The sequence below is a fragment of the Oncorhynchus mykiss genome, chromosome 2 (assembly GCF_013265735.2).
Source record: "Oncorhynchus mykiss isolate Arlee chromosome 2, USDA_OmykA_1.1, whole genome shotgun sequence".
NCBI classification, from domain to species: Eukaryota; Metazoa; Chordata; class Actinopteri; order Salmoniformes; family Salmonidae; genus Oncorhynchus; species Oncorhynchus mykiss.
This window is the reverse complement of record NC_048566.1, coordinates 88,619,936-88,690,636: the sequence shown is the minus strand read 5'-3', so window position 1 is coordinate 88,690,636 and position 70,701 is coordinate 88,619,936. Positions and strand designations below refer to the sequence as shown.

The following is a 70,701-nucleotide window of genomic DNA, read 5'->3' as shown; positions in this document are numbered from 1 at the left end:
TTAAAAAAGGTTCTCAAATAATAGCTCCCTCTTCTGTAATTAGCTGCATCACTGCTGATATTTCCTCTCATCTTCAATGCAGTGGATCAGTGGCAACCTGCAATTAGGTAGAGACATTAGTGGTCTGTGAATTCCTCACGTCTAAAAACATGACCAGGGGGCAGGGAGGGAATGCAGACCCCAGTCTAAGACACATTCTCAGGGGTGAGTGGGCTAACTCTCCCCTGGGGGGTATGAGATGGAACTCACCCCCAAGAGTCACTATAGGATTAGAGCAAACAATAGACCTGGCAATTGTTCAATCTACATGTATATCCATATATTTAGAACATACACTACCATTCCAAAGTTTGGGCTCACTTAGAAATGTCCTTGTTTTTGAAAGAAAAGCACATTTCATGTCCATTAAAATGACATAAAATTGATCAGAACACATACAGTGTAGACCTTGTTAATGTTGTAAATGACTATTGTAGCTGGAAATGGCTGCTATTTAATGGAATATCTACATAGGCGTACAGAGGCCCATTATCAGCAACCATCACTCCTGTGTTCCAATGGCACGTTGTGTTAGCTAATCCAAGTTTATCATTTTAAAAGGCTAATTGATCATTAGAAAACACTTTTGCAATTATATTAGCACAGCTGAAAACTGCTGGGTGAATTAAAGAAGCAATAAAACTGGCCTTCTTAAAACTAGTTGAGTATCTGGAGCATCAGCATTTGTGAGTTCAAAATTGCCAAGAAACTGAAGATCTCGTACAACGCCGTGCACTTCTCCCTTCACAGAACAGCACAAACTGTCTCTAACCAGAATAAAAAGAGCAGAGTTTGAGAAACAGACACCTCACAAGTCCTCAACTAGCAGCTACATTAAATGGTACCCGCAAAACACCAGCCTTAAAGTCAACAGTGAAGAGGTGACTCCTGGATATCTCAGACTGGCCAATAAAAATAAAATATTAAGATGGCCAAAAGAACACAGACACTGGACAGAGGAACTCTGCCTAGAAGGCCAGCATCTCGGAGTAGCCTCTTCACGGTTGATGTTAAGACTGGTGTTTTGCGGGTACTATTTAATGAAGCTGTCAGTTGAGGACTTGTGAGGCATCTGTTTCTCAAACTAGACACTCTAATGTACATGGTCCTCTTGCTCAGTTGTGCACCGGGGCCTCCCACTCCTCTTTCTATTCTGGTTAGAGCCAGTTTGCGCTGTTCTGTGAAGGGGAAGTAGTACACAGCGTTGTACGAGATCTTCAGTTTTTGGCAAATTCATGCATGGAGTAGCCTTCATTTCTCAGAACAAGAATAGACTGATGAGTTTCAGAAGAAAGTTCCTTGTTTCTAGCCATTTTGAGCCTGTAATTGAATTCACAAATACTGATGTTCCAGATACTCAACGAGTCTAAAGAAGGCCAATTTTATTGCTTTTTTAATCAGAACAACAGTTTTCATCTGTGCTAATATAATTGCAAAAGGGTTTTCTAATGAGCCTTTTAAATTATACATTTGGATTAGCTAACACAACATGTCATTGGAACACATGGTTGCTGATAATGGGCCTCTGTACACCTATGTAGATATTCCATAAAAATCTGCCATTTCCAGCTACAATAGACATTTACAACATTAACAATGTCTACACTGTATTTCTGATCAATTTGATGTTGTTTAATGGACAACATTTTTGATTTTCTTTAATAAACAAGGACATTTCTAAGTGACCTCTAACTTTTGGGATGGAATGTTAACATTAACGGCTGGATGGAACGGTTGGATGGAATGTTAACATTAACGGTTGGATGGAACGTTAACATTAACGGTTGGATGGAACGTTAACATTAACGGCTGGGTGGAACGTTAACATTAACGGTTGGATGGAACGTTAACATTAACGGTTGGATGGAACGTTAACATTAACGGCTGGGTGGAACGTTAACATTAACGGTTGGATGGAACGTTAACATTAACGGTTGGATGGAACGTTAACATTAACGGCTGGGTGGAACGTTAACATTAACGGTTGGATGGAACGTTAACATTAACGGTTGGATGGAACGTTAACATTAACGGCTGGGTGGAACGTTAACATTAACGGTTGGATGGAACGTTAACATTAACGGCTGGGTGGAACGTTAACATTAACGGTTGGATGGAACGTTAACATTAACGGCTGGGTGGAACGTTAACATTAACGGCTGGGTGGAACGTTAACATTAACGGTTGGATGGAACGTTAACATTAACGGTTGGATGGAACGTTAACATTAACGGTTGGGTGGAAAGTTAACATTAACGGTTGGATGGAACGTTAACATTAACGGTTGGGTGGAACGTTAACATTAACGGTTGGATGGAACGTTAACATTAACGGTTGGGTGGAAAGTTAACATTAACGGTTGGATGGAACGTTAACATTAACGGTTGGATGGAACGTTAACATTAACGGTTGGATGGAACGTTAACATTAACGGTTGGATGGAACGTTAACATTAACGGCTGGGTGGAACGTTAACATTAACGGCTGGGTGGAACGTTAACATTAACGGCTGGGTGGAACGTTAACATTAACGGCTGGGTGGAACGTTAACATTAACGGTTGGATGGAACGTTAACATTAACGGTTGGATGGAACGTTAACATTAACGGTTGGGTGGAAAGTTAACATTAACGGTTGGATGGAACGTTAACATTAACGGTTGGGTGGAACGTTAACATTAACGGTTGGATGGAACGTTAACATTAACGGTTGGGTGGAAAGTTAACATTAACGGTTGGATGGAACGTTAACATTAACGGTTGGATGGAACGTTAACATTAACGGTTGGATGGAACGTTAACATTAACGGTTGGGTGGAAAGTTAACATTAACGGTTGGATGGAACGTTAATGGCTGGGTGGAAAGTTAACATTAACGGTTGGATGGAACGTACATGAGAAGTAAGTGGTGCGTGTTCTCTCCACAACTAGAATGAGCAGTGACCTGGAAAGAGAGGTAGTGAGGTAGAGAGAAAGAAAGAGAGAGTGAGAGAGGTAGAAAGGTAGAGAGGAAGAAAGACAGAGAGAGAAATCAGCTCAATGTAATTGAAGAATCCATCCACTTTTGTGAAAATTGGAAAACTCTAAACAAACAACAATATGAATAGTTATCTATCCAAAACAGAGATGTATGGATAAACCACTTCTCCAATCTTGTTGTCTCTATAACAAAGAACAAACAGTGAAAACATCTACTGTACATGACCAAATACAAATCTTAGAATCAACTATTAAAGACTACCAGAACTCACTGGATTCTCTGATAACATTGAATGATCATCAAGGACATCAACCACCTGAGCCACTGCCTGTTCACACCGCTACCATCCAGAAGGCGAGGTCAGTACAGGTGCATCAAAGCTGTCAGAACTATAAGCACAAGAACTATAAGCACAAGCATTTAGCTAAACTCGCATTAACATCTGCTAACCATGTGTATGTGACAAATAAAATGCGATTTGAATTTGATTTGATGAACTACAGGACAAAATACAAACCCTCCACCCCAAAAAGGCCTGTGGGGTTGATGGTATCCTAAATTAAATGATAAAATATACAGACCATGAATTCCAATTGACTATACATAAACACTTTAACATCATCCTCAGCTCTGGCATCTTCAAAAGTGGAGAAAATTTTGACCCCAATAACTAACGTGGGATATGCTTCAACAGCAACCTTGGGAAAATCCTATGCATTATCATTAACAGCAGACTCGTACATTTCCTCAGTGTAATGAGCAAATGTCAAATTGGCTTTTTACCAAATTACAGCACGACAGACCATGTATTCAACCTACGCACCATAATTGACAAACAAACAAACCAAAACAAAGGCAAAGTCTTCTCATGCTTTGTTGATTTAAAAAAAGCTCTCGACTCAATTTGACATGAGGGTCTGCTACTCAAATTGATGGAAAGTGGTGTTGGGAGAAAAACATAGACATTATTAAATCCATGTACACAAACAACAAGTGCGCAGTTAAAATTGGCAAAAAAAAACCCCACAGATTTCATTCCACAGAGCCGGGAGGTGAGATAGGGATGCAGCTTAAGCCCCACCCCCTTCAACATACAATACCAGTCAAAAGTTTGGACACACCAACTCATTCAAGGGTTTTTCTTCTGCAGCATATTGCTGCAGAATGCTGTGGTAGCCATGCTGGTTAAGTGTGCCTTGAACTCTAAATAAATAATTGACAGTGTCACCAGCAAAGCACCCCCACACCATCACACTGTCATGTTCTGACCTTTATTCCTTTGTTTTGTCTTTATTTAGTATGGTCAGGGTGTGAGTTGGGGTGGGCAGTCTATGTTCGTTTTTCTATATTTTCTATTTCTGTGTTTGGCCTGATATGGTTCTCAATCAGAGGCAGCTGTCTATCGTTGTCCCTGATTGAGAACCATATTTAGGCAGCCTGTTTTCCTTTGTGTTTTGTGGGTGGTTATTTTCAGTCTTTGTGTGTCTTCACCAGATAGAACTGTTATCCTTTGTGTTTTGTGGGTGGTTATTTTCAGTCTTTGTGTGTCTTCACCAGATAGAACTGTTATCCTTTGTGTTTTGTGGGTGGTTATTTTCAGTCTTTGTGTGTCTGCACCAGATAGAACTGTTATCCTTTGTGTTTTGTGGGTGGTTATTTTCAGTCTTTGTGTGTCTTCACCAGATAGAACTGTTATCCTTTGTGTTTTGTGGGTGGTTATTTTCAGTCTTTGTGTGTCTGCACCAGATAGAACTGTTATCCTTTGTGTTTTGTGGGTGGTTATTTTCAGTCTTTGTGTGTCTGCACCAGATAGAACTGTTATCCTTTGTGTTTTGTGGGTGGTTATTTTCAGTCTTTGTGTGTCTGCACCAGATAGAACTGTTTCGGTTGTCACTTTGTTGTTTTGAAGTGGTCAGTGTCTTACTAAAAAGATGAACACTAGCCACCCTGCGCTTTGGTCCGATTCTCCTTCCACAGACGACAGCCATTACACACACCTCCCCCTACATGCTTCACGGTGGGAACCACACATGCGGGATCATCTCAAATTTGGACTCAGTTGGACTCATTTGGACTCATCAGACCAAAGGACAGATTTCTGCTGGTTTCATGTCCATAGCTTGTGTTTCTTGACCCAAGCAAGTGTCTTTTTGTAGTGGTTTCTTTGCAGCAATTCGACCATTGATGTTGAGATGTGTCTGTTACTTGAAGTCTGTGAAGCATTTATTTGGGCTGCAATTTCTGAGGCTGATAACTCTAATGAAGTATCCTCTGCAGCAAAGGTAACTCTGGGTCTTCCTTTCCTGTGGTGGTCCTCATGAGAGCCAGTTTCATCATAGCGCTTGATGGATTTTGCGACTGCACTTGAAGAAACTTTCAAAGTTCTTGAAATGCTCCGTATTGACTGACCTTCATGACTTAAAATAATGATGGACTGCCGTTTCCTTTTGCTTATTTGAGCTGTTCTTGCCATAACATGGATTTTGGTCTTTTACCAAATAGGGCTATCTTCTGTATACCACCCATACCTTGTCACAACACAACTGATTGGCTCAAATGCATTAATAAGAAGGATAGAATTTCGACAAATTAACTTTTAACAAGGCACACCTGTTAATTGTAATGCACTCCAGGTGACTACGTCATGAAGCTGGTTGAGTGAATGCCAAGAGTGTGCAACGCTGTCGTCAAGGCAATGGGTGGCTACTTTGAAGAATCTCAAATATAAAATCAATTTTGATTTCTTTAACACTTTTTTGGTTACCACATGGTTCCATATGTGTTATTTCATAGTTTGATGTCTTCACTATTATTCTACAATGTAGAAAATTGAAAAATAAAGAAAGATCCTGGAATGAGTAAGTGTGTACATTTTTTGGGGACTTGTACATATGCACTGTACATATCAACGACTTGGCAAGGGCACTAGAACAGTCTGCAGCACCAAGCCTCACCCTACAAAAATCTGAAGTCAAATGTCTATTGATGATCTGGTGCTTCATTCCCCAACCAAGGAGGGCCTACAGCAGCACCTAGATCTTCTTCACAGATTCTGCCAGACTTGGGGCCTGACAGTAAATCTCAGTAAGACAAAAAATAATAGTGTTCCAAAAAAGGTCCAGTTGCCAGGACCATGAATACAACTTACATCTAGACACCGTTGCCGTAGAGCACACAAAAAAACAATACATACCTTGGCCTAAACATCAGCGCCACAGGTCACTTACACAAAGCTGTGAATGATCTGAGAGACAAGGCAAGAAGGGCCTTGTATTCCATCAAAAGGAACATACAATTCATACCATTTAGGATCTGGCTAAAAATACTTGAATCAGTTTTAGAACCCAATGTATTTTATGGTTGTGAGGTCTGGGGTCTGCTTATAAACCAAGAATTCACAAAATGAGACAAACACCAAATTGAGTCTGCATGCAGAATTCTGCATTAATATCCCGTGTACAACGTAAATCACAAAATAATGCATGCAGAGCAGAATTAGGCCGATACCTGCTATTTATCCAAATCCAGAAAAGAGCTGTTAAATTCTACCTCCATCTAAAAGGAACCAATTCCCAAACCTTCCACAACAAAGCCATCAAATACGGAGAAATTAACCTGGAGAAGAGCCCCCTTAGTAAGCTGGTCCTGGGGCTCTGTTCACAAACACAAGGACAGGACAGCAACACAATTAGACCCAACCAAATCATTTGAAAATGAAAGATAATTCCTTGACACATTGGAAAGAATTTACAAAACAAAGTGAGTGAACTAGAATGCTATTTGGCCCTATATAGAGTGGCAGAATAACTGACCACTGTGACTGACCCAAACTTAAGGAAAGCTTTGACTATGTACAGACACAGTGAGAATAGCCTTGCTATTGAGAAAGGCTGCCAAAGGCAGACCTGGCTCTCAAGAGAAGACAGGCTATGTGCACACTGCCAACAAAATGGAAACTGAGCTGCTCTTCCTAACATCCTGCCAAATGTATGACCATGTTAGAGACACATTGTCATGCCCTGGCCATAGAGGCTTTTATTCTCTATTTTGGTTAGGCCAGGGTGTGACTAGGGCGGGCATTCTATGTTCATTTTCTATGTTTTGTATTTCTTTGTTGTTTGGCCGTGTGGTTCTCAATCAGAGGCAGCTGTCTATCGTTGTCTCTGATTGAGAACCATACCTAGGTAGCTTTTTCCCACATGGGTTTTGTGGGTAGTTGATTTCTGTTTAGTGTTTTTCACCTTTCAGGACTGTTTTGGTTATTCTCTCTGTTATTTTTGTATTTAGTGTTCAGTGTCAAACAAACATGAACACGTACCATGCCGCACTTTGGTCCTCACCTTCTTCCACCAACAGCTTTTACACACATATTTCCCTCAGATTACACAGACCCACAAAGAATTTGAAAACAAATCCAATTTTGATAAACGGCCATATATATTGGGTGAAATACCACATTGTGCTAACACAGCAGCAAGATTTGTGACCTGTTGCCACAAGAAAAGGGCAACCAGTGAAGAACAAACATCATTGTGAATACAAACTATATTTGTTTATTTATTTTCCATTTTGTACTTTAACTATTTGCACATCATTACAATACTGTATATAGACATATGACAATGTGTCTTTATTTTTGAACTTTTGTGCGTGTAATGTTTACTGTACATTTTTTTATTTCACTTGCTTTGGCAATGTAAACATGTTTCCCATGTCAATAAAGCCCTTGAAATTGAGAGAGTGAGCAAGAGAGAAAGTGTGTGCTGGAGCTTAAAGCAACAGAAATCTAGGATTTTACAAGTAAAAAAAATGGGCAATGTGCATTAAATGAGAGAGAGAACATTCTGTTGTGAAAAATGACTGCATTCCAAACTCAGCAGGGACCCATTCCAAACCTGATAGTGTGTTAAATATCATCACATCCCCAGCTAGGCTGGGGGGAAACATTGTTTCAGGCCAGCAACAAGCTCTGTATAGACCAGGCCAATTCAGTATGCACAGTTTCACAAAATAACAGTCAAATCTTACAAAGAGATCTACTTCCACCAGAAACCAGTGTAGAAATTGGAGAGAAAAAAAGTTAGAGGTAGAATAACTTGAAACCTGAAAACAGTAGGAATAAAAGCTTTCCCCCCTTTTTTAACATCAAAGATCATGAAAGCAGATAATTAGGTCAACTTGAAACGTAATAATACCGATCACAAGGGGGGCTTCTCTCTCAACTGTCAGTTTTATGACCACCACACGCCCCCACGTGGATGATTAGGAGAACTACACTATTAAATTCAGTTGCAAAACTCGAGAGGTGGAGAGGAAAGGGTAGGGTGCAATGAACAGTATGTGAGGAAATTCCTTTTACACAATACAACCTAGAACCTGAGAGAACCTATCTTTGACATGACATCAGAGTAGGAACAGGTTCCAGACACAGACCATTTTGAGCATGTAAATATAAACAGTAAATAAACAGAATAAACTAAATAAAAGTTTAATGTGTAAAAATAATACATATCCATGCCATTTGGCACACGCAAGATCAGAATTATTATAGCAATTACCTTATTTGACTACTACTGGTCACAGTTTAGGGTCAATTCCATTACACATATCTTTGATCTGTGCATGAATGTAATTTCAATCTCTTGAACTGACAGAGTTGATGATAATTATTACACGGGCATTATAAAATGTTGTTAGTGCTGCCTATGGCATCTGCAATGACATGCTTATGAATGTGTAAAGTCAGCATTATAACATGTGCTAGACGTCTGTGACCCTGTATACCGTCTTGAAGATAGAACCCTGAATCCTCCTCTGTTGATCCACCTAGGGTGTTAGGAGGTACTGTTAATGTACCCATCCACACGGGAGGCAATCTCCCTTCGGAGGGATTCCACCATCTCCAACAACATGGCAACCTCCATGGCTTTGTCCTCTTTGTTGTTGATGAAGTCTTGGATCTGTTTCTCCAAGTCCGAAACAACAAAGACAAAGAGAAAATGAAGACAGTGATTAGAGGATCCTTTAAAACGTTTGTTACTGCTGGGGTGGAATAAAATGCTGCACACCAAGTGGCTCTCCAGGAAAGGAGTTGGACACCTCTGTTTAAAAGGGGGAAATCTGCCGTTCAAACAACATTAAAGCAAAAGCAATCACCCCACTACTGTTTTGGTAAACAGTTGAGGGATGTGGCTGGAGAAATGTAACTACACTCAAAATTCATAGGCAGAGCAATGGATGGAATGACTGACCATCCATGTGATCAAAATGCCAGTTTTAACCATGTTTTAAGGCTAGACGTTTGTTAACATTACATTGGTTACAAACAAGCTTACCTTTTCAGATATGATGCGGTACGACAGTTGAATTAAGCTCATGAGGCATTTATATGTTATACTCTTCAAGAATTCATCAGTAATTTAAAAGTTTTAAGTATGTACCAATTGTACCAATTTTAGATTGCCCCTTCAAGGTCTTGAGACTTACCACCAAATTTGTTGAATTTTATCTTGAAGGAATTTTGTGATTTTCTCTGCCTCCATAGTAATATTCTTTAGGTGTTTGATGACCACTTAATTGCTGTCCTGGTTTGTGTTCCCCTCCTTTAGCTTATCAAACAGAGCTGTCACCTTTTCGAGCTCCTGGCAAATAACAAGTAAAAAAAACGTAGTTTTATACTCACCACTTAGTACCAAAGTCAGATTGAAAATAAGTAAGTGGGAAGAAGAGGTCAGTGGCTGGTGAGTAGTTAGTAGTGGTCAGAGGTTGGTGAGTAGTTAGTAGTGGTCAGAGGTTGGTGCGTAGTTAGTAGTGGTCAGAGGTTGGTGAGTAGTTAGTAGTGGTCAGAGGTTGGTGAGTAGTTAGTAGTGGTCAGAGGTTGGTGAGTAGTTAGTAGTGGTCAGTGGCTGGTGAGTAGTTAGTAGTGGTCAGAGGTTGGTGAGTAGTTAGTAGTGGTCAGAGGTTGGTGCGTAGTTAGTAGTGGTCAGAGGTTGGTGCGTAGTTAGTAGTGGTCAGAGGTTGGTGAGTAGTTAGTAGTTAGTAGTGGTCAGAGGTTGGTGAGTAGTTAGTAGGGGTCAGTGGTTGGTGAGTATTATTAGTTAGTAGTGGTCAGAGGTTGGTGAGTAGTTAGTAGTGGTCAGAGGTTGGTGAGTAGTTAGTAGGGGTCAGTGGTTGGTGAGTAGTTAGTAGTGGTCAGAGGTTGGTGAGTAGTTAGTAGGGGTCAGTGGTTGGTGAGTATTATTAGTTAGTAGTGGTCAGAGGTTGGTGAGTAGTTAGTAGTGGTCAGAGGTTGGTGAGTAGTTAGTAGGGGTCAGTGGTTGGTGAGTAGTTAGTAGGGGTCAGAGGTTGGTGAGTAGTTAGTAGTGGTCAGAGGTTGGTGAGTAGTTAGTAGTGGTCAGAGGTTGGTGAGTAGTTAGTAGTGGTCAGAGGTTGGTGAGTAGTTAGTAGTGGTCAGAGGTTGGTGAGTAGTTAGTAGTGGTCAGAGGTTGGTGAGTAGTTAGAAGTGGTCAGTGGTCAGTGGTTGGTGAGTAGTTAGTAGTGGTCAGTGGTTGGTGAGTAGTTAGTAGTGGTCAGTGGCTGGTGAGTAGTTAGTAGTGGTCAGAGGTTGGTGAGTAGTTAGTAGTGGTCAGAGGTTGGTGAGTAGTTAGTAGTTAGTAGTGGTCAGAGGATGGTGAGTAGTTAGTAGTGGTCAGAGGTTGGTGAGTAGTTAGTAGTGGTCAGAGGTTGGTGAGTAGTTAGTAGGGGTCAGTGGTTGGTGAGTAGTTAGTAGTGGTCAGAGGTTGGTGAGTAGTTAGTAGTGGTCAGAGGTTGGTGAGTAGTTAGTAGTGGTCAGTGAGTAGTTAGTAGTGGTCAGTGGTTGCTGGTTGGTGAGTAGTTAGTAGGGGTCAGAGGTTGGTGAGTAGTTAGTAGTGGTCAGAGGTTGGTGAGTAGTTAGTAGGGGTCAGAGGTTGGTGAGTAGTTAGTAGTGGTCAGAGGTTGGTGAGTAGTTAGTAGGGGTCAGTGGTTGGTGAGTAGTTAGTAGTGGTCAGAGGTTGGTGAGTAGTTAGTAGTGGTCAGAGGTTGGTGAGTAGTTATTTGGGGTCAGTGGTTGGTGAGTAGTTAGTAGTGGTCAGAGGTTGGTGAGTAGTTAGAAGTGGTCAGAGGTTGGTGAGTAGTTAGTAGTGGTCAGAGGTTGGTGCGTAGTTAGTAGTGGTCAGAGGTTGGTGAGTAGTTAGTAGTGGTTGTGGTTGCTAGTTGGTGAGTAGTTAGTAGAAGTCAATGATTGGTGAGTAGTTAGTAGGGGTCAGTGGTTGGTTAGTACTGGTCAGAGGTTGGTGAGTAATTAGTAGTGGTCGGTGGTTGGTGAGTAGTTAGTAGTGGTCAGAGGTTGGTGAGTAGTTAGTAGTGGTTGTGGTTGCTAGTTGGTGAGTAGTTAGTAGAAGTCAATGATTGGTGAGTAGTTAGTAGGGGTCAGTGGTTGGTTAGTACTGGTCAGAGGTTGGTGAGTAATTAGTAGTGGTCGGTGGTTGGTGAGTAGTTAGAAGTGGTCAGTGGTTGGTGAGTAGTTAGTAGGGGTCAGTGGTTGGTGAGTAGTTAGTAGTGGTCAGTGCTTGGTGAGTAGTTAGAAGTGGTCAGTGGTCAGTGGTTAGTGAGTAGTTAGTAGGGGTCAGTGGTTGGTGAGTATTTGGTAGTTAGAAGTGGTCAGAGGTTGGTGAGTAGTTAGTAGTGGTCAGTGGTTGGTGAGTAGTTAGTAGGGGTCAGTGGTTGGTGAGTATTATTAGTTAGTAGTGGTCAGAGGTTGGTGAGTAGTTAGTAGTGGTCAGAGGTTGGTGCGTAGTTAGTAGTGGTCAGTGGTTGGTGAGTAGTTAGTAGTGGTCAGAGGTTGGTGAGTAGTTAGTAGGGGTCAGAGGTTGGTGAGTAGTTAGTAGTGGTCAGTGGTTGGTGAGTAGTTAGTAGTGGTCAGAGGTTGGTGAGTAGTTAGAAGTGGTCAGTGGTTGGTGAGTAGTTAGTAGTGGTCAGAGGTTGGTGAGTAGTTAGTAGTTAGTAGTGGTCAGAGGTTGGTGAGTAGTTAGTAGTGTTCAGTGGTTGGTGAGTAGTTAGTAGTGGTCAGTGAGTAGTTAGTAGTGGTCAGTGGTTGCTGGTTGGTGAGTAGTTAGTAGGGGTCAGAGGTTGGTGAGTAGTTAGTAGTGTTCAGAGGTTGGTGAGTAGTTAGTAGGGGTCAGAGGTTGGTGAGTAGTTAGTAGTGGTCAGAGGTTGGTGAGTAGTTAGTAGGGGTCAGTGGTTGGTGAGTAGTTAGTAGTGGTCAGAGGTTGGTGAGTAGTTAGTAGTGGTCAGAGGTTGGTGAGTAGTTATTTGGGGTCAGTGGTTGGTGAGTAGTTAGTAGTGGTCAGAGGTTGGTGAGTAGTTAGTAGTGGTCAGAGGTTGGTGAGTAGTTAGTAGTGGGCAGAGGTTGGTGCGTAGTTAGTAGTGGTCAGAGGTTGGTGAGTAGTTAGTAGTGGTTGTGGTTGCTAGTTGGTGAGTAGTTAGTAGAAGTCAATGATTGGTGAGTAGTTAGTAGGGGTCAGTGGTTGGTTAGTACTGGTCAGAGGTTGGTGAGTAATTAGTAGTGGTCGGTGGTTGGTGAGTAGTTAGTAGTGGTCAGAGGTTGGTGAGTAGTTAGTAGTGGTTGTGGTTGCTAGTTGGTGAGTAGTTAGTAGAAGTCAATGATTGGTGAGTAGTTAGTGGGGGTCAGTGGTTGGTTAGTACTGGTCAGAGGTTGGTGAGTAATTAGTAGTGGTCGGTGGTTGGTGAGTAGTTAGAAGTGGTCAGTGGTTGGTGAGTAGTTAGTAGGGGTCAGTGGTTGGTGAGTAGTTAGTAGTGGTCAGTGGTTGGTGAGTAGTTAGAAGTGGTCAGTGGTCAGTGGTTGGTGAGTAGTTAGTAGGGGTCAGTGGTTGGTGAGTACTTGGTAGTTAGAAGTGGTCAGAGGTTGGTGAGTAGTTAGTAGTGGTCAGTGGTTGGTGAGTAGTTAGTAGGGGTCAGTGGTTGGTGAGTATTATTAGTTAGTAGTGGTCAGAGGTTGGTGAGTAGTTAGTAGTGGTCAGAGGTTGGTGCGTAGTTAGTAGTGGTCAGTGGTTGGTGAGTAGTTAGTAGTTGTCAGAGGTTGGTGAGTAGTTAGTAGTGGTCAGAGGTTGGTGAGTAGTTAGTAGGGGTCAGTGGTTGGTGAGTAGTTAGTAGTGGTCAGAGGTTGGTGAGTAGTTAGAAGTGGTCAGTGGTCAGTGGTTGGTGAGTAGTTAGTAGTTAGTAGTGGTCAGAGGTTGGTGAGTAGTTAGTAGTGTTCAGTGGTTGGTGAGTAGTTAGTAGTGGTCAGTGAGTAGTTAGTAGTGGTCAGTGGTCGTGGTTGGTGAGTAGTTAGTAGTGGTCAGAGGTTGGTGAGTAGTTAGTAGTGGTCAGTGGTTGGTGAGTAGTTAGTAGTGGTCAGTGGTTGGTGAGTAGTTAGTAGTGGTCAGTGGTTGGTGAGTAGTTAGTAGTGGTCAGAGGTTGGTGAGTAGTTAGTAGTGGTCAGAGGTTGGTGAGTAGTTAGTAGGGGTCAGTGGTTGGTGAGTAGTTAGTAGTGGTCAGTGGTCAGTGGTTGGTGAGTAGTTAGTAGTGGTCAGTGGTTGGTGAGTAGTTAGTAGGGGTCAGTGGTTGGTGAGTAGTTAGTAGTGGTCAGTGGTTGGTGAGTAGTTAGTAGTTAGTAGTGGTCAGAGGATGGTGAGTAGTTAGTAGTGGTCAGTGGTTGGTGAGTAGTTAGTAGTGGTCAGTGGTTGGTGAGTAGTTAGTAGTGGTCAGTGGTTGGTGAGTAGTTAGTAGTGGTCAGTGGTTGGTGAGTAGTTAGTAGTGGTCAGTGGTCAGTGGTTGGTGAGTAGTTAGTAGTTAGTAGGGGTCAGTGGTTGGTGAGTAGTTAGTAGTTAGTAGTGGTCAGTGGTCAGTGGTTGGTGAGTAGTTAGTAGTTAGTAGGGGTCAGTGGTTGGTGAGTAGTTAGTAGTTAGTAGTGGTCAGTGGTCAGTGGTTGGTGAGTAGTTAGTAGTTAGTAGGGGTCAGTGGTTGGTGAGTAGTTAGTAGGGGTCAGTGGTTGGTGAGTAGTTAGTAGTGGTCAGTGGTCAGTGGTTGGTGAGTAGTTAGTAGTGGTCAGTGGTTGGTGAGTAGTTAGTAGTGGTCAGTGGTTGGTGAGTAGTTAGTAGTGGTCAGTGGTTGGTGAGTAGTTAGTAGTTAGTAGTGGTCAGAGGATGGTGAGTAGTTAGTAGTGGTCAGTGGTTGCTGGTTGGTGAGTAGTTAGTAGTTAGTAGGGGTCAGTGGTTGGTGAGTAGTTAGTAGTGGTCAGTGGTTGGTGAGTAGTTAGTAGTGGTCAGTGGTTGCTGGTTGGTGAGTAGTTAGTAGGTGTCAGTGGTTGCTGGTTGGTGAGTAGTTAGTAGGGGTCAGTGGTTGGTGAGTAGTTAGTAGTGGTCAGAGGTTGGTGAGTAGTTAGTAGTGGTCAGTGGTTGGTGAGTAGTTAGTAGTTAGTAGGGGTCAGTGGTTGCTGGTTGGTGAGTAGTTAGTAGTGGTCAGAGGTTGGTGAGTAGTTAGTAGTGGTCAGTGGTTGGTGAGTAGTTAGTAGTTAGTAGTGGTCAGAGGTTGGTGCGTAGTTAGTAGTGGTCAGAGGTTGGTGAGTAGTTAGTAGTGGTCAGTGGTTGGTGAGTAGTTAGTAGTTAGTAGTGGTCAGAGGTTGGTGAGTAGTTATTTGGGGTCAGTGGTTGGTGAGTAGTTAGTAGTGGTCAGTGGTTGGTGAGTAGTTAGTAGTGGTCAGTGGTTGGTGAGTAGTTAGTAGTGGTCAGAGGTTGGTGAGTAGTTAGTAGTGGTCAGAGGTTGGTGAGTAGTTAGTAGTGGTCAGTGGTTGCTGGTTGGTGAGTAGTTAGTAGTGGTCAGTGGTTGCTGGTTGGTGAGTAGTGGTTAGTAAGTGGACACACACAACGTACCTCCTTTGTGATAGTAGAGCTACCCAGGGATGTGATAACATCCGCTTTGGCCTGCTCCGCCTGCTCTCTGTTCATCTCTGTCTTCTTCTTCAGAGCCTCAATCTCCTCCAGCATCTCTGGAGGTCTGGTGGAGTTAAAGTTAGTCTATGTGTTATTCAGTTTATTCTCAATCTGTGGTCATGACAGATATATACAGTTATGAGAAAGAACCGACTTTCTTCTGAGAGCTGAAGTGTCTGAATATCTGAGGTTGGTGAGTAGTTAGTAGTTAGTAGTGGTCAGAGGTTGGTGAGTAGTTAGTAGTGTTCAGTGGTTGGTGAGTAGTTAGTAGTGGTCAGTGAGTAGTTAGTAGTGGTCAGTGGTTGCTGGTTGGTGAGTAGTTAGTAGGGGTCAGAGGTTGGTGAGTAGTTAGTAGTGTTCAGAGGTTGGTGAGTAGTTAGTAGGGGTCAGAGGTTGGTGAGTAGTTAGTAGTGGTCAGAGGTTGGTGAGTAGTTAGTAGGGGTCAGTGGTTGGTGAGTAGTTAGTAGTGGTCAGAGGTTGGTGAGTAGTTAGTAGTGGTCAGAGGTTGGTGAGTAGTTATTTGGGGTCAGTGGTTGGTGAGTAGTTAGTAGTGGTCAGAGGTTGGTGAGTAGTTAGTAGTGGTCAGAGGTTGGTGAGTAGTTAGTAGTGGTCAGAGGTTGGTGCGTAGTTAGTAGTGGTCAGAGGTTGGTGAGTAGTTAGTAGTGGTTGTGGTTGCTAGTTGGTGAGTAGTTAGTAGAAGTCAATGATTGGTGAGTAGTTAGTAGGGGTCAGTGGTTGGTTAGTACTGGTCAGAGGTTGGTGAGTAATTAGTAGTGGTCGGTGGTTGGTGAGTAGTTAGTAGTGGTCAGAGGTTGGTGAGTAGTTAGTAGTGGTTGTGGTTGCTAGTTGGTGAGTAGTTAGTAGAAGTCAATGATTGGTGAGTAGTTAGTGGGGGTCAGTGGTTGGTTAGTACTGGTCAGAGGTTGGTGAGTAATTAGTAGTGGTCGGTGGTTGGTGAGTAGTTAGAAGTGGTCAGTGGTTGGTGAGTAGTTAGTAGGGGTCAGTGGTTGGTGAGTAGTTAGTAGTGGTCAGTGGTTGGTGAGTAGTTAGAAGTGGTCAGTGGTCAGTGGTTGGTGAGTAGTTAGTAGGGGTCAGTGGTTGGTGGTTTGGAACTCTTACTGTTTCTTATTGGTCTATTAACTAGTTTTCACTCAGTCATTCACACACAGATTCACACATCACTGCACTTTATATACAGCTTACATTATGATACTTTCACACCTCATTCCTTTTTCTTTGTTTAAAGTTAATAGTTTTGGGTTTATAATAAAGAACCTTTTTGATTGGCCTATACCTGTTCGCGTCCCCTCATTTTTGCCACAGGCTATGAGCCGGCCTGTGACAGTAGAGAGAGAGGGAAAGTTGGAGAAAGAGTGTGACAGTGAGAGAATGACCTCTTTAATCATCTCGTACGCCATGTCATTGCTTTTGCCTTCTCCAGGTCTTGCTCAACCTCGTCCTGTGATTTCTGTGGCCACTGGCTTTCTTGATATCCGTAACATCAATACCCCTGGTTCTGTCCCTAATACATTGACAACCATGGTACAAATATGGTAATTTAGCAGAAAGGTTTATAGAAAGTGACAGTCACTCATATTCAGTATTTGTGGTACTGGCTAACCTGATATCCAGAGCATTCTCCAGTAGGTCCTGGGCTGTCTTGGCTTAGTCCTCCAGTTTTTTCAGATCCTCCTTGAACTCAGTGAAGTTGGCCAGCATGCCCCACATGTTCTGGATCATGGAGCAGGTGTCGTCTAGAGAGCCCAGCAGCTGGATAGCCAGAACACCCTTGGCCAACCTTTCTATGACCTCTGGTGCCACCATCTCATCTCTAAGCAGATACGTTGGACCAACAAGTACATTCAACAAATCAAGTTTTTAAGGGATCATTGCATGGAAATGTCAAGCTTATTTCCAGCTAGCCTCCACACTGACCTGTGAGAAGGTCTTATTTCCAGCTAGCCTCCATACTGACCTGTGAGAAGGTCTTATTTCCAGCTAGCCTCCATACTGACCTGTGAGGTAGTGTTATTTCCAGTTAGCCTCCATACTGACCTGTGAGGTAGTGTTATTTCCAGCTAGCCTCCACACTGACCTGTGAGGTAGTGTTATTTCCAGCTAGCCTCCACACTGACCTGTGAGGTAGTGTTATTTCCAGCTAGTCTCCACACTGACCTGTGAGGTAGTGTTATTTACAGCTAGCCTCCACACTGACCTGTGAGGTAGTCTTTGACCCTCTTAATGAGGTCCTTGGTGTCTTTCTTCTCCCTGTCAAACTTGTCCTTGCTGTCAGTGATCTTCTTTTGTATCTCCTTCAATTGGTGATGGGTGTCCTTGGTCTTCTGTTTGACCTCATTGATCTGAACAGGATAGATTGAGACTTGTGTCATACACTATTGTGTATTAAACAGATATTTTCATTTTAAATCAAAAGGAAAAAAAAAATACATCTGTAGAGTTTTTTGGGGGAATATGCCTTGATCTTGGAGTCCTGTAGTTTGTGGAGCAAGTCTACAATGCAATTGTCTAGTTGATCTGCTGTTTTTGTGTGGTGTTGTGGCTCACAGGGACACTGCCCTTGCATGTAGGACCCCCACATTCTCTCTGTACCAGGATGTCACGACATAGCGCACCCCCACACTCCGACTTGGAGCATTCCTCATCGCCTGGCGCTCCAGATCTAAGAGCCTCACAGTGTAAGATGATTTAAAGGTCCAATATAGACATGTTTAATTATTATCTCAAAATCAAATCATTTCTGGGTAACATTTAAGTAGATTTCTGTGATTGTTTTCAATTAAAATTGTCAAAAATAAACAAATAGCTTAGCAAAGAGCAATTTATCAAGCAAGAATTTGACCAGGACTGTCTGGGAGTGGTCTGAGTGGGGAGGGGAAAACTGAAAATGATGTTATTGGCAGAGAGGTTTGGAACTCTTACTGTTTCTTATTGGTCTATTAACTAATTTAACACCTGGTGATGTCACCAGGCAGGCCAAAACTCTACCCCACCAAAACAGGCAGAAATTTCAGGCGGTCTTTCAAACAGTTCTTAAACTAAAAGGGAATGATCATCATTGTCACAGTATTATTCTAATCTCATAGTGTGGAAATATATATGTAAATCACATTTTTGACTGCACTGGGCCTTTAAATCTGAACATTTCCATGGCTGACTATAAACATAGGGTTGCCGACAATTGAAACAGACTGACATTCACGCTAACACATCACTATTTTGATGCATGCAGTGCAAGCACTACTATAAGGGACACTCGCATTTTTATTGAGTTTGGCCACACTCAGAGCCTTGACATTCTTCTCCAGCGCCTCCATGTCTCCCAAGCGGCTATAGCTGGAAAGATGGTCTTTGACCTCCTGCCGTGTGTCCATGGAGTTCTCCAGGGCCCTATTGGCCTCCTTTACATCAGCCATGAAGTCCGCATGCTGCTCCCTGATTTCCTCCAGGGCCTCTGGATCAGAATTCAAATTAAAGTCCCCACTTTTGGGTTCTGATTTCTTGACTTATGAAATATACAGTGGGGCAAAAAAGTATTTAGTCAGCCACCAATTGTGCAAGTTCTCCCACTTAAAAAGATGAGAGAGGCCTGTAATTTTCATCATAGGTACACTTCAACTATGACAGACAAAATGAGGGGAAAAAATCCAGAAAATCACATTGTAGGATTTTGAATTAATTTATTTGCAAATTATGGTGGAAAATAAGTATTTGGTCAATAACAAAAGTTTATCTCAATACTTTGTTATATACCCTTTGTTAGCAATGACAGAGGTCAAACGTTTTCTGTAAGTCTTCACAAGGTTTTCACACACTGTTGCTGGTATTTTGGCCCATTCCTCCATGCAGATCTCCTCTAGAGCAGTGATGTTTTGGGGCTGTTGCTGGGCAACACGGACTTTCAACTCCCTCCAAAGATTTTCTATGGGGTTGAGATCTGGAGACTGGCTTGGCCACTCCAGGACCTTGAAATGCTTCTTACGAAGCCACTCCTTCGTTGCCCGGGCGGTGTGTTTGGGATCATTGTCATGCTGAAAGACCCAGCCACGTTTCATCTTCAATGCCCTTGCTGATGGAAGGAGGTTTTCACTCAAAATCTCACGATACATGGCCCCATTCATTCTTTCCTTGACACGGATCAGTCGTCCTGGTCCCTTTGCAGAAAAACAGCCCCAAAGCATGATGTTTCCACCCCCATGCTTCACAGTAGCTATGGTGTTCTTCGGATGCAACTCAGCATTCTTTGTCCTCCAAACACGACGAGTTTTTACCAAAAAGTTATATTTTGGTTTCATCTGACCATATGACGTTCTCCCAATCTTCTTCTGGATCTTCCAAATGCTCTCTAGCAAACTTCAGACGGGCCTGGACATGTACTGGCTTAAGCAGGGGGACACGTCTGGCACTGCAGGATTTGAGTCCCTGGCGGCGTAGTGTGTTACTGATGGTAGGCTTTGTTACTTTGGTCCCAGCTTTCTGCAGGTCATTCACTAGGTCCCCCCGTGTGGTTCTGGGATTTTTGCTCACCGTTCTTCTGATCATTTTGACCCCATGGGGTGAGATCTTGCGTGGAGCCACAGATCGAGGGAGATTATCAGTGGTCTTGTATGTCTTCCATTTCCTAATAATTGCTCCCACAGTTGATTTCTTCAAACCAAGCTGCTTACCTATTGCAGATTCAGTCTTTCCAGCCTGGTGCAGGTCTACAATTTTGTTTCTGGTGTCCTTTGACAGCTCTTTGGTCTTGGCCATAGTGGAGTTTGGAGTGTGACTGTTTGAGGTTGTGGACAGGTGTCTTTTATACTGATAACAAGTTCAAACAGGCGCCATTAATACAGGTAATGAGTGGAGGACAGAGGAGCCTCTTAAAGAAGAAGTTACAGGTCTGTGAGAGCCAGAAATCTTGCTTGTTTGTAGGTGACCAAATACTTATTTTCCACCATAATTTGCAAATAAATTCATTAAAAATCCTACAATATGATTTTCGGGATTTTTTTTCTTCTCATTTTGTCTGTCATAGTTGAAGTGTACCTATGATGAAAATTACAGGCCTCTCTCATCTTTTTAAGTGGGAGAACTTGCACAATTGGTGGCTGACTAAATACTTTTTTGCCCCACTGTATTTATTCCTTTCACTGAGGGAGAGAAGGTAATTTATAACGTTTACATTGTGTCAAGATATGTTATTGTTAGCCGTCAGGGATTGATTAGGGGGTCACCTTGGGGTCATGATAGGGGCTGCACCAAATTATTGATGTATTGTAATAATTTATTATGCTTATTATGCCCCCCCACTACATTTACAGGATCCTGGACTACAGATTAACAACATTATAAGGTTGAATATTGTTCCATAGTTATTCTCTAGTCTCTGCTTCTTATAAGAAACGGTCTGAGAGATATGTGAGTAATTGCAGTCAAAACAGGGTGTCTGTGAGAAAGCGCCTCAAGGCTAAAAGAGATTCATAGACACAGAACCCTGCAGGGGAGTGAAAGAGATAAGAGACTAGTCAGACATACCACTATAAAGCAACTTGGGGAGTGAAAAATTACTGCTGAGCCCTTAGAAAACACGGGAACTATTGTCTCTCTTGTAGGTTTGTATAACTGTATATGCATGGGCTTGGTCTCATGAGTAGAAGAAGTTGACGTAGGCAGTTACATCACTAGGGGTTGACTGCAAGCATATTAACTTATTTGGGACTGGGGGGCAGTATTGAGTAGCTTGGATGAATAAGGTGCCCAGAGTAAACTGCCTGCTACTTAGGCCCAAAAGCCTGAGTAGAATGTGCATAGAATTACTAGATTTGGATAGAAAACACTCTGTTGGAATTATGTCTGTGCGTATAACATAACTCATACGGCAGGCAAAAACCAGAGGAAAAATCCAACCAGGAAGTGGGAAATCTGAGTTTTGTAGTTTTTCAAGTCTTTGCCTATCCAATATACAGTGTCTATGGGGTCATATTGCATTTCCTAAGGCTTCCACTAGATGTCAACAGTCTTTAGGACCTTGTTTGACTAAGAGGTCTGGCAGAATGCCATGAGCGAAGTCAGGCGCGTGGCCGTGAGAGGTAGCTGCGTTCCTTTTCATTTCTAAAGACAAAGGAATTGTCCAGTTGAAACATTATTGAATATTTATTATAAAAACATCCTAAAGATTGATTCTATACAACATTTGACATGTTTCTACGAACTGTAATATAACTTTTTGGACTTTTCGTCTGAACTAATTGCTTGCGCATTGTGCATTTGGATTACTGGGCTAAATGCGCAAACAAAAACAAACATAAATGCTGGACTTTATGGAACAAATCAGTCATTTATTGTCGAACTGGGATTCCTGGGAGTGCCGCTCTGACATTGCTCACCCAAATATTTATATATTCTTAATTGCATCCCTTTACTTGAGATTTGTGTGTATTGTGTGTATTATTGTGAAATGTTTAGATATTACTGCACTGTTGGAGCTAGAAACACAAGCATTTCACTACACCCACAATAACATCTGCTAAACACGTGTATGTGACAAATAAAATTTGAAATGATTTGAATTGTTGTAGGGGTCTTTATGTCAATGTTATTGTGTTTTGATGTACAGTCGTGACCAAAAGTTTTGAGAATTACACAAATATTAATTTCACAAAGACTGCTGCCTCAGTTTGTATGATGGCAATTTGCATATACTCCAGAATGTTATGAAGAGTGATCAGATGAATTGCAATTGATTGTAAAGTCCCTCTTTGCTATGCAAATGAACTGAATCCCCCAAAAACATTTCCACTGCATTTCAGCCCTGCCACAAAAGGACCAGCTGACATCATGTCAGTGATTCTCTCGTTAACACAGGTGTGAGTGTTGACGAGGACAAGGCTGGAGATCACTCTGTCATGCTGATTGAGTTTGAATAACAGACTGGAAGCTTCAAAAGGAGGGTGGTGCTTGGAATCATTGTTCTTCCTCTGTCAACCATGGTTACCTGGAAGCAAACACGTGCCTGCATCATTGCTTTGCACAAAAAGGGCTTCACAGGCAATGATATTGCTGCCAGAAAGATTGCACCTATATCAACCATTTATCAGATCATCAAGAATTTCTTGGAGGGCGGTTCAATTGAAAGTCCAGCAAGCACCTGGACCGTCTCCTAAAGTTGATTCAGCTGCGGGATCGGTGCACCACCTGTACAGAGTTTGCTCAGGAATGGCAGCAGGTAGGTGTGAGTGCATCTGCACGCACAGTGAGGCAAAGACTTTTGGAGGATGGCCTGGTGTCAAGTAGGGCAGCAAAGAAGATACTTATCTCCAGGAAAAACATCAGGGACAGACTGATATTCTGCAAAAGGTACAGGGATTGGACTGCTGAGGACTGGGGTAAAGTCATTTTCTCTGATGAATCCCCTTTCCGATTGTTTGGGGTACCTGGAAAAAAGCTTGTCCGGAGAAGACAAGGTGAGCGCTACCATCAGTCCTGTGTCATGCCAACAGTAAAGCATCCTGAGACCATTCATGTGTAGGGTTGCTTCCCAGCCAAGGGAGTGGGTTCACTCACAATTTTGCCTGAGAACACAGCCATGAATAAAGAATGGTACCAACACATCCTCCGAGAGCAACTTCTCCCAACCATCCAGGAACAGTTTAGTGATGAACTACGAGCTTCTATCTCAAACTGTTGAACAGCCATACTTACTACTCTCCTGTAGTAAGAGACAATGGTAGACTCACTCACAGAACACACACACACACACCTCATACACTGGCAGACTATTTTACTCAGAGTTGGGGAGTAATCAGTTACATGTAATCTGACGACAACAAAATATTTTTGATGACAAAAATATTGTCATCAGATAAGACACTGTTGAAAAACTAGATTACTTCTTGGATTACTTTTAAATTCAGAAATATTCAGGACTTTTGCAAAACAAATACATTATGACACCTTTCTGTTTTCTCAATGATATTCAATTCAGCATTGAAAACAAGTTTAAGTTTGTTCATCCTAAGCAAGTCTGACCTGAGGTCAGAGACCACTATGACACACCAAAAGCGTTTGATGGATCCTTTTTGGTTGCCTACTGAGGGGAAAGGAATCCAAAAGTAACTGAAAGTAATCATTACGTTATTGAGTTTGGACAAGGTAACTAGTAACTGTAACTAATTACATTTACAAGTAACCTACCCAACCCTGTCTGTACTCAGATACACTCCCACACAAGCATTCGCAAATACTCACAAACACACACACAGGAAAAGCTGCTGTCGCATGAACATAAGGACATCAAACACAGGACCGTTTATTTTTGACTGTTTTTCACATTATGTATTCATGTACTGTATTCTTCTCATAACTCATTTTAATATATTTACAACTGTACATTGCATTTTGTTACTGTTTATATACTGGATTCTTGAAAGCTCACTGTAATATCTGTACATTTCATTCATAGTATTTATTTTTATTGTACATACCATTGGAGGATGGTGGGAGGAGCTATAGGAAGATGGGCTCATTGTAATGGCTGGAATGGAATAAATAGAAAGTATCAAACAGATGAAACATTTGGAAACCCCATGTTTGACTCCGTTCCATTGACCCTGTATAACATCTGCTATGTCTGCAACTGTGTATGCAACCAATAAACGTTGATTTGTCTGTTCCCAAGCCACCGTACAATGTTTACATACAGAAGGCATGTTTAGGCAATGCTTTTTGAATTCAAAGCTTACACACACCACAGAAGCCATTCACTTCATCAGTAAATATTCCCATCATTCTGGTGATGGGACTCTAATTTACCGTCTTCCTAAGTGTGTGTGGGCTACCTTTCTCACATTGTGGGTCGTATAGCCTATTCACAATGGGAGAAGTAAATGCATGACAGCAAAATAATACGCCCAAGAAACAACATTGGAATGTACAGTGCCGTATAGCACTTTTCCAAACTAAAGTGAAAGCTCAAGGGAGGAATGAACTTTATTGCGAATGTATGGGTCCCAAGAGATACTTGTTTGGGGATTTACTCTAGGCTTAGCTTCGACTTGCATCATGAAACCAATACAAACAGTAACTCAAATACCAGGTGAAAAACAATAGCTAGCATTGAATATACAGTAAGCTAACCAAAATACTGTAGCTGCACATTGCCTGAATGAACATCAGTCATTTAGTATAATCTATAACTTAGACAGAGTTGGCAATAATGTAAGTTAATGGACAGTATACTTGACACTGTAATGACAGAGAGATGTGAACCAAGTATTTAAACCATATTTTCTTGGCATCAAGTTATCACTAATTGCATTAAAGCAGAAGATGACCTCTGTACTTTAGATGGGAGAAACACCAGCAACGATCTTCTCCTTGCTGTTGGCGCATCTTCCAACAAATGTGCTGCAGAATCAATTGAAGAAGAATTGAAGAACAAAAAAAGCGAACATGTTCCATTCAAAGCTGTTTACAGACCATATCACAAGATCAGAGCAGCAACACTTTCTCATAACACAAAAGTAGCACAGTACAAACAGTCTTCCCTGTATGCTTCCAGAAATTAGTGCCTACCTGCTCCGGAGCCCGAATGTGATTAGAGCGGTAATGACACTGAGTCTCAGCCTGTAAGTGCACAGTGCACTGAGCACCACACAGAGAGAGCAGGCCAAAACGCAGACCCAGAGGATGTAAGTGAAGGAGGATTAGATTTCATTCAAAGCGGACACATTCCCGTCTCCCTCTGATTGATACCCGAAGTGCAGTACAGTAAAAGGGAGGAATTTACCTGGACATAGACATGGAACACAGACTAGTTACTGAGGTATGCCCACCTTGCCTGGGTGTACAGTAGAACAGTACAAGACAGGGGTTTACCTTAGAAACATTGAATACACTGATGTTCTCTCCGTTATGTTAGCCATGTCCTGTGTGAAGTGGATATGATTCAAACATAGAAATGTAACTCATAGTGTGGCCTCTACTAGTGCATTGTCTCTAAATACTAATACAGTTGCAGCAAAGAAAAATAACACAGAGCAGTCATTTTTTTTGGAATACATGTATTCAAATGGTAGAAATAAACAGTGAAAATGGCTAGTTTAAGCCATGCTACAGAGGGATGTTCGAGATTATACAAGGCATATTCAGGATTATTTTCTTCTTATTTTACAAAGCAATATACACGAAGAGGCCAGTATATTAGGTACACCAACAAAAATGGTTTGCTCCTACAGACAGTGAGTCAAGTGGCCTGCTATATAAAGCTGGCAGACAGGCATCGAGGCATTCAGTTACTGTTCAATTGAACGTTATAATGGGCAAAACGAGTGACCTAAGCAGCTTTGAACGTGGTATGATTGTCGGTGCCAGGCGTGCCGGTTCCAGTATCTCAGAAACACGTGCTTCTCACGCACGACAGTGTCTAGGGTTTACCGAGAATGGTGCGACAAACAAAAAACATCCAGTCAGCGCCAGTTCTGTGGACGAAAACAGTTCATTGATAAGAGGTCGAAGGAGAATGGCAAGAATCATGTAAGCTAACAGGTGGGTCACAAACAGGCAAATAACAACGCAGTACAACAGTGGTGTGCAGAATGGCATCTTGTGAACGCACAACTCTTTGGTCCTTGTCACGGATGGGCTATTACAGCAGACGACCACACCGGGTTCCACTCTTATCAGCTAAAAACAAGAAGAACCGGCTCCAGTGGGCACATGATCACCAACACTGGACAATTGAGGAGTGGAAAAAAGTTGCCTGGTCCGACGAATCCTGGTTCCTGTTGCGTCATGTGATGGCAGAGTCAGAATTTGGCGTAAGCAACATGAGTCCATGGCCCCATCCTGCCTGGTGTCAATGGTACAGGCTGGTGGCGGTGGTGTAATGGTGTGGGGAATGTTTTCTGGCACACGTTAGGTCCCTTGATACCAATTGAGCAACATTTCATGCCTGAAGAATTATATTCTGGAGGCAAAGGGGGGTCTGACGCGATACTAGATGGGTGTTCCTAATAAGCTGGCCACTGAGTGTATATACAGTATAGCATATTGACAGAAATAACGTAGCTGTATATTCTTTCTAAGTAGATTTTGAGAATGTACATATCAAGGCATTGAATAAAGCTGGAGGTTTCTCTGCTAGAGTGATATGATAATATCCAGATCCTTGGGTTAGTTCTACCCTCTAGGGTTCATTTTGGACACCACATGTTTACATTCAAATCAATCATTCTTCACTGAAAGTTTGTCATACAGTACAAGTATCCCCATCACACAATATGGCTCAGCCAAAGTAGGCTACATAGAGCATGTCATCTACTTTGTTGCCACAACAACATACAGATTATAAATGGATAAAGCAAATGTAAATAAGTCACCAACTTTATTTGATGTATTATTAGACTAGTTTGGCATAGAGCACAATGTATCATAGGCAGAATATTACAAAAAAGGAGCCCCACAATAACATGCTGTGGAAAGTTCAGTTTGTGGTGAAATGAATCACTGACATATTTTCTTGTGTTGCTTTAAATTCCAAGCCCGATTGAAACTCTTCCCACAATTAGAGCAGAGGTAAGGTTTCTCTCCAGTGTGTAGTCGGATGTGTGCTCTTAAATGTCCTGGCAGAAAGAAACTCTTGTCACAGTAAGTACATGTGTGCCGTCGTTCCCCCTTGTGAAATAGCAGGTGCATTCTGAGTCCTTGAGCGTGATGGTATCCCTTCCCACAATCAGGGCATTTATGTGGTTTCTCTCCTGTGTGAATGCGCATATGAAGCCGTAATGTCTTTGCAATGTTGAATGTCTTGCCACACTCCTTACAAGAGAATGACCTCTCTCCTGTGTGGGTTAACATATGAACCTTCAAGGAGCTGGCCTGCGTAAATGTTTTACTGCACTCTTTGCAAGAGAACGGTGTCTCCCCTGTGTGAGTGCGGCGGTGTATTCTCAAACCTCCGATCTGTTTGAATTTTTTACCACACTCCTCACAAGTGTGGGATTTAACATTGGAATGAACTTGTTTATGTCTGGCCAGTTGGGTGAGGTTAAGAAAGCTTTTTCCACACTCCTCACAGAGGCAGGATTTTTCTGGTTTGGGCCGGTGTGTGTACTGGTGCCTCTGAAGACCATCCAGAAGGCCAAAGCTCTTCCCACACTCCTCACAAGAATGCGGTTTGATACCAGTATGGTTTGACTGATGCTCTTGCAATATGGACAGTGTGGAGAAGCTTCGCCCACATTCAGGGCAGGGGAAGGCTGTTCTGTGTACTTGCTTCTGATGCTTTCGCAGGCGGTACTCTGAAACAAAACTTTTCCCACATTCAGAGCAAGGCAATGCTTTTTCCTCTCCATGCGCTGCTGACATATGCATTTTCAAGTTGTAGAGGAGTGTGTAGCTCTTCCCACACTGAGAGCAGATGTGGGGACCCTCGTGGACTTTCATATGTTCTTTAAGGAACTTCAGCACACTGTAGCTCTTTCCACAGTTGTGGCAGGTGTGCAGCTTCTCCCCTTGGTGATTTAGCTGATGATTCTTTAAGCTCTCTGGTCGGGTAAAACTCTTCCCACAGGCGGTGCAAACATGTGGTCTTTCCCCGCTATGTGTCGTCATGTGCCTTTTTAAGCGAGATGCTGAACAGAATTTCCTATCGCACTCGGTGCAACCGTGATTCTTCTCACCGTGCGTTGTCAGGTGCTTCCTTAGGCACGGTGCAGATCGGAAGCTCTTTTCGCATTTCGTGCAACAGTATGTTCTGTCAGCATCATGCATTGTTAGGTGCTGCTTTAAGAGCGATGCATAAGGGAAGCTCTTCTCACAAGTTATGCAATAGTGTAGGGTTTTATCAGTGTGCCTAATCTGGTGTTTTTTCAAATGTAAGGCGGTACGGAAGCTCTTGTCACACTGTGTACAAGAGAAAGACTCTGAATCAGACTCAGAATCCTCCTGTGATAAATCAGAACTGTCTGCTTGGTTTGCTGGCTGATCACTTAGATTCTCTTCTTCCAGTGTGTTCATCTGTTGAGTGTACTCAATGCGCACCTCATCTATTTCAATCTTTATTTCAGGTGAATCAGTGTTATTTGCCTTGTTCTCTGGATCATTGCGGCTTTGGTGTTCATTAATCAAGTTATCCATCTTGATGGACGGAGGGAAGGGGTGCAGTCTAATTTTCTGTCTGGGGAAAAGTGACAGAACATAATGTGTGAAGAGAATATAATATAAAAAGGCATGGCTAATGCAAACAAGACCTCACTTGACACAGACGTTCAATGTTTCATGGTGTTGTGGATGTGGACGACCACAGATTTCAAAGCAAAAAGTGTACGAACTAAACCAAACGTGAACGTTTGCTGACTAGCTAGCCAGCCAGCCAGCTAATTGGCTAGTTTGATTGCCTGCAGTGCTCATACCGAATGGAAAGACAAGATTGTTGGTTTAGATATATGACTCAACCAGAATGAATACACAACACCAAAACACAAAACTGCTGCTAACACAAGTCAAAATACCTTTCGCTATGTTCGTTTTTGGACAAAAACAACGGCACAAAAATCAGCGTCTCGTCAGCAACACTAAAAAAGTACTTCCTGGTCACGACATTTCGTAAATTTTCACAAAACTGCTGCAAACACAAGTCAAAATACTGCTGCTAACACAAGTCAAAAATGTCGTACATTTTCTTTCAGCAACACTAAAAAAGTACTTCCTAGTCACGACATTTCGTAAATTTTCGAAATAAAAGTCCCCCACGTAATAGTAGAACAGTGTCATCAACCCGTCTTTAATTATGATGTCTAAAAAATTATTGTCTAAACATGAACAAAGAATTACTTCCGGGTCACGGCTTTGTGGAATCTTTCAGAATAAGACTTTGTTCATTAATAATTAGAGCAAAAATGATGGAAGATGTGCACAATTATTAATATATTGTATAATAGTTATTATACAAAGAATTTTTGAAAGATTTTCTAAAATATATTACATGATTAAAAAATATATTTGGTGAGCAATGTTTTTTTGTCTATGTACTCCTATAATTTATTGGACTGTACACACACACACACACACACACACACACACACACACACACACACACACACACACACACACACACACACACACACACATATACATATATATATATAAATATATATATATATATATATATATATATATATATATATATATATATATATATACTAAAGCTGCTCCTTAGCTGAATGGACCCTCCTTTTACTGCGAAATAAAGGTTACATTTAAATATATGTATGTATATATATATATATATATATATATATATATATATATTTTTAAATGTAACCTATATTTCGCAGTAAAAGGGGGGTCCATTCAGCTAAGGAGCAGTTTTAGTTTCCAAATTCACAGATATTACACCCCAGCATTGTCGCTGCTCATTTTGAGGCCCTTAAAAAGTAGCCAACCAGCTGAAATCCAATCCGTACTCCATATTGGACAGAGGGCCAGTTTGTTTTGCATGGCCTGGTGCCCCGGGTGGGTGGAGATTTCACTTAAGGGCCAATGGAATGGTCTAAAATGTGCAAACTCTGGCCATTCGGTGCAAGCAAAACATACATATTGGACTGTACACAATTTACTGTACACTGTGTCACAGTAAAATACGTGTCCATTCAACTCATGAGCACCTCTAGTTTCCAAATCCACAGAGTTTACAGGTGCTCCTAAGTAGAATGGACCCCCCTTTTACTGTGATATAATATACAGAAAATAGTTTACGGTGTAATATCTATGTACAACATGAAAAAACTATTGGATTTCAGCTGATTGCCAAAACTTTAAGGGCCACGAAATTAGCAGTGACGATGATTGGGGTGTAATTCTGTGGATTTGGAAACTAGAGGTGCTCCTGAGTAGAATGGACTCCAATTAACTGCGACGCAATGTACAGGAAATTGTATACAGTGTAATATGAACGATATAACATTATGTACAGTGCAATATGAATGACAGAACATTGTGTACAGTGCAATATGAATGACAGAACATTGTGTACAGTGCAATATGAATGATATAACATTATGTACAGTGCAATATGAATGATATAACATTATGTACAGTGCAATATGAATGACAGAACATTGTGTACAGTGCAATATGAATGACAGAACATTGTTTACAGTGCAAAATTAATGACAGAACATTGTGTACAGTGTAGTTTGAATGGGCAAAATAACAACAGGATTTAAATGTGTGTTCTAAAGTTGATTATTATAATTATAATATTAGTGGTAGTAGTAGTGCTATTACTATTATTAATAATATTAGCATTATAAATAATGTTTAGTTATTTGTATTGCTGTTGTTATCATCATAACCATTCATCTCAACGCTGTTAACAATATTGCTAATGCTATAATATTATTTGTGCTATTAAGGCTATTAACTATTTAGATTTTTTGAAATTGTTAAACAAAATGTAAGTCTGCTAACATTTCCATTTAAAATGTTACGAGTTTCGACCATTTGTATAATTTTTTACGACCATTGCGGCATTTGTATTTTGGAAATCGCCGAGGTCACGACCTTATTCTCGCTAGGTCTTGCTTATTCTTGCTGGCGTCTCAAACGTTCACTTACGTGGAGCAAAACACAGCATGCTTCATAAAGTCGGCTTCCTTTTCCGACGAAAAGAAACAGTGGACACTTTGGCGACATCTGATGTGCAGGAGGCGCAAGCAGGAGTTATCAACCTGGGCCCGGTTTCCCAAAAGCATTTTACTAAATTCATCTTCAGAACCTTCGTAGGAGCATCCATCGTTAAATCTCCGATCGTTTTCTCCCAAAACACTTGAAAACGCTCGTAATCTAACTCCTGCCTCAGACCACTCATAGAACAGCTAAATGCGTCGTTGGATGCTGTTTTATCCTCCCGCCTCACTTTATACACTGGAGATATCCTCTAAGAATAGAATTACATGGTTTATCTGCCTCTCCGAGACCACCAATAACTACAGAACAAAGTTGACTACAAATAAAAGTTGCCAATGTCTTTGCACTTGATACAAACAATGTTTCAAATTAAAACCTGAGATGACTGCATTGAAATGTACATTTCCTACATTATGCTATAGGCCTATTTCATTCAAATTGAAATACATTTCATGTTCACTCAATTGAGTTCTATTTTGCAGCGTGTATGCTACTGTCTCTAATTAAGAGATAATGTCCAGGAAGCCGATGTGTAGAGGATATATTGGCGCAGGTGTTGTCAGGCCCAAGATCATTGCTAATAGAAAGGCAATCCAAATGATGATGTAGCTAGTTTTGACAGTGCAGCTACAGTTTGACTGACATTGTGAAATCTCCAATTAGAATAAAGTGTTGTTGTTTCCCCCCCACACACTGCATGCAGTTGAGAGGTCTATAGTTGGCTGAGAATAAACATTCACCAAAACGACTGCTCATAGCGCATATTTTCAAGCAACAAACGTTGAAAATATAAGACAGTGCTCTATTTTTTCCCCTTGCCTTTCCGTACCTGAGATAACAGTCCACAATTCACTATCAGCTCTGACACCCAGGATCACCCTCCTGCTCAGGTTAGACATTCTCTGTCCGATGATGGCTTGCAGACCTTCTGACCTTCTGGTACCTACCACAACTATCAGCCCAGTGTCTGACCTTCTGGTACCTACCCCAACTGTCAGCCCGGTGTCTGACCTTCTGGTACCTACCCCAACTATCAGCCCAGTGTCTGTCCTTCTGGTACCTACCCCAACTGTCAGCCCAGTGTCTAACCTTCTGGTACCTACCCCAAATGACAGCCCAGTGTCTGACCTTCTGGTACCTACCCCAACTATCAGCCCAGTGTCTGACCTTAGCTTCTCTGAGGGTCTTCTGTCCCTGAAGATGGTCCGCTTTAACCCTTGAGGGAGAACGCCACCCTGGAGTATCCAGAGTATCCATTAATCCCTTTGATATTCTAGTTAGGCCAATGTTAACTTCCACTCTGCCTGTGCCAATGAATGCTTTTCTAATAAAGCTTTCTTACAGTTAAACATGTGGTGTCAGTTTGTGTTAGAATAGAACAATATAGAACCCATTTAACAATAATAGAACACATTTGTCTTCATTGGATTTGTTGAATCAAATGTTTTTGTATGTGACAGGTTGATGCTGAATATATCACAACAGAAAGTAACATTTAAATCCCACTCAAAAGTTCCTCTACTTTGTTTATGACTGGACTATGAGGTACAGTTAGTAGCATGTGCCATATCTTTGTACTGACCAAGGAGAGATATTGAGAAGGAGTGAGTGCTGACTGGACTAAGAAAAGTTCAAATTCAAATTCTTATTAACCTGGAGGAGGCACATCTGACACACCATTGTCTCACATTTCCCCACAACAATTTGTACTACAGTATTTGAAATGAGTTCCGTGTATTTGAAACCTATCCCTGCTGTAACAACACATTATATCCCACAGGGGGCACTAAAGGTATGGACAGGAGGTTGAGGTTGGAAAGCAGAGAGGAGGAGAGTGCAGTTCACACATACTATCAGAACACTTTGTACCTTGAACACCATCTGAACTTCCTCACATCCTCAATTATTTAAATTGAAGAAAATCTAAGACCCGCTCTGACATGGTCATCTTCAGGCTGATATGGTTTCAAATGACAATTACAGTAAAGGTAGCAGGAGGAAATGATGCTCTTACGAATGAAGGACTTCAATTGGTTGTAAGGACAGTACGTTAATAGATTATGATCCCTTAGGTTTTCACAGTCCATCATGATAAATACTTTTTTTGGCAACTTACGTATTGTTGTCTGAGGTCCAATATGAAACACATTTGCTCCACCAAAGCTCTGAGGTTATGAGCATTATCGTAAGACAAAGGAGCTGATCGTTGACTACAGGAAAGGGAGGGCCGAACAGGTCCCCATTAACATCGATGGGTCTGTAGTGGAGCGGGTCAAGAGTTTCAAGTTCCTTGGTGTCCACATCACCAAAAAAACTATCATGGTCCAAACACACCAAGACAGTCGTGGAGAGGGCACAACAACACCTTATCCCCCTCAGGAGACTGAAAAGATTTGGCATGGGTCCCCAGATCCTCAAAAAGCTCTATAGCTGGACCATCGAGAGCATCCTGACTGGTTGCATCACCGCCTGGTATGACAACTACTCTGCATCTCACCGTAAGGCACTACAAAGGGTAGTGTGTACGGCCATGTACATCACTGGGGCTACTCGCTGTTTATTGTCTATGCATAGTCACTTTGCACGTTCCTACATGTACAAATTACCTCGACTAACCTGTACCTCTATATAGCCTAATTTCTGTTATTTTATTGTGTTACTTTTTATAAAAAAATGTACTTTAGTTTATTCTGTAAATATTTTCTTAATTCCATTTCTTGAACTGCATTGTCGGTTAAGAGCTAGTAAGTAAGCATTTCACAGTAAGGTTGTATTCGGCATATGTGACAAATAGAATTTGATTTGACTGGATACCAAATTTCTGTAGACATGTATATGGGGGCAGTGCAAAAACTCACAGAGATCAACATCAACATTAACAGTTCAGTCATGCATTGCACCCAGTTTCTCTCTAAAGATGTGCATGAGGAAGTTATGACCAATCAATTTGTGGTGTATAAATAGCTTCAGAACTGGTTCAAGAAAGACAAAAAAAAGAGAGAGAAAAAAAGCATATAAGGAAGTTGGCTTACGGACATTTAAACACTTTCCATCATACTCTCGGGAAAGTTAGGTTTAGTTGGGCTACATGTAGTTAAAAGTGTATCACTCTTATTGAAACATAACTTTTGTTATTTTACAGTTTCACTTCATGGTGCAATTATTTGCATAAACTGGTGATTTTCGTTTCCCAGCCGGCAGTGAAGGCATTAACTAGCTGTGTGCCTGCTCATTTCACTAGCACGCACACATCCATCTAAAGCAGCCGAAAGAGAGGTGTTCTCCACTGCTGAATAACACAGACCAGGTAAGAGCAGCTTCAAACCTAACACACATGCATATAAATACATACACCTTTGTTTATGTAGTGTGCACACCTACTGTAACTACAGTATATTCAGAAAGTATTCATACCCCTTGACTTTGTGTTGTGTTACAGCCAGAATTTAAAATGGATTAAGTACAATTATAACAACAGAAGGTGAGACCCAGATGCAGATGGTTTGAGCTCTGATATTTATTATAGTCCAAGGGGTAGGCAAAAGGCAGGTCGGGGACAGGCAAGAGTTCATAACCAGGTCAGAGTCCAAAACAGTACAGGGCGGTAGGCAGGCTCGAGGTCAGGGGCAGGCAGAATGGTCAGGCAGCCAGGCACAGAGTCAGGATGTTCAAGGGTCAGAAGCAGAAGGACGAGAAAAACAGAGACTGGGAAAAACAGGAGCTAGGAGAAAAACGCTGAACTGGCACAGACAAACAGAAAACACAGGTATAAATACACAGGGGATAATGAGGAAGATGGGCAACACCTGCAAGGGGTTGGAGACAAGCACAAGGACAAGTGAAACAGATCAGGGTGTGACAATAATTTAGTTTTCAGAATTATTTGCTAATTTATTGAGAATGAAAAACAGACATATCTAATTTACATACAGTGCCTTGCGAAAGTATTCGGCCCCCTTGAACTTTGCAACCTTTTGCCACATTTCAGGCTTCAAACATAAAGATATGTTTATCCCTGGGGCGGCAGGGTAGCCTAGTGGTTAGAGCGTTGGACTAGTAACCGGAAGGTTGCGAGTTCAAACCCCCGAGCTGACAAGGTTCAAATCTGTCGTTCTGCCCCTGAACAGGCAGTTAACCCACTGTTCCCAGGCCGTCATTGAAAATAAGAATTTGTTCTTAACTGACTTACCTGGTTAAATAAAATAAAATATGAAACTTTTTTTTTGTGAAGAATCAACAACAAGTGGGACACAATCATGAAGTGGAACGACATTTATTGGACATTTCAAACTTTTTTAACAAATCAAAAACTGAAAAATTGGGCGTGCAAAATTATTCAGTCCCCTTAAGTTAATACTTTGTAGCGCCACCTTTTTCTGCGATTACAGCTGTAAGTCGCTTGGGGTATGTCTCTATCAGTTTTGCACATCGAGAGACTGACATTTTTTCCCATTCCTCCTTGCAAAACAGCTCGAGCTCAGTGAGGTTGGATGGAGAGCATTTGTGAACAGCAGTTTTCAGTTCTTTCCACAGATTCTCGATTGGATTCAGGTCTGGACTTTGACTTGGCCATTCTAACACCTGGATATGTTTATTTTTGAACCATTCCATTGTAGATTTTGTTTTATGTTTTGGATCATTGTCTTGTTGGAAGACAAATCTCCGTCCCAGTCTCAGGTCTTTTGCAGACTCCATCAGGTTTTCTTCCAGAATGGTCCTGTATTTGGCTCCATCCATCTTCCCATCAATTTTAACCATCTTCCCTGTCCCTGCTGAAGAAAAGCAGGCCCAAACCATGATGCTGCCACCACCATGTTTGACAATGGGGATGGTGTGTTCAGGGTGATGAGCTGTGTTGCTTTTACGCCAAACATAACGTTTTGCATTGTTGCCAAAAAGTTCAATTTTGGTTTCATCTGACCAGAGCACCTTCTTCCACATGTTTGGTGTGTCTCCCAGGTGGCTTGTGGCAAACTTTAAACGACACTTTTTATGGATATCTTTAAGAAATGGCGCTCTTCTTGCCACTCTTCCATAAAGGCCAGATTTGTGCAATATACGACTGATTGTTGTCCTATGGACAGAGTCTCCCACCTCAGCTGTAGATCTCTGCAGTTCATCCAGAGTGATCATGGGCCTCTTGGCTGCATCTCTGATCAGTCTTCCCCTTGTATGAGCTGAAAGTTTAGAGGGACGGCCAGGTCTTGGTAGATTTGCAGTGGTCTGATACTCCTTCCATTTCAATATTATCGCTTGCACAGTGCTCCTTGGGATGTTTAAAGCTTGGGAAATCTTTTGTATCCAAATCCGGCTTTAAACTTCTTCACAACAGTATCTCGGACCTGCCTGGTGTGTTCCTTGTTCTTCATGATGCTCTCTGCGCTTTTGACGGACCTCTGAGACTATCACAGTGCAGGTGCATTTATACGGAGACTTGATTACACACAGGTGGATTGTATTTATCATCATTAGTCATTTAGGTCAACATTGGATCATTCAGAGATCCTCACTGAACTTCTGCAGAGAGTTTGCTGCACTGAAAGTAAAGGGGCTGAATAATTTTGCACGCCCAATTTTTCAGTTTTTGATTTGTTCAAAAAGTTTGAAATATCCAATAAATGTCGTTCCACTTCATGATTGTGTCCCACTTGTTGTTGATTCTTCACAAAAAAATACAGTTTTATATCTTTATGTTTGAAGCCTGAAATGTGGCAAAAGGTCGTAAAGTTCAAGGGGGCCGAATACTTTCGCAAGGCACTGTAAGTATTCACACCCCTGAGTCAATACATGTTAGAAACACCTTTGGTAGCCATTACAGCTATGAGTCTTTCTGAGTATGATGCTACAAGCTTGGAACAGACCTGTATTTGGGGAGTTTCTCCCATTCTTCTCTGCAGATCCTCTCAAGCTCTGTCAGGTTGGATGGGGAGCGTTGCTGCACAGCCATTTTCAGGTCTCTCCAGAGGTTCGATTGGGTACAAGTCCGAGCTCTGGCTGGGCCACTCAAGGACATTCAGAGACTTGTCCCAAAGATCTCGACCTGTTCCACAACAGCCCAGTCGATGAGGATGGGGCGTGCTCGGCCCTCCATTTCCTGTAGTCTGTGATCAGCTCTTTTGTCTTGCTGACGTTGAGGGAGAGGTTGTTGTCCTTGCTCAACACTGCAATGTCTCTGACCTCCTCCCTGTAAGCTGTCTCATCATCGCCAGGGATCAGGCCTACCACCACTGTGTCGTCTGTAAACTTAATGATGGTGCTGGAGTTGTATGCGGCCATGCAGTTGTGGGTGAACAGCATCGCCTGTGGGGCCCCCATGTTGAGGGTCAGCATGGCAGATGTGTTGCCCAGGATCAAGTTGCAGAGTGAGGTGTTTAATCCCAGGGTCCTTAGTTTAGTGATGAGCTTGGATGGCACGATGCATTCTCACATACAGTCGTATTAAAAAGTTTGTGCACCCCTCTGAGGCTGCATAATAATTTACTCTGTCGTCACAGAAAATGATCACAGTGGCATGCCATTCATTTTCTAATAAAAGCTGAGTACTGGGGTATTGTCCAGACAAAGAGTTTTAGTTAACAATATTAAGTTGTATGAAATTAAATCAGATGTGAAAAATATGCTATGCAAAAATGTGGGCACCCTTGTCTTTCTGTTGATTTGAATACCTACTTACCAACTACTTAGCACGGATTAATTGGAACACACAATTGGTTTGGTGAGCTCATTAAGCCTTGAACTTCATAGACAAGTGCATCCAATCATGAGAAAAGGTATTTAAGGTGGCCAGTTGTTCTCTTTGACTCATGGGGGCCTCAAAACAACTCTCAAAGGACCTGAAAACAAAGATTGTTCAACATTATGGTTTAGAGGAAGGCTACAAAAGCTATCACAGAGATTTAAGCTGTCAGTGTCCACTGTGAGGAACATAGTGAGGAAATGGAAGACCACAGGCACAGTTCTTGTTAAGGCCCGAAGTGGCAGGCCAAGTGAAATATCGGAGAGGCAAAGGCGAAGGATGGTGAGAACGGTCAAAAACAGCCCACAGACCACCTCCAAAGACCTACAACATCATCTTGCTGCAAATGGTGTCACTGTGCATCGTTCAACAATTCAGCACACTTTTCACAAGGAGAAGCTGTATGGGAGAGTGATGCGGAAGAAGCCTTTTCTGCACACACGCCACAAACAGAGTCGCTTGAGGTATGCAAATGCACATTTGGACAAACCAGCTTCATTCTGGAAAAAGGTGCTGTGGACTGATGAAACAAAGATTTAGTTATTTGGTCATAACAAGGGATGTTATGCATGGCGGCAAAAGAACACAGCGTTCCAAGAAAAACACTTGCTGCCCACAGTAAAATTTGGTGGGGGTTCCATCATGCTGTGGGGCTGTGTGGCCAGTGCCGGTACTGGGAATCTTATTAAAGTTGAGGGTCGCATGGATTCCACTCAATATCAGCAGATTCTCTGGTTAATAATGTTGAAGAATCAGTCACAAAGTTGAAGTTACGCCGGGGCTGGATATTTCAACAAGACAACGACCCAAAACACTGTTCAAAATCTACCCGGGCATTTATGCAGAGGAACAACTACAATGTTCTGGAATGGCCATCCCAGTCCCCAGACCTGAATATCATTGAGAATCTGTGGGATGATTTGAAGCGGGCTGTCCATGCTCGGGCAACCATCAAACCTAACTGAACTGGAGATGTTTTGTAAGGAGGAATGGTCTAAAATACCTTCATCCAAAATCCAGACACTCATTAGAGGCTATGGGAAGTGTCTAGAGGCTGTTATTTTAGCAAAAGGAGGCTCTACTAAATATTGATGTGATTTTCCTTTGGGGTACCCAAATTTATGCACCTGTCTAATTTTGTTTTGATGCATATTGCACATTTTCTGTTAATCCAATAAACCTAATTTCACTACTGAAATATTACTGTGTCCATCAGTTATTTGATAGATCAAAATGAAATTGCTGATCCAAACACCCAATTATTTATACATGGAAATCATGGAAATTGTCAGGGGTGCCCAAACTTTTTCATACGACTGTATGTGTTCCTTTTTTCCAGGTGGGAAAGGGAAGTGTGGAGTGCAATAGAGATTGCGTCATCTGTGGATCTGTTGGGGTGGTATGTGAATTGGAGTGGGTCCAGGGTGTCTTGAATGATGGTGTTGATGTGAGCCATGACCAGCCTTTCAAAGCATTTCATGCCTACAGACGTGAGTGCTACAGAGCAATTGTAATTTAGAGTTAGAGTTATTGAAGTAATTATGCATAGATAATAACAGAGGTTAGCAGCGGCATAAAAGAGGGGTTGGGGGGGCTATGCAAATAGTCTGGGTAGCCATTTGATTAGATGTTCAGGAGTCTTAGGGCTTGGGGGTAGGAGCTGTTTAGAAGCCTTTTGGACCTAGACTTGGCGCACCGGTACCGCTTGCTGTGCGGTAGCAGAGAGAACAGTCTATGACTAGGGTGGCTGGAGTCTTTGACAATTTTTAGGGCCTTCCTCTGACACCGCCTGGTATAGAGGTCCTGGATGTCAGGAAGCTTGGCCCCAGTGATGTACTGGGCCGTTCGCACTACCCTCTGTAGTGCCTCTGTAGTGCGGTTTGAGGCCGAGCAGTTGCCATATCAGGCAGTGATGCAAACTGTAGAAGCTTTTGAGGATCTAAGGACTCATGCCAAATCTTTTCAGTCTCCTGAGATGGAATAGGTTTTGTTGTGCCCTCTTTACGACTGTCTTGATGTGCTTGGACCATGTTAGTTTGTTGGTTATGTGGACACCAAGGAACTTGAAGCTCTCAACCTGCTCCACTACAGACCCGTCAATGAGAATGGGGGCGTGCTCGGTCCTCCTTTTCCGGTAGTCCACAATCATCTCCTTTGTCTTGATCATGTTGAGGGAGAGGTTATTGTCCTAGCACCACACGGCCAGGTCTTTTACCTCCTCCCTATAGGCTGTCTCGTCATTGTCGGTGACCAGGCCTACCACTGTTGTGTCATCGGCAAACTTATTAATGGTGTTGTAGTCGTGCCTGGCCATGCAGTCATGAGTGAACATGGAGTACAGGAGGGGACTGAGCACGTACCCCTGAGGGGCCCCCGTGTTGAGGATCAGCATGGCGGATGTGTTGTTATCGGCCTTACCACCAGGGGATGGCCTGTCAGGAAGTCCAGGATCCAGTTGCAGAGGGAGGTGTTTAGTCCCGCCTCTGGCCGAGAATTTTCTTGTTTGCTTATGGCCCTAGACAGCTCATGAGTGTGGTCTTAGTGCCAGCATTGGGTTAAAGGGGTTAATAGACATCTATGAAAAATATAGATGAAAACTCTCTTGGTAAATAGTGTGGTCTACAGCTTCTCATGATGTATTCTAACTCAGGCGAGCAGAACTTTGAGACTTCCTTAATATTAGAGATTGCATATGAGTTGTTCTTAACAAGGTGACACACAGAGATACACACTATTTGTTGTGTTTGTTGGAAAGCAGACTGAACCAGGTTTTCCTCTAGGGTTTTACCCGTGCTTGGGTCTATTCCATTTCTCTTTATCCTAAAAAACTCCCTAGTGCTTGCCGATGACAAGCATACCCATAACATGATAGAGCCACCACCATGCATGAAAATATGAAGAATGGTACTCAGTGATGTGTTGTTTTGTATTCAGGACGTAAAGTTAAATTCTTTGCTAAATGTTTTGCAGTTTGCAGTTTTACTTTAGTGCCTTATTGCAAACCGGATGCATGTTTTGGAATATTTGTATTCTGTACAGGCTTTCATATTTTCAGTCTGTCAATTAGGTTAGTATTGTGAAGTAACTACAATGTTGTTGATCCATCCTCAGTTTTCTCCTATCACAGCCATTAAACTGTAACTAATTTAAAGTCACCATTGGCCTCGTGGTGAAATCCCTGAGCAATTTCCTTCCTCTCCAGCAACTGAGTTAGGAAGGACGCCTGTATCTTTGAGTGAATGGGTGTATTGATACACCATCTATATTGTAATTCATAACCTCACCATGCTCAAAAGGATATTCAGTGTCTGCTTTTTTTACCCATCTATCAATAGGTGTCCTTCTTTGTGAGGCATTGGAGAACCTCCATGGTCTTTCGGGTTATATCTGTGTTCGAAATGCATTGCTCGACTGAGGGACCTTACAGATAATTGTATGTGTGGGGTACAGAGATGAGGTAGCCATTAAAAAATCATAATAAACACTATTATTGCACACAGAGTGAGTCCGTGCAACTTATTTTGTGACTTGTTAAACCTCTACGGGATCGGTGTCCCTATACCGGGAATGTTGTTGCTAACGTGCGCTAATGTGACTAGAATGACGTTGTAAGTGACAGCCAACAGGACATATGCGTGTCTTATATGTACAGAAAGCTTAAATTCTTGTTAATCTAACTGCACTGTCCAATTTACAGTAGCTATTACAGTAAAAAATACCATTGTTTGAGGAGAGTGCACAACAACAAAAACACTTTTATCTCGGCAACTGGTTAGTTACATTCACCTCTGAAGGTAAATAATGTACTTACATTCAGTAATATTGCTCTCACTTGTCATTTTGAGGGTCCCTGCGATAAAATGTAGCATAGTTTTGTTTGATAAAATCAATTTTTATATTAAAATGTAGGAACTGGGTTCTACAGTTTGAACCCCTGTTGTTTCTGGGGTTTATTGGTCACATACACATGGTTAGCAGATGTTAATGCGAATGTAGCGAAATGCTTGTGCTTCTAGTTCCGACAGTGCAGTAATATCTAACAAGTAATCTAACAATTCCCCAACGACTACCTAATACACACAAATCTAAAGGAATGAATGAGAATATGTACATATAAATATATGAATGAGCGATGGCCGAGCGGCACACGCAAGGTGCAATAGATGGTATAAAATACAGTATATACATGTAATATGAGTAATGTAAGATATGTAAACATTATTAAAGTGGCATTATTTAAAGTGGCATTGTTTAAAGTAACTAGTGATTAATTTATTCAAGTGACCAGTGATTGGGTCTCAGTGTAGAAAGCAGCCTCTCTGAGTTAGTGATTGCTGTTTAGCAGTCTGATGGACTTGAGATAGAAGCTGTTTTTCAGTCTCTCAGTCCCAGCTTTGATACACCTGTACTGACCTTGCCTTCTGGATGGTAGTGGTGTGAACAGGTAGTGGCTCGGGTGGTTGTTGTCCTTGATGATCTTTTTGGCCTTCTTGTGACATCGGGTGCTGTAGGTGTCATGGAAGGCAGGTAGTTTGCCCCCGGAATACATTGTGCAGACCACACTACCCTCTGGAGAGCCTTGCGGTTGAGGGCAGTGCAGTTTCTGTACCAAGCTGTGATACAACCCGACAGGATGCTCTCGATTGTGCATCTGTGAAAGTGTCAGGGTTTTGGGTGACAAGCCAAATTTCTTCAGCCTCCTGAGGTTGAAGAGGCGCTGTTGTGCCTTCTTCACCTCACTGCCTGTGTGGGTGGACCATTTCAGTTTGTCTGTGATGTGTACACTGAGGAACTAAAAACTCTCCACCTTCTCCACTGCTGTCCCTTTGATGTGGATAGGTGGGTGCTCCCTCTGCTGTTTCCTGAAGTCCACGTTCATCTCCTTTGGTTTGTTGACGTTGTGGTCTTGTGACATCGGGTGCTGTAGGTGTCATGGAAGGCAGGTAGTTTGCCCCCGGAATTAGTATGGTGTTGAACACTTGAGCTTTAGTCGATGAACAACATTCTTATAGGTATTTCTCTTGTCCAGGTGGGAGAGGGCAATGTGCAGTGGCGATTGTGCCGCCCGAACTGTTGGGGCGGTATGAGAATTGTAGTGGGTGTCGGTTAAGGTGGAGGTGAAATGTTGTTTTCCAGGACACCACACTCCGAGTGCCCTCACCTCCTCCCTGTAAGCTGTCTCATTGTCGTTGGTAATCAAGCCCACTACTGTTGTGTCATCTGCAAACTTGATGATTGAGTTGGAGGCGTGCATGGCCACGCAGTCGTGGGTAAACAGGGAGTACAGCAGGGGGCTGAGCATGCACCCTTGTGGGGCCCCAGTGTTGAGGGTCAGCGAAGTGGAGATATTGTCTCCTACCTTCACCACCTGGGGATGGCCCATCAGAAAGTCCAGGACCCAATTGCACAGGGCGGGTTGAGACCCAGGGTCTCCAGCTTGATGATGAGCTTGGAGGGCACTATAATGTTGAATGCTGAGCTGTAATCAATGAACAACATTCTTACATAGGTATTCCTCTTGTCCGGATGGGCTAGGGCGGTGTGCAGTGTGATGGCGATTGCATCGTCTGGGCAATATGCAAACTGAAGTGGGTTTAGGGTGTCAGGTAAGGTAGAGGTGATATGATTCTTGACTGGTTTCTCAAAGCACTTCATGATGACAGAAGTGAGTGCTACGGGGCGGTAGTCATTTAGTTCAGTTATCTTTGCCTTCTTGGGTACAGGTACAATGGTAGCCATCTTGAAGCATGTGGGGACAGCAGACTGGAATAGGGATTGAATATGTCCGTAAACACACCAGCCAGCTGGTCTGTGCATGCTCTGAGGACGTGGCTAGGGATGCCGTCTGGGCCAGCAGCTTTGCGAGGGTTAACACGTTTAAATGTTTTACTCACGTCGGCCATGGAGAAGAAGAGGGGGACACAGTCCTTGTTAGCAGGCTGAGACAGTGGCACTGTATTATCCTCAAAGCGGTCAAAGAAGGTGTTAAGCTTGTCTGGATGCGTGACATCGGTGTCCGTGACTTGGCTGGTTTTCTTTTTGTAGTCCGTGATTTCCTGTAGACCCTGCCACATACGTCTCATGTCTGAGCCGTTGTATTGCGACCCAACTTTGTTCCTGTACTGGCAAGACGGTAGGAGCAAGATGGCGTCGTGGTCGGATTTGCCAAAGGGAGGGCGGGGTAGGGCTTTATATGCATCGCTGAAGTTAGAGTAGCAGTGATCATGTGTATTACCCCCGCGAGTACTACAATCAATATGCTGATAGAATTTAGGTAGCCTTGTTCTCAAATTTGCTTTGTTAAAATCCCCAGCTACAATAAATGCAGCCTCAAGATATATGGTTTCCAGTTTACATAGAGTCCAGTGAAGTTCCTTGAGGGACGTCGTGGTGTCTGCTTGAGGGGGAATGTACACACCTGTGACGATAACTGTTGAGAATTCTCTTGGGAGGTAATATGGCTGGCATTTGATTGTAAGGATTTCTAGTTCGGGTGAGCAGAAGGACTTGAGTTCCTGTATGTTGTTATGATTACACCATGAGTCATTAATCATGAATCATACACTCCCACCCTTCCTCTTCCCAGAGAGGTGTTTATCTCTGTCGGCGCGATGCATGGTAGAAACCCGGTGGCTGAACCGATTCCGACAACATATCCCGAGGGATCCATGTTTCCGTGAAACATAGGATGTTACAATCTCTGATGTCTCTCTGGAAGGAAACCCTTGCTCGAATTTTGTCTACCTTGTTGTCAAGAGACTGGACATTGGCGAGTAGTAGTGGGCGATGAGCGGTGGGCGATGCGCATGTCTACAAAGCCTGACCAGGAGACCGCTCCATCTGCCCCTTCTGCGGCACCTTTGTTTTGGGTCGGCTTCTGGGATTAGATCCATTGTCCTGGGTGGTGGTCCAAACAGAGTATCCGCTTCGGGAAAGTCGTATTCCTGGTCGTAATGGTGGTAAATTGACGTCGCTTTTATATCCAATAGTTATTCCCAGCTGTAAGTAATAAGACTTAAGATTTCCTGGTGTAACAATGTAATAAATAATACATAAAAAAAAAACACTGCATAGGTAGCGAGGCGACAATCTCTGTCTGCACCATCTTATTATTTTACCAGATCTAATCTGTTATATTATCCTACATTAATTTCACATTTCCACAAACTCCAAAGTGTTTCCTTTCAAATGGTTTCAAGAATATGCATATCCTTGCTTCAGGTCCTGAGCTACAGGCAGTTAGATCTGGGTATGTCGTTTTAGGCGAAAATGGGGAAAAAATGGTCTGGTCCTTTTTTTACTTTTTTACTTTATATTTTTACTCCTGAACTGATTTAGGCTTGCCATAACAAAGGGTTTGAGTACTTATTGACTCAAGACATTTCAGCTTTCATTATTTATCAATTTGTAAAAATATATATAAAAAAAGACTTTCACATGATGGGGTATTGTGTGTAGGCCATTGATACAACATCTCAATTTCGTCCATTTACAATTCAGGCTGTAACAAGAAAATGTTGAAAAAATCAAGGGGTATGAATAGTTTCTGAATGCACTGTAACCACTTATTCTGTCTCTCGTAGGATGCATTTGCACAGGTAGCCCATTTCTGATATTTTTTCCTCGAATGATTAAATGACTAAATGTATAGCAGTTACAACACTGTAAAGACCCAGCTTTTAGCCTTATGATAATGATAGTGTAGTGTGCTCTAGATAGTGAGTTCTATTTTTCTGCTCTGTGAACCATGGGTTTATAATCTTGCCTTGTATTCTGCTGTTTAGGTGTTTCCTGTACATTTTGCATATTTGGCCCTGATATTAAAGAAGATGAAGAGAAGAGACACGCCCCAATTCAAGCAGAAGTCCACTCACAACTTGGGGAAAAGTAAGCAGTGCAGTGGAAACCCACTCACACACACAGAGACGCACCTGCACACACTTTGCACATGCATATTCGCATGTACTTTTACACACATATCAATGCAAGAAACACAGCAACTGGGCCAAAAGTATGTGATCGCATAAGGAAAATCTAGTGTCTACTCTGCCCTCAGATACCATGCCAGCCCTGACATTTCTTGACTCTCTGCCCAAAAAGAATCTGAGTTCTGAGGTGAGAATGCAGCCCAGGGCATTCCATTGTTCTCTACCTGCATTTATGAGCTAAGAACAGGGCATACTGTACAGAAGGGCGCAATAACAAAACACACACATTTACACTGAACAATACTGTGTTGATTGAGTTGACACACATACACTCATAATCATGTGCAGCACCGCAAGCATGGGTGTAACATTGTATTTTATTTGGTGATATTACTACATTAGTATGTCTTGATAGAGGAAATATGGTATGTGGTATGAGTGACCCACAACATTTGACACATGCAAAGGTTGGATGTACCTTCAGTTTTTTTCATCAGAGAGAGAGCAACAATTTGGAGAGATTGTCACATGTCAGGCCTTTAAGGAGAGCATAGCCTCTGTACCAACAGTCCATATAGTATGTCTGTAAACACTTCCTCTATAACTGAGTTGCTGTTGGTAATAAGAGAGCTGGTTCTCTTATCTCTGCTGAATGGTGTAAGAGACCTTCTCTTTCCTAAATTTAGAGGCCTCGCTGCCACCATACTGTTACGCAGGAGCTGGTTTATCAAGTGAGCTTAAGCCTACAGAGCCCATGCCTACGCTAAGCCTAAGGTGTGTTTTGTGTGCTTTCACACACAACAGTGTAATTATTGACTCTGACTACCATTTGTATGGTGTCCGTCTGGTATGTCTTCACAATAATTCATAAGAGGTGTTACATAATACAATTGCAATGCCAAAGTTACTCAAGCATAACAGTAACTTGAGAGAGGTTGTGGTTATGTGTGGCTCTGAGTGGGAGTGAAAGATGGGGAAGTAGTTTTGTGTCTGGGGAGGGCAAGAGAAGACAGGACTGACAAACATACACAGAACTCTGTGGGATGGGCATGTACTACAGCAACACTAGTCATGTTTTGCCCAATTGTTTTCCTGCAAAGAAAGGAGAGGCCAGGAGATGAAGCTCAGCTGTAAAGAAATACAAATAAATAGAACTAGTCCCCTGAGAGCACCACACACTCCACTCATCTGATTCTGTAGCAACAGGACACAACACTGAACAGGTAAACAATGCACAACTTACTGTATCTACCACCTTCTCAACTGTATTACACTTTGGAGTAAGTAGTAGGCCTGTGTGTCTACATTCTTTTGGGGTTTTGCATGTTTTGACTGGAGATGATTTACATATTTTGAACTGCCCTCTAGCTGTCTTGTTCCAGACACTTTCCATTCCCTGTCAGTGGACTAGTGTTATTATTACACAGCCCAAATAGTTCCTGGAATTTGTCACCCTGGTGATTCAGCATACTGCTGTTGGATTACATTATGTTTGCTTATGTAAGGGCTTGGGGAGAAAGCTTGCCTGTTGACACCCAGCGTATAGTAAGGGTAAAGGCGGACACTAGGCCACTCACTGCAAACAGGATTCGGTACTCTATGCCTGGTATCCTACGTCAAGGTCTATCAAAGTATATGGGGTTGGGAATGTATGCAGTTTACTGCAACATTGTGTCCTGGCTGGTTTCATTCAGTATGGCACAATGTTTCAGGGACAGAGTGTTCCATACATTGCCATTAGCTCTAATGGTCACAGAACATTTTATTCTGTCAGGTACTTGTATTCTTGGTCCTGTTCTGGATTATGGAAACCTGTTTAATCTCAGTTGTCTGGCCAACACAGTAAAGGGCGTGGTTGCTATGCTCCTGGCAGTCAGGCAAGGCCCAGATCTGGGTATGGCTTTTAGTAGAGGCAGCTGGTACAGACAGACAAGCATGTGTTCTCTCTTTGTCATTTAGTAGAGCATCTTGCTTGCCTCCCTCAAGGACATGGCTAGAAGATCAAAGGCAAAGAGGTTGCCTCCTGCCAGTAATGATCTATTCAAGAAAGCATTATGTCCTCTGCTCTCCTGTTCCCCTTAGAACTGTTATAGTGCGTTGTGGGTGGTCAAGAAGCCATCACCCCATACTACAGTAAGTCACTGCCTCACCCCCGTGCTGAGAGCCAGTTGTGACATACACAGCTTGGATTAGCTGGCCTGGTTTCCGTGATGCTCCCAGTCTCCTGAAATAGAGAGGGAGAAGGATACTCAAGACACAGCAACAACCAGCTGCCTCATACAGATAAACAACTGAGCAAAGCCAGAGAAAGACACACTGAAATAGATAAAGACACTGTATCACACTGAAGAGACAGAGGCAGTTAGAGACTACTGTCAAAACAGAGACCAAGACAGTCACAACAGGCAGTTAGAGACCACAGTCAAAACAGAGGCCAAGACAGTCCCAACACGCAGTTAGAGACTACTGTCAAAACAGAGACCAAGACAGTCCCAACAGGCAGTTGGAGACTACAGTCAAAACAGAGACCAAGACAGTCCCAACAAGCAGTTAGAGACCACAGTCAAAACAGAGACCAAGACAGTCACAACAAGCAGTTAGAGACTACTGTCAAAACAGAGACCAAGACAGTCACAACAAGCAGTTAGAGACTACTGTCAAAACAGAGACCAAGACAGTCACAACAAGCAGTTAGAGACTACTGTCAAAACAGAGACCAAGACAGTCCCAACAGGCAGTTAGAGACTACTGTCAAAACAGAGACCAAGACAGTCACAACAAGCAGTTAGAGACTACTGTCAAAACAGAGACCAAGACAGTCACAACAAGCAGTTAGAGACTACTGTCAAAACAGAGACCAAGACAGTCCCAACAAGCAGTTAGAGACTACAGTCAAAACAGAGGCCAAGACAGTCCCAACAAGCAGTTAGAGACTACTGTCAAAACAGAGACCAAGACAGTCACAACAAGCAGTTAGAGACTACGTTCAAAACAGAGACCAAGACAGTCACAACAAGCAGTTAAAGACTACAGTCAAAACAGAGACCAAGACAGTCACAACAGGGAGCCACACCTGCATCATAGTAGTGATCAACACAGTCATAGAAAGAGATTCACAAGAGAGACAGAGAGTCACCACTGGGAAATACAGACTCGTCACTCAGAGCCAGAGAGCCAGGCATGGCCCGGATGACTGCAGAAGGTAAGAGTGAGCGATCAAGCTACCTACTGACCATCTTGTTGTGTTGTGTGATGATGGACATTAAGTGAAAGGCAGAGCTCATTGAATGCCTATGGCTTGGACAACTCTGAGGGTCAGGATCTACGGGATAGAGCACTTCCTATGTGCAAGAAAAGACTGACAATAGCCAAACGCAGAGAAAGGGGCATTTTCAGAGGAAATGAAAATCAGTTAGGATAAGTTGACAGTTTGATGATGATGTGTGTTTGGATTCTATGTTATGGTGTGTAGAGTCATTGACCTTCCTCACAGTGTAACATGTACGCTGGGAGTTGGGAAGCAAGTCCAGGGAGTGTTTTTAATAAATAAATGAACATAGACCAAAACAAACACACGGGTAGCGTACAGACATGAACACTGGAACAGAAACATAAAGGCCTCGAACCAAAGGGAGTGACATTTATAGGGAAGGTAATCAGGCAGGGGATTGAGTCTGATGAAGCGCTGATGTGCGTAACGATGGTGACAGGTGTGCGTAACAATGAGCAGCTTGATGACTTCGAGCCCCGGGTGAGGGAGTATACGTGATACATGGACTCAAAGTGAACAACTAAATCATGACAGCAAGTAAAACACTTCATAAATGACACTGTTTTTTGCTATCATTAAAACTCACCTAATATGCACTGTTGTTGACTGTGTTGTATGTAGTCACATCCAAAATGATTTTCACTTGATAAAGATGCATAAAAATAAATATATCTAAAATAATACAAATACCGAGCTACAGTATATTGTCAATGCAAAAAAAGGGACCATTATAATATTGTATTCTAATACAATTGCTCAGAGAAAGAGAGCAATAATACAATCCAAAATAGATAGGTGCTAATGTTATTGGCACCCCTGTTTTCAATACTCCTGCACCCTCCCCTTGTGAGGATAACGGGAGACTTCTTCTAAAATGTTTTATGAGATCAGAGAACACATTGGGAGGGATCTTAGACCATTCCTCAATACAGAATCCTTCCAGATCCTTGATATCCTTTGTCTGCGCTTATGGACTGCCCTCTTCAATTCAAACTACAGGTTTTCAATTTTTTTATTTTTTATTTTACCTTTATTTAACCAGGCAAGTCAGTTAAGAACAAATTCTTATTTTCAATGACGGCCTGGGAACAGTGGGTTAACTGCCTGTTCAGGGGCAGAACGACAGATTTGTACCTTGTCAGCTCAGGGGTTTGAACTCGCAACCTTCCGGTTACTAATCCAACGCTCTAACCACTAGGCTACCCTGCCGCCCCGCTCAATGGGGTTCAAGTCCGGAGACTGAGATGGCCATTGAACATTTAAAATGTTGTGGTCAATTAACCATTTCTTTGTGGATTTTGATTTGTGCTCTGGGTTATTTTATTGCTGGAAGATCCACTTGCGACCAAATTTCAGCCTCCTGCTAGAGGCAACCAGGTTTTTGGCAAAAATATCCTAGTACATGGTAGAGTTCACATGATGCCATTGACCTTAACAAGGGCCTCAGAAACAATGGAAGCAAAACAGCCCCATAACATCAAAGATCCACCACCATATTTTACAGTAGGTATGAGGTTATTTTCTGCATATGCATTCTTCTTTCGAGGCCAAACCCACCACTGGTGTGCATCCAAATAGCTATATTTTCATCTCATCTGACCATAACACCCAGTTCTTATCCAAGTGCCAATGCCGTTTAGCAAACTCCAGGATTTACATTGGTTTGTTGCTCTCAATAAAGGCTTTTATTATCCAATACCAGGGAATGGTGTCCAATACCAGGCAAGATTACCATTATTCCAATGGTTTTAAACTTCTTAATTCTTGCCCTAATAGTGGTATATTTGTATTTTGTTGGGGGGATTGAGGAAGCTGTTCCCCAATATGGTCCGTATTACAAAATATATATATTTTCTTGCATCCTGTGCGGTATTCATATTTCCATGATCAGCTATAAGTTCATAAACACTTTATATATTGACATATCCTACTATATGTCACACACCTCCTCACACTTGTATGTTTTTATGCATACTCAACCTCAACCAGTGCAGCAAAAATTACACAACCAAAAGTATGTGGACACCTGCTCATCTCACTCCAAAATCATGAGCATTAATATGGAGTTGGTCCCCCCTTTGCTGCTATAACAGCCTCCACTCTTCTGGGAAGGCTTTCCCCTAGATGTCGGAACATTGCTGCAGGGACTTGCTTCCATTCAGCCACAACAGCATTAGTGAGATCGGGCACTGACGTTGGGCGATTAGGCTTGGCTCGCAGTCGGCGTGCCGATTTATCCTAAAGGTGTTAAATGGGGTTGAGGTCAAGGCTCTGTGCAGGCCATTCAAGTTATTCTACACCGATTTCAACAAACCATTTCTGTATGGACCTCGCTTTGTGCACGAAGATATTGTCATGCTGTAACAGGAAAGGGCCTTCACCAAACTGTTGCCACAAAATTAGAAGCTTTGTTCTAGAATGTCATTGTATGCTGTAGCATTGACTTCCCTTCACTGGAACTAAGGGGCCTAGCCCGAACCATGAAAAACAGCCCATTATTCCTCCTCCCCAAAACATTACAGTTGACACTGCATTGGGGCAGGTAGTGTTCTCCTGGCATCCACCAAACCCAGATTCGTCCGTCGGACTGCCAGATGGTGAAGTGTGATTCATCACTCCAGAGAACACGTTTCCACTGCTCCAGAGTCCAATGGCGGAGCGCTTTACACCACTCCAGCCGACGCTAGGCATTTTGCATGGTGATCTTAGGCTTGTGTGCGGCTGCTCGGCCATGGAAACCCATTGCATGAAGCTCTCGACGAACAGTTATTGTGCTGACGTTGCTTCCACAGGGAGTTTGGAACTCGGGAATGAGTGTTGCTACTGAGGACAAATTATTTTTACGCGCTATGTGCTTCAGCACTTGGTGGTCCCTTTCTGTGAGCTTGTGTTGCCTACCGCTTCGCGGCTGAGCCATTGTTGCTCCTAGACATTTCCACTTCACAATAACAGCACTTACAGTTGACTGGGGAAGCTCTAGCAGGGCATAAATTGGACGAACTGACTTGTTGGATAAGTGGCATCCTATGATGGTGACGTGGAAAGCCACTGAGCTCTTCAGTACGGCCATTCTACTGGCAATTTTTGTCTATGGAGATTGCATGGCGGTGTGCTCGATTTTATACACCTATCAGAAAGGGGTGTGACTGAAATAGAAGAATCCACTAATTTTAAGGGTTGTCCACATACACTACAACATATGTTTTTCCTGTTTTGTATCATATTGTACAACAGCTAATGAAACTAAAACTGTAAAAGTGTGATCAGTGTTATTTCCTGATAGTGGTTGGTTTAAATCAGCCTGTTTGCATGGGCAGGAGTTTCGGCTTGCCTGGTGACATTACCAGTTGGTAAATTGGTTAATAGACCAAAAACAAGGAGAATTCCAAACCTCTCTGCCAATAACAGCTAGGTTTACCTTTCCCCTCCCCACTCAGACCACAGACAGTCCTAGCAAAATTATTGCTTGAAAAATATTTTTTTGCTAAAAATACATTTTTATACATTTTAATGGAAAACTATTACAGTAAGGTACACAATTGTTATGCAGAAATGTTTTGATGTTGATATACAAACAGCTGCATTGGACCTTTCAATACATTATTAATGCTTTTTCTAAAATGATTTATAAACAAAATATATATAGTCACTTACATAATTGGACACAGAGAGGCTGGGTGGGTGAGTCTTCATTTATACGTAATTTATAAATCCATTTTAAGGACATTGAGCATATGTCACAACCATGTGTGTTAAACCTAAAAAAGGACATTATATTTCATGTATACAGTGTGCTCGATCAATCCTGCATAATAAAAACTCCTGTGTATTCGTCTGTTTCAGTAGAGATGCCGCGTCAGTTCCCCAAGGTCTTGCTGAGCGAGGTGGATGAGTCAGTGCGTCTGCTGGCAGAGAAGGTGTATGCCTCGGCACTGAAGGAGGAGGACACCAAGGATTCCCTGTCCATGTACACGGTGTCCGAGGACTGTCCCATCGGCATGAACCAGGTCCGGGAGCGAGAGATGCTCAAGGAGATCGCTGAGCAGTACTCTGAAGAGAGCACTAAAAGGTCAGAGGGCACAAATCAATTAATGGGGTCTAATTGTCAGTTTGATTCCGTTCAAGTCAAATTAACTTAAATTAAATTCCTGACTTTTTGTCAGTTAGGTTAATTTTCCTCAAGTGACTTGAACATCATGGAGTTGACCTCACTTGATTTTCAATAGGAGTCTGCATAGAGTCTGTATTTTCCACCTATCGACTTGTATGATGTTGGTTTCTCCAGGAAGAAGAGTTTCAAAATGAAGCGTTCCCAGTCGTTATCTCAGCAGTTCCCCAGTTCCCTCAACATCTGTCCAGAGTGGGCTTTGTCTGTGGTCGCCCCTCTGTTCACCCCTGGTGCCCACTCCCTAGAGTTCCAGAGGGTCACCATTAGCGGAGACTATTGTGCAGGGGTAAGGGGCATTATACAATAATATATTCATTCATCATGTAATCACATCACAAATCATTTCCTACTACATGCAATGGCTGAAAAGTTATATCAAGGCATGGGCTGGCCATTTCTAATTCCTATGGTCTTGTCAACACATGTTTTTCCCAGATCACAGTGGAGGACTATGAGCAGGCAGCCAAGACCCTGATTAAAGCCCTGTTTATCAGGGAGAAGTACTCCAGGCTGGCCTACCATCGCTTCCCCAGGACCACCGCCCAGTTCCTCCGCAGCGCTGAGAACCAGAAGTGGAACGTGGAGGAGGAGATCTTGCCAGGTAGAAAATCAAACTGTACACAGCTGGGCATCAACCACATACCAATACCTGCTCATCAATCTAACAAGTTCTACAGTGTAGGACATTTGATCAAAGTGCTCTAGGAACAGCTTTGCCTTGATTACTTCTGAGCTCAAGCTTTCGAAAAGGACCCAAAGGAATAGTAACTCCACTCGAGACACTCAGATTCTTCTTAAGCTGTTTCCTCTCTCCCTTCTGTTTACCCATCTAATCCTGTCCTCTGTAGACATGTGCCCCTGCCCTCAAGAGGGGGAGGATCCATACACTACGGAGGGCATCCCTGATGATCTGAACTACGCATTGCAGATGAAGGACGGCATTGTTTATGTGTACAATGACGCAGAGGCCCTGAAGCAGCAGCAGCCCCGCAGCCTGCCCTACCCTGACCTGGAGACCTTCGCCATTGACCTCAGCCATGTCCTCGCCATGATCGCCGACGGGCCCACGTGAACACCCCGCCGCCCACATCATCACCTCACACTGACTGTTGCCCAATTCTCAATGACCCATCTATTACGGTGTTTGTAATATCATCTAATATCATTCTTCTCACAGGAAAACCTACTGCCACAGACGACTGAACTTCATGGCCTCCAAGTTCTATCTGCATGAGATGCTGAATGAGATGGCTGAGCTGAAGGAGCTGAAACGTGTTCCTCACAGAGACTTCTATAACGTCAGGAAGGTTGGTGATATATAGAATATGAGGTGTAATACAAATAAATAGGGTTGAACAACTCCCATGATTACATTTCACTGACTTAAGCTGTGCTTTAGAACAAACTGGCACATTTTTTCTGGCTTATGTTTCCTCATACATGCAGGTAGACACTCACATCCACGCAGCTGCTTGCATGAACCAAAAGCACCTGCTGAAGTTCATCCAGACCACCTACAAGACCGAGGCGGACCGAGTGGTGCTGGAGAAGGGGGGCCAAAAGCTCACCTTGAAACAGGTGTTTGACACCCTGACCATGGACCCCTATGACCTCACTGTGGACTCCCTGGACGTTCACGCTGTAAGAATGTTCCCAAAACACTTCATATTCTAATGCTTGAAATAATATTGGACAGTATTTAGGTTATTACAGTTTATAGGTTACATCAATTTAACACATTTAAAACACCTATTCTGCTTCACGATTAAACTGTTCATGAGCAGTTTATAGCACCTTTATAATGCACATATGAATATTCAGAATTAAGTCTGTAAACAATTGCAGTTTGGCACTAGGTTCCATGTAACTTGGCAGCAGTTTCTCTGAGAATGGTGTTTACTCTTAGGGAAGGCAAACATTCCACCGCTTTGACAAGTTCAACTCCAAGTACAACCCAGTGGGAGCCAGCGAACTCCGAGAGATTTACCTGAAAACAGACAACTACATCAAAGGGGAATACTTTGCTCGCATCATCAAGGTATAGCGTCAACTTATGCACAACTTCACTATCATGGGCATCTCTAACATCCTGCTATTCACTTCCTCTATAACAGGAAGTGGCCCATGAGTTGGAGGAGAGTAAGTACCAGCACGCAGAACCCCGTATGTCCATCTACGGCCGCTCCCCTGTCGAGTGGGAGAGCCTGGCCTCATGGTTCATCCAGCATAAGGTGCACTCCCCCAACATGCGCTGGGTCATCCAGGTGCCCAGGATCTAGTAAGTGCCACGAATAGAAGAATTATGCACATCCAAACCTGGCACAGAAGCTGGACAAAATTAAGATAAAGGCAATGCTGCTCTCAATGCTGATTTTAAAACTAGTGACACTATAATGCTTCAGCCGTAATGGTCTTTGTAAGACTACACCACTTGTAATGGTTCCATGGCAGTGGACACGTATAAAATGTGACGTGTTACATTGTAAACCAGGGTGATGGTCCATATTCAATAGCTGTTATTTAACTTTTACCCCGTTGATTAACAGCTCTTGTTTGCACATACCAATTAATGGTAGGTGTGTAAGACGCACAAAGGCTAGAAGGAATGGTGCTGCTACTTGTACAAACAAACGCAGTGGTCAACATTATTATCAAATCAATCAACAGTTGAACTGAATCAATCATCAGTCTTACAGTGATCGAGCAAATTACATGTCTAAAGATATCCGTTTCACAAATGTATTGTTTTGTCTTGCAGTGACATTTTCAAGTCGAAGAACATAATACCGAACTACGCCAAGCTGCTGGAAAATATTTTCCTCCCACTGTTCAAGGCTACAGTCAATCCACAAAAGAACAAGGAGATGCACGTTTTCTTGAAATATGTGCGTATTTACAACACACGGCAGGGTGGCTAAACTTTATCAGACTGCTTCTACAAGTCAGAAATGTTGGTGAAAGAGCTATAATTCACATTCATCCTAATAATCAAAATGTTGATATTAGATTGCATTTATACAGTGGTACTTTACCCTGGGTCTCAAAGCATCTTACAGTGCATGAGAGTACCTCACTACTTCCTCCACCACCAATAGGTAGCACCCTCCTGGGTCTAGCATCATGCATGGCAGACATTTTGTGCCAGAATGTCTACCGTGCACCAGTTTATGGCACATGCTCAGATCCACACCTCCTGTCCTGTAGGTAACTGGGTTCGACAGTGTGGATGATGAGTCCAAGCACAGCGACCACATGTTCTCCTACAAGAGCCCCAAACCTGAGGAGTGGACCTCAGGCGAAAACCCACCCTACAGTTACTACCTCTTCTACATGTACGCCAACATCATGGTGCTCAACAACCTGAGGAAGTAAGTCCATGCTCCGGACCAGGGTGTCAAGTAAACATGTATTGTATTGATAGTATTCCCATGTGTAGCCTACTGCTATGATTGAAGGTAGACTCAGCAATATAAGGTATAATATATATTTATTTGTCCTACTGTTACATAAATATGTCTTCTCCGTCTTTATGTAATGTGACGCGTCATTGTTTGTTTTCCCCAGGGAACGAGGCCTCAATACCTTCCAGTTCCGGCCCCACTGTGGCGAGGCCGGGTCCATCACCCACCTGGTCTCTGCCTTCCTCACGGCAGACAACATCTCCCACGGCCTCAACCTAAAGAAGGTCCGACACCTCAACTCTGACCCCTAATCATTACCTATGAAATGGCCAAGATTGGGTAGTAACAGATTACATGTAACAGGGAACATTATAATCTTTAAATGCGGTGCTGAGCCACAGCTTTCAGTGGGAAAGGAAGCGTTTCACTTCTGCTCTGATCCATTTCAAATCTCCAAAACGGACAAAATTGCTTGCTTTCTAACAGAAACTTTTTTTTAACCCAAAAAAGTCAGACAGCCCACTGGCTGAGAACTGAGTTATTCCACATTTCATCAGGATCATTGTGTCAAAAGGGCATTATTGATCAACGCAGCTCCATCCTGTTTAGTTCCCAATGTCTGGGATGACACTTGACAAATCAGCTGCTTACTCAGCTACATTTCTAGTTTCAGTGGAAACGAGTACACCAAAAACGACCTGCATCTTTGCAGACAGATCTACGTGTTTTTGTAAACTTTTAGTCTAGTCAGAATATTTGCACAATTGATCATCCAAATCATGAAGTAATCAGATTTATCTGGGATCTGTTACATCTGTCTATTGAAGGCGTTATCATACCTGACTGTTATGTTAAGGGTTGGTCAGTAAATCAAGACCTATATTTGCACAATCGAAGATGAGATTTGGGAAAGCTTTCTCTGGAACTTGACAGTGAAGCTGACCTTTTAGTAGTGATGCCATTTCATCAAGAAGATGCAGCAGACAGCTGAGCCAGCTTTTGCCTAAATTAGGTAGGCAGTTAGAAAGGGAACTGATCGGTCATGGCCCTGGACATGGGTCATGGCCAAGACAAAGGGAGTGTTGACGTCTCTCCATTACTCTCCTTCCCCAGAGTCCTGTGCTGCAGTACCTGTACTACCTGGCCCAGGTCCCCATCGCCATGTCTCCTCTGAGCAACAACAGCCTGTTCCTGGAGTACTCCAAGAACCCTCTCAAGGAGTTCCTCCAGAAAGGCCTGTGTGTGTCCCTGTCCACCGACGACCCCATGCAGTTCCACTACACCAAGGTCACTGGGCACTTCAGTAGATAGATCTAAAAGGATTGGATAGGTGTAAGCAATGTGGCAGAAGTTACAACTAGCCCACCAGAAGGCAAGATGAAGCTATCACCATAATGTTTTATATCTATCCAACCCAGCCGCACAGCTGCAAGAGTAACAATTGTAAAATCAATGTTTGACGGTCAATCTTCTGTGTGTGAAATAAAATAGCATGTTAGCAAAGAAGCTTTGGGAAAACTCCCGTCTGTTTGTTCATGCTGCAGGAGGCCTTGATGGAGGAGTATGCCATTGCAGCCCAGCTGTGGAAGCTAAGTACCTGTGACACGTGTGAGATCGCCAGGAACAGTGTGCTGCAGAGTGGTCTGTCTCATCAGGTACAGTAAACAACAGCAAATACTTGGTAAATAGAACTGCTTGATAAATTGTAGTGTTGTGGTAAACACTAGTAATGCCTGGCATGCTATGACAGATGTCTTAAACCTCCTGAAAATTACGCTCAGGCTGACTGTTCAGGAGAACACACCATGACATCACCTCATAAGTGATTTCTGTAGCCATCCCCTCCTCATGTAATTCCTGAGTATGCCTCAGTGTGCTGTGTCACAGAGGTGACATATATCCCCCTTTACTCCTGCCAGGAAAAGATGCACTTCCTGGGGCCCAACTACCTGCAGGACGGGCCGGAGGGAAATGACATCAGACGGACCAACGTGGCTCAGATCCGCATGGCCTACCGCCACGAGACTCTGTGCAATGAGCTCAGCTTCCTGGTGGAGGCCGTAAAGACCGAGGCCAGCGGAACCCAGGTAGAGTGACCACAGCAGAGAGACCCTTTTCACACTACAGAGCTGAGCCAGGCATAACCAAGCTGAGCCGTACAGTGCTTGCCGTGTCAGTGGTTACACATTCACTGCACAGTAGTTGCTAGAACCATGCTGGAAAGGTCAATGTGAAAAGATAGTATCTGAGACAGCACTGTATGGTTTGGGTCAGGAGATAATGTGAACTTTAGTCTCTCTATTTCAGCTCTAAACCACAGCCAAATACTGTACTGGGTCGTTCCATGAAATTAGTGCCTTTTGCCTCCCTTTGTTATTTTATGTAGAAATTGTAGACCAATATTGAATTTTAAAGCCTTTTATATTAAATAGTGACTTTTAATATAGACCACATGGAGAATTCAATCCGATTTTTTACTTGAACGAAGACTTGCTAAAGTGCGAAAACTCAGCATTTTGACATGTCCCAACATGCACCTTCTGTGACTTCTCGGAAGATTCAACCCATTTAACCCTTAAATGTCTCAAGTTTTCACCATCATGGTAAAGCCCTAGTTATTTTGTAGCTTTGACAAAGTCATTTCTAAAAATGATTATTAATTTAATCTGATTAGTGATTTATTTACATCAGTCCCTCATTTTAACGTCAACCATGTTACGTGAACTGAAATTCTGTTTTAATATATTGAAACCATTCCTTTATAGTTTTTTCAAAAGAAACATTGAAAATCTAATAGTCAAATCATAGTGTAAAAGCAGGTGAGCTGGTTCTACTCTTCTTGGCCATTTGCTGGTGTTTAGTGGCAGAAAACTGAGAAGGTCAAGCATAACACGTCAACCCTGTTACCCATAGATATACAGATAGAAGCTTGCATTCAATTGCCCCTCCCTGTTGTACACAAGCTTCTATTCCCACTCTCACATGGGGATTTATTGCTGATTTTAAGATGAAATCGTCAACCCTGCTACAGTCAACCCTGTTACTTTATTTGGCACTTAATAGGCTCTAGTAAAAAAAAAAATACCTTGAGATGGGAAAATGTGTTTTTTATTAAGTTGAATGTGTGCACTTTATGATAATGTAAAATTAGGAGAACAGACATTTTTTTTAGAGCAAGTTACACTTCTCAAAAGGCACCGAATTGGTGGAAAGATCCAACTGTTACTGGGCTATGGTAATACTGAGAGAATAAGGCACCATGCTATATGAATAAGACCGTACTGTGTAAGCTACACCACATCAAGCCAAGCTAACAGCACCATACCTCATTTGCATGCAGGTTTTTTTATCTTTGAGAAAGCAGAACTTACTCGCTACCTAATTTTCTCATGTTCAACTAGAAAACCAGTTTTGTATTTGAACATGAGAGCCAGAGGGACACTGCCTGTACACTGCCACTCCCAGGTCCTGTTCAAAAAATACTACCAACTGTGCCAATACAAGAGTTCTCACGCCAGAATGAAAGCCAATCCGAGAGCATAGCCATTTTTTTGTTGTTCTTGTCTTTCTATTTGAATTACAGTACATAAATGGTAGAAGGGATATTATTGTGTTCTATCAGGTGAAGGGACTCACATTTAAAGAAGTTACTAAGTTCGTAGCTGGGTATGAGAGCGAGTGGTGTTTTCTATTATACAACTTTGGTAAGGTGTTAACTACGGAGCACTTTCTATAATGTTGAATGCTTCTCTTATGTGGGCATCATATCATGGACAAAAAGCATTGACAAAAAGGTGAACTGTAATCATGTGGCGACTATGACAAACTTTCATCCTAGAATTGGTTAATTGTCTGAATGCAGCATAAATGTCACTCAACTGTACATGTATGATCGGGAAATTTGTTTTTATATGACAATAAAGAGATACTTAGAATAGGTGTCTGTGTCAAATACTGTAACAAATGCACCTGAAACACAAAGTTGGTCAACTATGAGACTGACAACCACCTGAGGTTGCCAACATGTAATAAAATAAGACAAAATACATAACTGCCCTCTTTATTAGCCTGTTGTTGGTTTATGAATGTTGAATGTTCAGAGACAGTTCAGTTTATCAATTAACAAGAAAAGACCATAATCATAGTTAACTATCAAGTTGCGTCCTAAACATCCTGAATTAGTCCTTCTAAAGTACTCCAGCCAACTACAGGTGCAGTTACAGAGTACATGCTACCACCTATAGGCCACCATAGAACATTGCACTCAAATGCTAAATGCAGTTTGTCTTTCATAAAATTACTAGGCTGTGCGCTTCTGTAAACAACCAGGTTGAACACAGGATATTGATGTAACTGAAGACTGCGTTAGCCCACTGAGCTAAAGCCTAGTTGTTAGCTCTGGTTGCTAACACAAGTCCTCAGGCAAAGTTCCTCATCTTGTAAGTGTAGAGCCCTGCTACACTTCTAAAGGACATCAATTATGTTGTGGTGGATATAGCTTTACTCAAAGACGCACAATAATAATACGATTGTCACAGCGAAATACAAAAGTGTTCAAAAGTGCAATTGGTCAACATTACAAACCCAAAATACTTTGTCAGATTTGGTTAAAAATGTTCTGTGGACTAATATTTGTTTTAAAACATGTTAAATCATTGTTGAACTAACAGTGAATAAAGTGCATATACAAAACAGCTTCAATCTTTAGTTATCTAATGGGAATAAAAATATATATATGTATTCTTTTAACATTCACTCAGTCTCTCACACTTAATAAAAAGTACATTATTTATAACATCCAATGCACTTGCCTGGGTATCAGTGATATAATAAATAATTATTGTAAATAATAATGCAGAAGTTTTGTTTTAATTATGTTAAACAGTCATTTAGACTAAAAGCTCAAAATAGTTGATAGAAATCATCTCACCCTAACATGTTGATTAAAGAGAAAATAGAAAGCTTTATCCTGGCTAAAACATCCATGAGATTATTGTACTTATTTTCACATTTCATGAAATTACAAACCATTCCCACAGTGTGTGGATTTCAAAATTAAAGTATTCATGTGACTACAGTGATTTATGCAAAGTTCAACAGCAGTTACAGAGCTGCCTATAACAGTTAATACTAAAACATCTACTATTATCCAGGATTCAAAGCGCAATTCTAAGAGTAGGTATAACCAAGCTGAACGGAAACAATGTGGCCAACTTATTAGGTACACATCTAGTACCAGGTCGGACCCTCATTTGCCTCGAGAACAGCCTGAATTTTAAAGGGCATGGAAACGTTGCTCAATTGATATTAAGGGACCTAAAGTGAGCCAGGAAAGCATTCCCCACACCATTACACCACCAGCTTGTACTGTTGAAAAAAGGCAGGATGGGGCCATAGACTCATGCTGCTTATGCCAAACCCTGACTCTACCACCAGCATGACGCAACACAAACCAGGATTCGTTGGACCAGCCAGTGTTTTTCCACTCCTCAATTGTCCAGTATTGGTCATCATGTGCCCACTGGAACCAATTCTTCTTGTTTTTAGCTGATAAGAGTGGAACCCGGTGTGGTCGTTTGCTGTAATAGCCCATCTGTGACAAGGACCAGTGAGTTGTGTGTTCTGAGATGCTGTTCTGCACACCATTGTTGTACTGCGTCAATATTTACCCGTTTGTGGCCCGCCTTTTAGCTTGCAAGATTCTTGCCATTCTCCTTCGACCTCTCATCAACGAGCTGTTTTTGACCATAGGACTAAATGGATGTTTTGTTGTTTATCGCACAATTCTTGATCAACCCTAGACTCTGTCATGCCTGGAAAGCCCAGGAGGCCGGGCCTCTGAGATACTGGAACCGGCGTGCCTGGCACCGATGAGCAAACCATGCGTAAAGTCGCATAGGTCAGTCGTTTTGCACATCCTAACATTCAATCGAACAGAATGCCTCGATGCCTGTCTGCCTGCTTTATATGGCAAGCTACGGCCACGTGACTCACTGTCTGTAGAAACAAACCATTTTCATGAATGGGGTAGTGTACCTAATAAGCTGGCCACCAAGTGTATATACACACCTTTAAATCTTATATACACATCCACTTTGGAGAGCAATCATGTAAAAATATGGAAAAGTAAAAAAGAGAACATAAAATAAATAGAACCAGTGGTTAAAATTGCTAAATGTGACTATCTACATACCCCAAAACTAGGCCAAGGTTTTTTCCTGATGAGGAAAACTACAGGCCCTACACAAGTCAGGAAAAACCCCAAACTATTCCCGATGTCAGTTTGTCTGTCACTAGTTTATCAAAGTGTCTTAGTGTTGAGCAGTTTAAGGTCTGTGTGGATGGCCTGCCTCATCAGCCAGGTTGAGGATATAGCCAGCTATGTCCTCCTCTGTAGGGGCATCAGGCATCACCCACGACTCATTAGCAGCGGTCACTTGCAAGCGGCATATCGGACAATTCCTGCTCTGCCCACTCCTATGAAAACAAACCAATTCATTGAATTGACTCAAATTACCCATGAAAATGGACCTTGTGACAACAGATTTATCTGTGGACTGTTGTGGCTTGTGTCCATCTCTCTTACCACTTGTCAATGCACTTCTGACAGAAGCTATGAGCACAAGGCAGGATGAGGTCAGATTTCCCATCCATGCAGATACAGCACTCTTCCTCATCAGTCAACTGCTTTACCCTGTATGGGAATAAACACAACGGCTTGCATCACAGACAGATCACTCAGCTTCCAGACTTCCTCTTTCTCACAATTGAGAAGAGCAAAGTAATAAATGAGACTTGGAAGGATGGCAACGCAAGACTACACACAGAAATATGAAAGAAAACAGACACAGTGATGTACTAACCTGCCCATCCACATGCTGGCCTGACAGGAGTCCCCTGATGGGAGGTTTCCAGACGGGAGCCTGGCGCCCTCTGCTGACAGCACCTCTGCTGCCTGGCTGGTAATGTCACGGTACAGCTGAATGAACTGGTACAGGTTCATGATGCGAGACGCCTCCACCATCCCATTCTCTTTGTTGATCTGACAAACCACAGGGCAATAAGACACTTTTCAGTCTCAAAAACATGCACATGCCATGAACACACACTGCAAATGACAAACAATTTAAGTTTCAAAAACACACACATGCTGCGTAAACAGCTAGCGAGAATGGAGACAAGTCTTATTCATGAGAGACCAAATTCAGTTTGTCCCTCTCTCACCTTGGTACAAACTATCCTCACAGCCACTTTCCACAGAGCAGAGGCGTCCGAGCCAGTCTGGACTTCAAAGAGCAGGTGTTTTTGCTGTCCAGCTGCAAGCTTAGCTGTCCTGTCCAGTTCACATTCATGGAGAAACATTGTTTAAATTATTTGACCGTATCTCACTAACGGGAACAATGTAATAGTCATGGAGAAGATTAGGCTCACCCCCACCAATTAAAGGGATGTTTGATTATCATGAGTCATGACATTTTTGCAATATTTTATGATCACTCTTAAAGTTATCTAAGAGTTTGTTTTGCCACTGGTTAAGTGCTGTCGTCCAACCAAAGCAATGCATTTTCTGTTCAATTCAACACGGACACCAAACTACCCTTATTTTCTGTCACTTACTGCCTATGAGAGCTAAAGGCCTACTGATTGGGGAAGAGACTCGGTTAAATTCCAGTTGGCCGAGAATGATCTAGCTAGAGCTGGGACAATAATCGACACCGACCATACCGATCACGTAACGATATCAGCAAAATGCCTGCAATAATAAGTAGCCTATACTATAGAAATGTGAAGTTTGAAATGAAATGCATTTACTATTATGTGCGATTGTTAATGGGACAATTGATAGATACAACCGTCAAACTATTAGTAGTAGTTTAAATGATAATTTTAAAAATGTAAACGTTCCATTTATCGTTATATCAATTCAGGCAATTTATCGCCGCTCTCTAGCTCTTGACTATGTTCATAATCTGGATTGTGTCAGTTAATAACCAGTGGTGTAATTGGATAATGATCAAGAAGTGCCAGAGGAGGACCGGTATCACTTTTGGGCCTTAGCCTACCATCTGGAAATGAAAGACAGCTATTCTCTTTGCCTACTGACTTATTACAAAGAACAGTGGAAACATGGAGTATATTAACAGTATGACAAAACGTGGTCAGCCTTACATGTCATTGAGCTCTGCCACCCTGCCCAGGAACTCCTCGTAGTTGAGGTAACCGCTGTCTGTTACCAGCCTGGCGTGTTTCATCAGCTTCTCAGGTAGACTGGTCATCACCGCCTGGCCTGAGATCTGCTGGCCCATCCCGACCGCGCTCACACAAAAGCACTATGAGAAGACGGTGCAGGGGGGCCTGACCGGGGGAAACCCAAACAAACACAAGCAAAGTCACCAAGTCATTTACCTACTGTCTAGAGCAGTGGATCCCAAACTTGTTATAGTCTCGTACCCCTTCAAACTATCAACTTCCAGCTGCGTACCCCCTCTTGTACCAGGGTCAGCACACTCTCAAATGTAGTTTTTTGTCATCATTGTAAGACTGCCACACACACACACACACAATACATTTATTAAACATAAGAATGAGTGAGTTGTCATCACAACCCGGCTCATGGGTAGTGACAAAGAACTCTTTATAGGTCCAGGGCACAAATAATAATAATATAATAACAATCAATAATTTCTCTCTTTATTTAACCATCTTACATATAAAACCTTATTTGTTAATTGAAAATTGTTAATAACTCAGCACAGGTTAATGAGAAGGGTGTGCTTGAAAGGATGCACATATCTCTGCAATGTTGGGTTGAGAGTCTGTCTTAAATCATTTTCCACACACAGTCTGTGCCTGTATTTAGTTTTCATGCTGTGAGGGCCGAGAATCCACACATAGGTACGTGGTTGAAAAAGGCATCAGTGTCTTAACAGCGCAATTATTCTGGAGCGCAGCCCAATCCAGAAACCTGGCAGTGGTTAATGATTAAATAACATGTTCACAGAATCGCTTGTTGCATTTTCTCTTGTTCAGATATCGGTAAGTGGACTGGAGGCAGAGCATGAAAGGGATAACGAATCCAGCTGTTTGTGTCATCCGTTTTGGGAAAGTACCTGCGTAATTGCGCACCCAATTCACTCAGGTGCTTCGCTATATTACATTTGACATTGTCCGTAAGCTTGAGTTCATTTGCACACACAAAAAAAAATCATACAATGATGGAAAGACCTGTGTGTTGTCCTTGTTAATGCAGACAGAGAAGAGCTCCAACTTCTTAATCATAGCCTCAATTTTGTCCCACACATTGAATATAGTTGTGGAGAGTCCCTGTAATCCTAGACTCAGATCATTCAGGCGAGAAAAAACATCCCCCAGATAGGCCAGTCGTGTGAGAAACTTGTCATCATGCAAGCGGTCAGACAAGTGAAAATTATGGTCAGTAAAGAAAACTAAGCTTGTCTCAATAACCAGCCCCTTGATAACCAGCTTCGGTAAGTTGTAAAAGCGTTACATGGTCGCTGCCCATATCATTGCATAGTGCAGAAATTACACGAGAGTTCAGCGGCCTTGCGTTAACAAATTTAACCATTTTCACTGTAGTGTCCAAAACGTCTTTCAAGCTGTCAGGCATTCCCTTGGCAGCAAGAGCCTCTCGGTGGATGCTGCAGTGTACCCAAGTGGCGTTGGGAGCAACTGCTTGCACACACGTTACCAGTCTACTATGTCTCCCTATCACGCCATCAGTACAGATACCAACATGAGCAGCAGCTACATTTGGCTACATACAGACTGTTACTCAATTATGAGGAATTTTTACCTCATTACAATATCCCTGTTACACCTAGAGAGTTCGCCATAGTCTTTGATGCTATTCCATCTGGAACTCTCATGTTGTTTAGAGGTGTAACCAGACCTCACCTTCCTGACCTGCCCTTGCTTGATCCAGTTGTCGCTCCAATAGTAAACATGTGTTTCTCCTTGCTCCCTCAGAATAACAGATCTATACGTGCTTAATTTCAAAAGGGATATTGTATCCATTCCTTATGTCACAACTTACTGAAATTCTTGTCAATAATATCGGAAAAAAGTATAGTTATTACCACATAAATACCTGCTTGTTAACAAGGTCAGAGGTCTAATTCAGAATGATCTGTAAGTATTACATGAAGACACTCAGACATGAACAGTACTTTTTATGTTGAGCATCCAGAAACAGTTTCTACATGTAAAGAAATTATGGAAAGATATTCATAGTTGAATAATTGTTAATATTCTTGATTACTTGTTTTTTTAATGGGAGAACGTTCTGCTCCCTTAACTATAAAAAGGATAAAGAAAAACAATTCTCAATCTAATTGTGCTAATGGAAAACTTTCATATTGATAAATGTAAATTCACTTGTAATGAACCACTCTTCCGTGTTTTCTATAAGGAATTCGAGCAGTACATTAAACCATTATATATTCTTCTAATAAGAAAGCTGCTAAAACAATCAATGTGTGCATCTTTTAAGGTATTTGTATAATCTGTCATTTGTTGTACCCCCTAGCATATGTTATCATTGTCTGTTTGTATATTTCTTGTATGCATACCAGTTTTTCTGCAATAAAATAAAATGTGACCAAAAAAGAGACGTCAGACGTCAAAAACGTCAGTTAGCAAGCTAGCTAGCGTAGTTTGCCTTGAAACGAAAACTTGCTGTCACACGAAAGGCTTGCCCAGCCTTTGGCATTTTATCTACAGTACTGCATCTGGCACATGCATCACACTAATTATCTACGTTAGCTAACTAACGTTATCACAATTCATTTATTGGTAGGCTCAGATGCTAACTTAGATAGCTAACGCTAGCTAAGAGAAAAACACAAGCCCATATAAGAAAATCAGTCTACATTTGGTTCAGTTCAGCTTACCTGGTATTGCTACGTGTCAACATCGATATTTCGCAAACCACATGCAATCAGCAACGTTTATTTTGTTTGAGTGTCTGTGTTGTGGTTTTTGTGTGCTGGCAAGCCTGTCGTAGAATGATGACGAAAGAAAATAGTACGCAAACGTCGCACTGGATTTTTGATGCAGATCACTGGTGGCTCTCAAACAAAATTACTGCCAACTCAATTAATTAATTAATGTGTTCTTAAAGAAATAAATAACTGGAATAGTAATAAAAACATGGACAGTCAAACATTTTGCACAATGTTTTTTATGTTTGTGTATATTAGTATTTTGCAACTAAGCAAATTCATGAATGTAGGCTACACCAGAGAAGAGCCAAAGCGAGAGGGTAAGCAGCAATGCCAGAGATCAACTGGGCCCACTGTGCCACCATCAGGATTTTGTTTTACACATTGCCTTAGGACAAGTTACTTCTCTACTGTTTACCATGCTTGCCAAATATCAGAACTCAAAATCAAACTGTTCATGCAATATAATGTTTTGGACCATTTTCAATTATGTTTATAACTTTGAAACATATTCTTCTACAGAACCGGAAAGTTTACAGAAACAGAAAGTTTGGGGCAGAAATTGCTGTCCAAAAAATGCTTCACAGAGTTCAGAGACACATCAACTGTTCAGAGGAGACTACGTGAATCAGGCCTCCATGTTCACATTGCTGCAAAGAAACCAATAAGAAGAAGACAAGCAATGGACATTAGAGTGGTGGAGATCTGTCCTTTGGTCTGATGAGTCCAAATTTGAGATTTTTGGTTCCAACCGCCGTGTCTTTGTGAGACGCAGAGTTGGTGAGCGGATGATCTCTGCATGTGTGGTTCCCACAGTGAAGCATGGAGGAGGAGGTGTGAGGGTGTGGGGGTTCTTTGCTGGTGACACTGATTTATTTGGAATTCAAGGCACTCTTAAGCAGCATGGCTACCACAGCATTCTGCAGCCATACGCCATTCCATCTCGTTTGGGCTTAGTGGGACTATCATTTGATTTTCAACAGGAAAATGACCCAAACACATCCAGGCTGTGTAAAGGCTATTTGACCAAGAAGGAGAGTGATGGAGTGCTGCATCAGATGACCTGACCTCCACAATCATCTGGCCTCAACCCAATTGAGATGGTTTGGGATGAGTTGGACCGCAGAGTGAAGGAAAAGCAAGGTGTTTGTAATGTTTGGTATGCTCTATTTTATTATTTAACTAGGCAAGTCAGCTAAGAACAAATTATTTACAATGACAGCCGACCAAAAGGCAAAAGGCCTCCTGCAGGACGGGGTCTGGGATAAAAATGTAAAAAAGACAAATAACACAAGAGAGATAACACTACATAAAGAGAGACCTAAGACAACATAGCATGGCAGCAACACAACAACATGGTAGCAACACATGGCATCAGCACAAAACATGGTACAAGCATTGGGCACAGACAACAGCACTTAGGGCAAGGTAGATATATACATAGTGTATATACACATTCAAATACAACACAGTCATGGGAAGCACAAATAAAACATTACAAATCACTCAGAAAAATAAATCTCTCCACAAATAAGTCCCCAATCAGTACTTTGAATTGCCCGAACAACACCAGAACATCCTCGCTTGAAAACCATTTTCATGTCTTGCTATAGATTCAAGTAGATTTGACCTTTTACTGCATTGGGCTAAATCAGGGTCAGTGTTTTTTGGTAGTCAAATAAATATACTTTGAAACAAAAGTATACACCTCACATGATTATGTCACCCTGATCTGGTTTTGACCTCTTGCCTGTCCACAACCTTTATCTTGCCAACTCCTTTTGGATGAAAAAACATTGTAAGATTCCAACCATCTGGGTCTCGTCTCAATAGATTATGGGCTTAAAAGAATACACATGTACCACGTCAGACAGTGAATGTATTGAAATTTGAGTTTGTATCCCAATATTACACATCGTAGAAGACAAATACAATGCCTTCAGAAAGTATTGTGACCCCCTTGACTTCTTCCACATTTTGATACATTAGTCTTATTCTAGAATGGGGGGGGGGGGGGGGGGGGGTGTAATCCAATCTACACACATTACCCCATAATGACAAAGCAACTGTTTTAGACATTTTTGCAAATGTATTAAAATTAAAGTGAAATAGAATATTTACATACACTACCGTTCAATAGTTTGGGGTCACTTAGATGTCCCTGTTATAAAGAGAAGCACTTGGTTTTTTTTGTCCATTAAAATTATTTCAAATTGAACCGAAATAGTGTAGACAATGTTGTAAATGACTAATGTAGCTGGAAACTGCATATTTTTAATGGAATATCTACAGCTGAAGTCAGAAGTTTACATACACGTAGGTTGGAGTCATTAACACATTTTTCAACCACTCCACATTTCTTAACAAACTATATTTTTGGCAAGTCGGTTAGGACATCTAATTTGTTCACGACAAGTAATTCACTATCACAATTCCAGTGGGTCAGAAGTTTACATACACTGAGTTGACTGTCTTTAAACAGCTTGGAAAATTACAGAAAATGATGCCATGGCTTTAGAAGCTTCTGATAGACTAATTGACAGTCAATTGGAGGTGTACCTGTGGATGTATTTCAAGACCTACCTTCAAACTTGGTGCCTCTTTGTTTGACATCATGGGAAAATCATAATAAATCAAATGTCCAAATGTCTGAAGGTACCACGTTCTTCTGTACAAACAATAGTACGCAAGTATAAACACCACAGGACCACGCAGCCATCATACCACTCAAGGAGATGCATTCTGTCTCCTAGAGATGAACGTACATTGGTACGAAAAGTGCAAATCAATCCAATAACAGTAAAGGACCTTGAGAAGATGCTGGAGGAAACAGGTACAAAAGTATCTATATCCACAGTAAAACGAGTCCTATATCAACATAACCTGAAAGGCGAAAGGCTGCTCAGCAAGGAAGAAGCCACTGCTCCAAAACCGGCATTTAAAAAAGCCAGACTACGGTTTGCAACTGCACATTGGGACAAAGATTGTACTTTTTGGAGAAACGTCCTCTGGTCTGATGAAACAAAAATAGAACTTTTTGGCCATAATGACCATTGTTATGTTTGGAGGAAAAAGGGGGAGGCTTGTAAGCCGAAGAACACCATCCCAACCGTAAGGGGGGGGGGTGGGGGGGGGGGTGCAGCACCATGTTGTGGGGGTGCTTTGCTGCAGGAGGGGCTGGTGCACTTCACAAAATAGATGGCTTCATGAGGGAGGAAAATTATGTGGATATATTGAAGCAACATCTCCAGGCATCAGTTAAAGCTTGGTTGCAAATGGGTCTTCCAATTTGACAATGACCCCAAGCATACTTCCAAAGTTGTGGCAAAATGGCTTAAGGACAACAAAGTCAAGTTGTTGGAGTGGCAATCACAAAGACCTGACCTCAATCCTATAGAACATTTGTGGGTGGAACTGAAAAACCGTGTGTGAGCAAGGAGGCCTTGCACACCTGACTCAGTTACGCCAGCTCTGTTAGGAGGAATGGGCCAAAATTGACCAAACTTATTGTGGGAAG

General features: G+C 42.2%; 3 protein-coding genes across 8 annotated transcripts; 1 reads left to right on the top strand and 2 right to left on the bottom strand.

Annotated features, from left to right (window-relative positions):
- Nucleotides 1–23,121: 23,121 nt before the first annotated feature.
- On the bottom strand, nt 23,122–28,724 carry LOC110499113 (gastrula zinc finger protein XlCGF26.1). Its single transcript, XM_021576031.2, has 2 exons — nt 28,541–28,724; nt 23,122–28,206 (listed from the first exon to the last, which is right to left on the bottom strand). Exon 2 carries the CDS (start codon nt 28,164–28,166, stop codon nt 26,532–26,534), a length of 1,635 nt encoding a protein of 544 aa, XP_021431706.1. The 5' UTR covers nt 28,167–28,206; nt 28,541–28,724; the 3' UTR covers nt 23,122–26,531.
- Nucleotides 28,725–33,684: 4,960 nt separating this feature from the next.
- LOC110499075 (AMP deaminase 3) lies at nt 33,685–60,158 on the top strand. Of its 6 annotated transcripts, none has more exons than XM_021575972.2 (16): nt 33,685–34,026; nt 45,240–45,342; nt 52,501–52,723; nt 52,940–53,108; nt 53,258–53,423; nt 53,671–53,890; nt 54,000–54,129; nt 54,269–54,463; nt 54,729–54,860; nt 54,937–55,100; nt 55,581–55,707; nt 56,027–56,190; nt 56,387–56,507; nt 57,337–57,510; nt 57,768–57,878; nt 58,143–60,158. In XM_021575972.2, the coding sequence occupies exons 2-16, from the start codon at nt 45,285–45,287 to the stop codon at nt 58,317–58,319; spliced, it is 2,331 nt and encodes a 776-aa protein (XP_021431647.1). In that variant the 5' UTR covers nt 33,685–34,026; nt 45,240–45,284; the 3' UTR covers nt 58,320–60,158. The 6 variants fall into 6 exon arrangements, with proteins under 6 accessions (XP_021431647.1, XP_021431637.1, XP_021431679.1 ...); XM_021575962.2 differs by having other exon boundaries at nt 52,498–52,723; XM_021576004.2 differs by lacking the exons at nt 33,685–34,026; nt 45,240–45,342 and adding an exon at nt 46,408–46,606.
- Nucleotides 60,159–60,279: 121 nt separating this feature from the next.
- Nucleotides 60,280–67,268, bottom strand: LOC110499106 (RING finger protein 141). Its single transcript, XM_021576018.2, has 6 exons — nt 67,134–67,268; nt 64,393–64,578; nt 63,448–63,556; nt 63,087–63,265; nt 62,810–62,917; nt 60,280–62,700 (listed from the first exon to the last, which is right to left on the bottom strand). The coding sequence occupies exons 2-6, from the start codon at nt 64,527–64,529 to the stop codon at nt 62,550–62,552; spliced, it is 684 nt and encodes a 227-aa protein (XP_021431693.2). The 5' UTR covers nt 64,530–64,578; nt 67,134–67,268; the 3' UTR covers nt 60,280–62,549.
- Nucleotides 67,269–70,701: the final 3,433 nt, after the last annotated feature.

Bases quoted from the DNA above. Each gene is read 5' to 3' on its own strand.
- LOC110499113 (XM_021576031.2), bottom strand. From the start codon at position 28,166: ATGGATAACTTGATTAATGAACACCAAAGCCGCAATGATCCAGAGAAC.
- LOC110499075 (XM_021575962.2), top strand. From the start codon at position 45,285: ATGAAGAGAAGAGACACGCCCCAATTCAAGCAGAAGTCCACTCACAAC. The intron at 56,191-56,386 runs GTAAGTCCATGC...TGTTTTCCCCAG, and splicing joins GTGCTCAACAACCTGAGGAA to GGAACGAGGCCTCAATACCT. The intron at 56,508-57,336 runs GTCCGACACCTC...CTCCTTCCCCAG, and splicing joins ACGGCCTCAACCTAAAGAAG to AGTCCTGTGCTGCAGTACCT.
- LOC110499106 (XM_021576018.2), bottom strand. From the start codon at position 64,529: ATGGGCCAGCAGATCTCAGGCCAGGCGGTGATGACCAGTCTACCTGAG. The intron at 62,918-63,086 runs GTTAGTACATCA...ATTCCCATACAG, and splicing joins GCCAGCATGTGGATGGGCAG to GGTAAAGCAGTTGACTGATG. The intron at 62,701-62,809 runs GTAAGAGAGATG...TTGTTTTCATAG, and splicing joins CAGAAGTGCATTGACAAGTG to GAGTGGGCAGAGCAGGAATT.